Here is a 72,089-nt window from a genome sequence, read left to right as displayed (position 1 = left end):
ACACTTAATAAGTACTTTTATTAATTCGGTGAAATACTTTTCAATACACTATTATAACCCCAAACAGACCCTTAGCTTTTTAGTAGAAGGGTGAATAATGACAAATTAAAAGTGACAAAAAAAAAGGTTAACACTATACCCCTTTGGCTCCCTTTATATCTACTTGTATTCTGGCCAATGCTATGTATGTGTTTATCTATTGAAGGAAATAATAAAATATTTATATAAAACCTAAAAGGGTGTTATCATAAAAGTTCAAAAAAGTGTCACTTTTCTATCAATTTATATGTAAGGGTGTTATCCTAAACAAAAGCAAAGGAAAAAATTATTAGAATTTATTATTTAACAACAGGCTGCGATTTTTTTCAATCAAAAAGAAAAAATCATAGCTACATGTTAAAAATATAAACAAAAAAAAGAAAATTTTCCATTTAAAGGCTAAATATATGAATTTCGTAGAAAATTGAATCAGAAGCACTATTTGATGTATGACATATAAAGTAATCCAAAAAAGGTGGAAAACAAAATGCAATAACAAAAAATTTTCTCCTCTACCGTGTAGAAACCCAAAATAGTGTTATGGTATTGGATTATGTATTCAAATTTCTCTACCATACTCCTTAACTTTGCTTATAGTATCTTTTTCCAACAGGACAAATACATAATTAGAAATGATTTACATAAAAAGTTACATTAAAATATAGAGAAAATAGAAGGAAACAAAAAGGAAACAAAACTAAACCTAAATAATCAAATAACCTTTCAGCTTATTTTCTAAAGTCAAAAGCATGCTAAAATATCTCCCTACTATCAGGTTTGGGGTTTAAATTTTAAACAATTGGAAGATAGGAATGGTGCAAGGAGGAGTAGGCGGTAAAAAATTAAAATTAAAAATAAGCCAAGCTAAACTAATTGTTTGAGGAATTTGCGGAAACTTATTTCCTAAAAATTTTATATAAAAATGTCCAGATAAATTATACATTAGAAGTAGATACAACAAAATTCAACTGTAGTATCTGAGAATGGAATACTTCATCTAAAAAAGTCATTTTCCTCGAAAATTAATTGTGATGTTTATTATCCATCATTGGTGTTATATCAGCACTAAAAATTTAATTTGCTTAGACGTCATAAATTAGGAATTTGTACTCTGAAATCCACTTTCTTTTCCATGTGCAAAAATAGTACCTAAAATTTGATACCCTATATAAACTTAGAATCGTATAAATAAAAGATAATAATAAAAAAAACAAATTGACTTTGTGAGTAGGGTTTAGGAGCAAACTAAAAAGAAAAAGAAAAGTAAAGAACCTTAATATAGATTCGAATATTCATCTTCATAAGGTTGCTAATTTTTCTTGTGAGTCCCACTCCCATGATTATCTTCATGAATTTATATCTTCACTTTTTCTTATAAAAATAAATAAACTAAAAAGAAAAAGAAAATTAAAGAACCTTAATATTATATAATTGAATATTCATCTGCATAAGATTGCTAATTTTCCTTGCAAGTCCCACCTCCTTGATTAATTCATGATTTCCATTTTCACTTTTTCTTCAAAAAAAAAAAAAATCCATCGGATCAAATAATTTGTAACTTTCAAGAGGTACTAATGCATAAATGGAAATAAGTTCTTGCCTTACAAAGGAGGGAGAAAAAAACTTGCATAACTAAAAGAGGAGAAAACATTGTGACAATAATATATGATTTGATCGACAATTTTGTTAATGTCGATACATAAAAAATAACCATGAGATTTTTAATTTTTACTTCTATGGAATTGGATAAAGGTAAGATGATTCCAATTAGTTATTATTGTTAGTAGTTTCATTCTGGCTACTCACATTCATTTTATACTAATAACTTGAATTTTGAGTTGAATTTTAAAACCTGATGCCAACGTATCCAATTTAAAGTAGATTCAAGACAATTAAAAACCTTTTTCCCAATTCCTAATAAAATTCATCTCGTGCAGTCGTGTATCCATTAAATTGAATTAAAAAAAATAAAGAGAAAATGCAGTTTTAGTCCCCCAAATTTTAGCACGTATATAATTTAGTCCCTAAAGTTTTGCCATAAACAAATATGGTCCCTTATGTTTAGTACCTATACAGTTTTAGTCCTTAAAGTTTCGACAAGAACAAATTTGGTCCCAATCATATCCAACTTAAAGCAGATTTAGGACAATTAAAAAACTTTTCTCAATTACTAATAAAATTTAGTCACCTACAGTTATGTATCCATTAAATTGAATTTAAAAATATAAAGAAGCAAAATAGCACTGACTTTAGACAATGAAATAAAAGACTAATAACCCACTTGATAGCACATGAGTAGCTAATTAATCAACAAAACAAATTGTTAAACTACAAAATTAAAACTAGTCAAAACACCAAACTCAACAATCTAGAATTCATGTTCTCTCTCTATCCCCACCTTTCCCAAGAAAAAATCCTTAACAGTTGGCTATTCGTATAAATCAACAACTTTTTTTCTTGGTTTACTTAGCTAATTAGTTACATATGTGCTATCATGCCAATTGTTCTTATTGTTTAAAATTAGTCATTGTTTTGTTTCTTCTTCTTTTATAAAATTATTTCAAAGAACAAGTGAGTGAATGTGACTAGATCACATCAATAATTGAGAAAATCCATAAATTTCCCTAAATTTGGTTCAAATTGAAAATATTGGGAACTAGATTTAGTTTTACCGAAACTTTAGGAATTAAAATGGCACAATTACTAAATATTAGGGATCATACTTGTTTTTCCTAAAATTTTAGGGATGAAAATCGCTCAGTTGTTGAATAATGAGGACCAAAACTTTGTTGCTGTCTAAATATTATTTGTTAATGAATCAAGTAAGAGGCCTCCCTTGCAGATTAAATTAAGGTCAAATTGAACATGTCTATAACACAGAATTATCACTTGCAACAATTTCTTAGCCTGGTTTAACACACTATCATGATTCAAAGTAAAAAAGAGTTGGAAAGTATAATGCGGGGATTAGGGACTATTGTTTCTGCAACAATACTTTTGTCCTCTAAACTGCCTCCATTGTCTCTTGAATCTATTGAAAATTTAAAACACAATGGATCCATCTTCTCTTATCTCTTAAAAAGAAAAATAAGAGCAACCGCCCCCCCTCTCTCTATTAAGAGAACCAAAAAAAAGTATATATATTTTTTCGTAATTCACCACTTCTCTTAATATACCATTTGAAGTCGATTCCATTTTTTCACATAATTAAGAAAAAATTAATAAAAATGTCAAAAAAGTAGAAGTGTCTCAAAAAAAAGTATATATATTTTTACTAATTCACCACTTCTCTTAATATACCATTGGAAGTCGATTCCATTTTTTTAACTTAATTAAGAAAAAATTAATAAAAGTGTCAAAAAAGTAGAAGTGTCAACAACAATTCCCTTCTTTCAAATATATGGAAATGAACACAATACTATGGTTAAGACCATTACCATGTCCTTAAAATCTGTACAATTAATAAATCATTACGAGCAATAAGAAACTAAGACTTTTCGATTGATCTGGCTTATGCATGAGAAAAAGTTCCAACCCTCAATAAGCATGCAACCATGCTTAGATACAATGCAAATTTCTTGAATTGAAAGTACTGATAATAAAAGCAAGAATGTGATGGAAAATTAATGCTGAATTACTGTTGCTATTAACAATGGTTGCCTTCAATTTCTTTTTCTCTTTTTCATGAATCTTTACTGTTCTCCACTCTTTTGATAACCCAAGAAACTCGGTCCATCTTCTACATTGTATTTGTTGCGCTGACTCTCTCTTCTTTGCTTCTTTCTTCTTCAGTCCAATAGCCTAAATGTAAATTATAGGTCAAACATGTGATTGTACTTTGACAAAAAATAACCACAAAATTAGTGGACCAACACTGATGAAAGTGTTTTTTTTTCAAACTTCGAATGGCAACATATTAAAGGTAAAACTTGGTCATACAAGATTTCACATAGTAGCCCTCATATATGCCTCATTCAGCCAGGAGGGAAGTTACTATTTAGACTTCCAATTACTTTTCCTGCCTTAATTTAGGATGGATGATGTTATTTACACTTCTATTATGTTATTTACATGGTGAATATCTCATTTTTATTTTGATAAGACCATATTATCCTGCCTTAATTTCTTTTCCTATCCTAATTGGATGACAAAATCTAATAAAGTTAGATTATAGGCAAGGAGAAGAAATTATGATAAAGATAATATGGCTTTTAGTATGGCTTTTGTGTTTTACCAAAAAAAATTAAATTTAATCATTTTATCCTATATTATGAGCTAAATAAAGAGATAAATACATTTTAAAAAATTAAAAATTACACATTATTTAATACAATAAATACTTATTGAACTCTGTATCAAAACAATATACTTAAAAGTACTTGAACACTTAATAAGTACTTTTATTAAAAACTTAATTAGGTGAAATACTTTTCAATACACTATTATAACCCCAAACAGACCCTTAGCTTTTTAGTTGAAGGGTGAATAATGACAAATTAAAAGTGACAAAAAAAGGTTAACACTATACCCCTTTGGCCCCCTTTATATCTACTTGTATTCTGGCCAATGCTATGCATGTGTTTATATATTGAAGGAAATAATAAAATATTTATATAAAATCTAAAAGGGTGTTATCATAAAAGTTCAAAAAGTGTCACTTTTCTATCAATTTATATGTAAGGGTGTTATCCTAAACAAAAGCAGAGGAAAAAATTATTAGAATTTATTATTTAACAATAGGCTGCGATTTTTTTCAATCAAAAACAAAAAATCATAGCTACATGTTAAAAATATAAACAAAAAAAAGAAAAATTTCCATTTAAAGGCTAAATATATGAATTTCGTAGAAAATTGAATCAGAAGCACTATTTGATGTATGACATATAAAGTAATCCAAAAAAGGTGGAAAACAAAATTCAAGAACAAAAAATTTTCTCCTCTACCGTGTAGAAATCCAAAATAGTGTTATGGTATTGGATTTTGTATTCAAAATTCTCTACCATACTCCTTAACTTTGCTTATATTATCTTTTTCCAACAGGACAAATACATAATTAGAAATGATTTACATAAACAGTTACATTAAAATATAGAGAAAATAGAAGGATAAAAGAAAGGAAACAAAACTAAACCTAAATAATCAAATAACCTTTCATCTTACTTTCTAAAGTCAAAAGCAAGCTAAAGTATCTCCCTACTGTTAGGTTTGAGGTTTAAATTTTAAACAATTGGAAGATAGGAATGGTGCAAGGAGGAGTAGGCGGTAAAAAATTAAAATTTAAAAAAAGCCAAGCTAAACTAATTGTTTGAGGTGCCCTAAAAATTTTATATAAAAATGTCCAGATAAATTATACATTAGAAGTAGATACAGCAAAATTCAACTGTAGTATCTGAGAATGGCATACTTCATCTAAAAAAGCCATTTTCCTCGAAAATTAATTGTGATGTTTATTATCCATCATTGGTGTTATATTAACACTAAAAATTTAATTTGCTTACACGTCATAAATTTAGGAATTTGTACTTTGAAATCCACTTTCTTTTCCATGTGCAAAAACAGTACCTAAAATTTGATACCCTATATAAACTTAGAATCGTATAAATAAAAGATAATAATAAAAAAAAATTGATTTTGTGGGTAGGGTTTAGGAGCAAACTAAAAAGAAAAAGAAAAGTAAAGAACCTTAATATAGATTCGAATATTCATCTTCATAAGGTTGCTAATTTTTCTTGTGAGTCCCACTCCCATGATTATCTTCATGAATTTATATCTTCACTTTTTCTTATAAAAATAAATAAACTAAAAAGAAAAAGAAAATTAAAGAACCTTAATATTATATAATTGAATATTCATCTGCATAAGATTGCTAATTTTCCTTGCAAGTCCCACCTCCTTGATTAATTCATGATTTCCATTTTCACTTTTTCTTCAAAAAAAAAAAATCCATCGGATCAAATAATTTGTAACTTTCAAGAGGTACTAATGCATAAATGGAAATAAGTTCTTGCCTTACAAAGGAGGGAGAAAAAAACTTGCATAACTAAAAGAGGAGAAAACATTGTGACTATAATATATGATTTGATTGACAATTTTGTTAATGTCGATACATAAAAAATAACCATGAGATTTTTAATTTTTACTTCTATGGAATTGGATAAAGGTAAGATGATTCCAATTAGTTATTATTGTTAGTAGTTTCATTCTGGCTACTCACATTCATTTTATACTAATAACTTGAATTTTGAGTTGAATTTTAAAACCTAATGCCAACATATCCAATTTAAAGTAGATTCAAGACTGTACCCTCTCCCGAAGCCAATGAAGCAGCAAATTTCTAAAACTTTTTTTTTTTTGCTTTTTTTCTCGCCCCCTCTCTTGCCCGCCACCCCTCCTCTCCCTCTCCCTCTCCCCCTCTCCTCCCCTTTCCCCTTCCCCTTCCTTCCCCCGCCACCCCACTTCTCCCTCTCCCCTTCCCCCTCCCCCTTCCCTTGCCGCTACTTCAAAACCTGCCGACACCTAATTACTGCAGCTACAGAAACTTTTTTTTTTTTTTCAATTTTCCCTTTCCCTCTCTTCCTCTCTCCTCTCCTTCTCTTGCCGGTAAATGCAGCAGCAACTGTCAAATTTTTTTTTTTTTTTTGCAATTTTCCTTCTCCCCCTCTCCTCCCCTTCCCCCGCCACCCTCACCCTCTTTTGATACGATCTGGTCTCGCGACCAGATCGGCCAAAGGGGAAGGGTGGTGGGGGAGGAGTGGGGGAGATGGAAAGGGATAAAGAAAAGGGATGATCAAAATCAGGCAAAGGGGGAGGATGGCAGGGAAGGAAGAGGGGGAGAGGGAGAAAGGAAAAGAAAAAAGAAGGCCAGCACCGGAAGAGGTGATCGGCGCCGGAACCGGCGGCGGAGTGGTGGCCGGCGATGGAGGTGGTGGTGGGTTGGGGTGGGGGAGGAAGAAGAAGAAAAGGAGAAGGGAGTTTTTTTTTTTGGTATTTTGAACTGTGTAGATAAAAAACTTTGATAAGTTTTTTTAAGGTTACTGTAGCAAAAGTTAGTAAAAAACTAGTATAATACAAACTTAAATAAAAACTCAACTTCCAAACAGACCCAAGGTTTGCTCAGGATGTAGAAGGTCAGAAATTTCCACGACAAACAAGAAAAGATAGAGGAAACATGTTCTATCATGAACTATTAATTTCAATGACCTTGTAGGATTAGTATGATTTAATAGCACGCACAATAATTTGACCATTGACTTTTTGCTTATCAGTTCTCAATTTGACGAGTGTTAAAAAACATATGTTAAGGCATCCAGAGTCTATGAATGTGCCGACTGCTGATGAAGACATTGAAAAATTATTTAGCCAATCATAGGTAAGGGGAAAAAAATCATATGAATGTTACCGTTTGGAAAAAAAAAAAAAAATATTCATAGGTAAGGGGAACTTCCAAAACGTATTCTTTCATTATTTTTTTCCCCCCAATAAATTGGTATTCATGTCTAAGGGGCAGCACGCCCCCAACAATTCCCCCCCCCCCCCCCCACGCCCACCAAAAAAACAAAAACCTAAAAAAATAAAAAGCAGAGAGAGAGAGAGAGAGAACTTTAAGGGGCCAAGCGGGAGGGATTCAACTGACATACTGTTACAGTTTTATGGGCTAATTCAAATACGACTTTTTGGAGGTTGGGTTGACAAATGACAAACTTGTATATCTTGAAGAGCTTTCTTGGATCTGACGTTAAAAAATTGTGCTCAATTCTCTAAAAATAGTCCTTTTACCCAAGTCTTGGATAATAATCTGATGAGACATACTAGGTTTAGCAAATGGTAACTTGAGACGGAAACCATGAAACTCAAACGATTGGATGAGAATGAGATGGTTTAAAATTCTCAATCGTTGAATTAACATTTCATATTATCTGCTTAAAGGCTTGAGAATTTTCGCACTCATATGATACAAGTCTTGGATAGTTCAATATCTGGGCGGACATAGGTTTTGATTGCCCAAATTGATGGCCTGGTATCGAATCTCTTGCCAAGAGGATTAGCAATTTTTTTGGAGGCCCACGAGCTAAACAAGTAGCAATTTTTTTGCGCCATCTAATTTTCATGTCACTTTAGTTCCTTCAATTACATAAAAATAGGGGTGGTTTAAAAAACATGAAATAAATCTCACTTTTTTTTAAGACTCTGACATCGTCTTTTATTCAACGTTCAAAACATAAAATGTAAGTATTGAGAATTGGGAGTCCTAGCAACTTCCAATTCCAAATATATTAATTCACTGTTTGGATACCAAAATTATTCCAAATAATATTTCGCTTGTATCACAAACACATTTCCCAACCTACCTTTTTATATTCCCAATCACCTTTTTATCTCACATACATCATATCACAAAAAGTGCTACAGTAATTATTCCAAATAATATTTCAAATAATACACTATCCAAATTAGCAAAATGATATAGTGTTTTTAAGTTTTAACCGTTAATAATTTCACAATTCGACGCATTTTTTAATTAGCATTTTTTTTCTGGAACCCTCTATCCTCTTGTACTGACTGACCCTCCCAGCCCCCCCCCCCCAACAACACACACACACCCCCTCCCACTTTCCAAGTTCAAAAAAAAAGGAGAGTGAGGAGGGAGAAGTTCTAGACAAATGCTTTGCTAATTAATTAAGTTGATTATTTTACCATCTTTTTTGAGTATCATAAATTGTAACTTATTTAATTATTTAAAACATAAAGCATTATTAACATTGACAGATACAGGTAGAGGGATTGATATCCTAAAGGCACAGTAGAAATTTCTCTAAATCGTTAGATAAAATTGGAATGATATGAATCTTGTTTTTGGCAAAGGACCAAAGGCAATATTGTCAGCATTAAATTAGTTAAGCCTGGTTTCATTTTATGCTTTTAGTGTGTTGCAGCATTAAATTAGTTAAGCCTAGTTTCAATAAATTTATCACAACCATATGAAAGTTAATTTAAAAAAATTAAAGCTAGTTTCATATTTTGCTTTCAGTGGGGGGATTTATATGATTTTGACGACAAAAAGATGTAGATGCAGAGGTATCAAGTTCGGCCCGCTATTACCCCAAGATGCCCAGATGGATGATGCCCACTATGCATCCTCTACAGGGTGGACCGCCAATTGGACAAGTCCTAGCCCGGATAACATATCTCTGCACGGTCTATCGTGCATGGAAAATAACTGAATCAAGTTTTATTTCAGGCCCTTCCTTTTCTCGGCTTAGCAAGTGCCACCGGTGTATCACTGTAGCTTCCACAAATGTTTCAATAACCCCAACAATGACGATAAGGGGCCCTGCCGCAGAAGTCAATCAACAAAATTAAAAGTTTTCTTGACTAAACCAACAAAACAAATGTTGTTACTACTTGGAAATATCTTTCCATCTTTGGTATAAAGATACTCCCTCCCTCCGTCCCATTCGCATTGAATTATGACGGTATTTTTCACTTTAGAATGTCCAAAATATTTGTCATATTACCAGACTAAAATTTACTTTTGATCTATTTTTAAATATTGTCCCTATCTTTACCTTTGTTTCATATTAAATTCCAAATAGAATTTTGAATTTTAGAGGGAAAATTGAAATTAAAATTACTAACATCTTAATTACTATTTTTAAAAAGTTGGAATCTAAAATACAATAAAAAAAAATTTGGAACGAAGGGAGTGCTCTTCATGTGGTGACGGACATTTTGAAGATCCAATATCACACACGGTATTTAGAGGTATCAATCATAAACCAATTATATTGATCCGTCCAAACCCACTCATTAATATTGAATAGGTCTAAATGAACATCCAATTAAACCTATTTAGTTGGTGTGTAGTGGGTTGACTTCGCTCACCCATTTATATCCATTTAAAAATAATTAGAAATTTAAATTAAACTTTTGTAATTAAATTTATGATTGTTTTCTCCTTGATTTTAACCAAATATTGTATAAATTGATGGATTCTACTTATATTTGGTAACTGGTGTTGGTGGTAGGGATTCGAAGGAAAAAGAAATTATAAACGTGATTTTTAACTGGATTTTTGTGCAATTTTCAGTGTAGGCGCGTCAAAATCTAAACTCTACACATCCGAGAATCTAAAAATTTGGCACATGATCTCCAGTCATGAATTGAAGTTGCAAGAATCGGATGCTTCACTAGATGGATAGTCTTTTATTCCTACTAGGATACTAGTTTATCTATCTACTAAGACTTTTCTTTGTTGGATAAGAATGTTGACTTGTTGGGATTTTGATTTGGTTTAGGAAGTGTAGTTTAGTAGGAGTAGGAAACGAAGAAAAAATGTTGTGGTCTGTAGCTCTTCTTTCTCGTGGGAATAGGAACATTACATACTAGTTTTGTTGTAAAATTAATAAAATAAACCACTATAATATCAAGTGAAATATTGGAGATATTAGAGAAAAAAGTAGAGAAATAGAGAGTGATTATCTTATTATTTCAACTAATACAAAAGTCCTCTCAAAGGGTATCAATGTACCTCTATATATAGGTACTACAAGATTAAAGGTACATTAATCCTATTAAACACCCACTACTACAAGAATATGAAGAAACCTATGAAACAATTTCTCCACTACATGAATAGATTTATGAATTGTAACTTCTATACATAATGTAATCATAAATCAAAAATTAATCCTTTTGGGAATACAAATGGATATCCATACTTTTAATTGTTTCATAACACTCCCCCTTGGATGTCCATTATACAAAAAATATGCCTCGTTAAAACCTTACCAGGGAAAAACCCATCGGGACAAAAACCCTAGTGAAGGAAAAAGAGTACACTATTCTTGTGTATTAATTTCTCCCCCTGATGCAAACATTATTTGAGATATTTTAATTGTCACATTCCATTATTCTTCGCCAATTGCACTGAGATATGGTACTTCATAACCAAGTATCTCTTTATCTTGCTCTTGCGATCTAAAAGGATCCTTATTAGGATCTAATGATCTGACGACCATTGGAGTACTTAATGTATGTGCCTTATCCATATCAAACCGCTTTAATATCTTCCGGGTATAAGCAGTTTGGTGGACAAACATTTCACTTTTCAAATACTCAACATTATTTTAAATCTCTTCAGGAGTTCCAATCAAATTTAGATCATCAACATATACAACAATTATCATAAAATTTGATCCATTTTTCTTGATAAAAACACATAGACATATTGGATCATCGGTGTAACCTTCTTTAGTTAGACATTCATTGAGGCGGTTATACCACATACGTGCAAATTGTTTGAGGCCATACAAAGACCTTTGTAATTTAATAGAATAAATATCTTTAGGATTTGATTTGCATGCTTCAGGCATGTTGAATCCTTCGGGGATTCTCATATAAATATCATTTCAAGATTTCCATACAAATATGCAATAACGACTTCCATTAGACGTATATCTAATTTTTCACGTACTGCAAAACTCACAAGATATCTAAATGTAATAGCATCCACTACAGGTGAATACGTTTCATCATAATCAAATTCAGACCTTTGTGAAAATCCTTAAACTACTAGTTTTACACCTTTAGGTGCTTGGACTACAAGTCCAAAAACTTTTCTTTTAATCAATAAATCCAATTTAGATTGGATCGCATCTTTCCACTTTGCCCAATCATTTCTATACTGACATTTATCAACTGATTTTAGATTTATGATTCTCATCAACTTTTATAATATCAAGTGCTACATTTCATCAGGCTCCAATTAATTTTCTATGATTTCATTCTCTTCAGGAGTTGGCTCTTCGGGAGCGACCTCTTCAAAAGGTTGAATTTTGTCATGACATTTATTTAATCTCCGGAGTTATTCGAAATCAATTTATACCTTATTTAGGTAGGCCGGCCTTAAATTTATTTGTAGCACTTGTGCATGTCCTTCAGGGACATCAATTTTAACCAGAGTATTTCCTGCAAGAATAGTTGATTTAATGACTTTTCTGGAGTCAATAAATATAACATTCTACAAGAAGAATTTCTTGAACTTCTAGTTCACATTATTCTTATGAGGATTGAGGAAATTCAATTTTTCAGGTGATTTCCTTTCGGTTGATTTTTTCTTCCCCCTAATGTCGGGAATCGTAGCCCATCAGAATAAATAAATCATTCAATAGATCACCTATCAATATTTCATAATATTTAATCGTAAAAGGTAATTCATACTGAACATAAATTTTAAATTTCTTTTAGAACCATATATAATATAAAGGGGATATGTATAAATATTTGTCAGCTCTCAAACATTTTCACTTTTGCCAAATCATATATCTATTGGGATTAGTAAACTTCTGGTTTACTGCAGGTGATGATTATAAATCAAATGAGAATGAAGACAACTATATCGATAACCATTTCTCTCTCGAATGATTATTATGATATAATTAACTTTTATCTCATTTGATTTCTAAACATGATCTCTGTTATTGTCTCATTTAGTGTCTCAATTTGATATCCATTTCAACGGATATTCAAATTCAATAAATTTTTCGAGACATCGTAAAAAGTAGTGCTTTATTTATGATAAAATTTTCTCCTACAGGGAAAAATATAGTAGTAGCTCTTCTGGAGCTTTCAATCGCTTAAACACTACAACTGATTGTGTTTGTCTTTTTCATTGAAATATAGTGTATATACTAGCACTTATTAATGAGACACATATCATTGTCACCATAATTATGGGACAAATATCATCACCATAATCCTTTGATTCCAAATATTTAACATCCATTTCTTTTTCAGGAAGAAAGTTAATTAAATCAATTATCATACACCTTCAGGGTGTTTAAAGAAATTGGCCATGTGAAGATGATATTATAATTTTGATTCGTCAAATATACTTCGGGACATTTATCTTTAGGATTCTTACTTTCTTTTCCTTATCATTATTATCTCACTTTAAGTGGTAACTTTTTCTCTTGTCATGGTAAAATATATATTTACCAAAATCATAGTCATGGCAACAATCATAACTAATAAATTGAAATTTAGTCACATTCACTTCTGGAAATGGACTAGAACTAGCATACAATAAGTACAAAACACTTCTTAAATTTTCTCTCAATATTGCTACTACAGGAGCATATTCGAGAAATCAATTGTAGAGAATATGATTTTCAATATATCCTATGAGTAAAATTTTTCGACACAATTTCAACTGAAAAGTAATTCTGAAAATTGCATATTATGTTCTTGTAGCTACAGGTAAATTTATCATACCAACATGCACCTTGATTGTGTCATTTATCACAGCAACATGCTCCAGCATTAACAAGCATAGAAATAAACAAAAAGCCGACTAACTACAATGTTTTCTCTTTTTTTTCATTTTTTCCATTTTTTTTTCATTTTCTTCATTTTTTTTTTTGAGTAACAAAACAAAAAGAAATAATGGAAGCCACTCCCCCACACCTAAAACCTACATTGTCCTCAATGTAGAAAAGACAAAATAAAGTAATAGGAGGAAAGAAGAGAAACTTCCCTGGCTACTGAGAGGGTGCAGTGAGACACTAAGGCGGAGGAGGGTGAGACGGCTGCGTGCACAAGGTGGTGTGGTGGCAGCGGACGCAAGGTGGAGTGGCGGCGATGGACGCAACACCAACAGGAAGGAGAAGACTGAAGTTTCTTTTTCGGAAGGGTTGGAAGGCGTGGGCACGCCTTGGAAGCTATAGTCTTCTGACCATCAATTTCAAAGCTTCATTCCTTAGGCATGATCAACTAGAGTAGGCATGTCCAACTGCCAGCTTCCTGCCACAAAACAACAATCCACTAAATGACACTAACACTTAATAAAAATTCCAAAAATATAAGAAAACTAAAACAAAATAATCCTTGGGTTGCCTCCCAAGCAGCGCCTTTCTTTAATGTCTTTGGCTAGACATCGTCATGTTTATTCACGGAGGATAAAATCGTGTAGCTCGTTTCAGTGCTTCATCTTCTATGTAATCCTGATAGCCCTCGTAAATAGAGTAATTCTTGAGTCCACGAGCTACGGTCTTCCATGGATTAGTAGATGGCGGCAAACAAACAAGTGATGACACTAAATCTTCAGTCACTCCTCCATCACGAGCACTTATTGGTTCGAGATATTTTGCCATCGCAACCCTTAACTTATTCCTGTCATGAAATTTAAAATCTTCTGGTATAATAAAATCAATTTCACCAACAGGAATTGAAGAATAAGAGTTAGAAAAATATTGATTAAGGCATGGAGGAGATGTCACCGCATTTGGAGATTGTTCACTAGATTCATTCATTTGAACAATTTGATATTGGGGTCTCATGTCTTGCACTTCAACTTTCTTTTCAACTGCATCTTTAGATCCTTCTTCATGAGACTCTTGCAGTTTCATGTCATTTGTCAGGATAATTATACCCTCATCTTCTTCATGGTCGATAATAGTCACTGAGGGCAATTCTTCACAAAATGGAGAAATCAATTTGCTCATTGTAGATGCCAATTCACGTCTTCCATCTTCCATCTCTTTAATCAACCTTTGTGTCTCCTGTTGAAATTGACGTGTCTCCTGTTGAATTTGATATGTGTTAGTAGCTATTAATTCAACTATTTCTTCAAGAGACATACCTGACATGGATGACGGTTCTTGAGATTCTAGCTGTTGAAAATCTATTGGCCTTTGTTCATAATTAAAAGTGGAATCATCCCACCATCCTTGCTCATACCCGTTTGAATAAGGGTCATGCCACATTTGATATTAAGGTGAAAAATCCCCAAAAGTATCGATTGGAGTACTTCGACCATCTTGAAATGCAGGGCATATGTCGGGTGAAAAATTCGAAGCAAAATAAGCTCCACAATTTGCAACAGCCCATTGATCATCAGAAAAAGCATGAGTCTCATAACCCCTTGTAAAATTAAAATCCAATCTATCACCATAATACGGACTGTTAGCAGCGATAAAATATATACAAAAAAAAATAAGAGAAAAAAAAAAATGAACTCAGAAAGAAACAAATTAATCAGGCACCAGTCCCCGGCAACGGCGCCAAAAATTGACAGGTGCCGAACCTGTGCAATAATAATTACCTACTCGAGAAAAATACAGATTTTGTATATAGCGGTGAGTAGGGTCGAATCCACAGGGACTGGGGATAACTTATTTCTTTTAGAGTCCGAAGTATGGGGGGTTTCTGGAGAATATGAAATAACTAATTAACTAACTAATAAAACAACTAATAGAAATAAATAGAAAGTAATCAATAACCAATACGACTCTAACCAAAGGTACAACTTTTCAGATACGGTCCATTTAACTGATCATCGATGCAAAGATATTTCATCCATTTGTCACTAGGTTGGTTATAATTATCAACAAACTCTGATAACCAATTCTTCCTTACCTTTTCGACAGTCAAGGTACGACCATTAACTGCTCCCCTAACCAGATAACAACCCTAGGTACGATCGTAGGAATTTAATTATCCAATTGCATTAGAGCTAGAAGAACCCAACCCTAACCAATAAACACGCTAAGAGGGTTTATTTAAGCTAGATCTTGCGTTTCCCCATCATAAAGCCAATTATGGTGGTTGCCACGATGTGTTAACTAAATGAACAATTACGGATTCTATTTAATTAACGTGGCAGTAGGCTATTAAATTAAATCAAATACCCGGCCGTTGATATTCAATTAATAAAATACCCATGAACAATTAATTCAGGAAACGCACGAATAGCAATTAATTGGAGGAAATAATGAAGATTCGGTTAGATCTCACAGATATTATGGACCGCGCCTTCGCGTCAACCTTTGGGTAGAGGAGAAAATTAGCCGCTCCTCATCGTGTCAATCCCGCATGATTTAATTGAATTCATTCAATTAATTTCCCAAAGAATTGGGGTTGCAATCACAAAGCAGAAATTCAACGCGAATTGTCCCAAGCAAGAGTAACAACGCAGGAGTCAAGCCGTACAAGACGAAAGCTAAAAGAAAGAAGAAATACGTCTGACTGAAAGAGAAGAAAAAGAAAACTCAAAACTAATCTAATTGCGGCCGACGGAGAGCAAAAGAATAAAATAAAAAGCGTCTGACTTCTCAAGCTCAAGCTAGGGTCTCCTCCCTTTTTGAATCTTGCCTTTTCTTCTTTATAGCCGCCGCCCAAGAAAGTCAAGCAGAAGCCCACAGACGTCTGGCCCTTTCTTTGCTTTTTAATTGAAGCCTTTGGAGTTTTAATCCTGTGCTCCTCGCGGTTCACGTGGACCAGGGTCCGCCTTTCGGTTTCGTCCACCTTCTAAGGCGTGGCCACGCCCTGAAATGAGAAGTCTTCTGGAAATTCATTTCAAGATATCATTTTTAATGCTAACCACCTACACTTCACACAAATATCAAATATGAGTGAAATTCCCTTTTTTAGCACCATGAATAGCCAAAATTAGAACAAGATGACAATGCAAAATGTGCCAAATAACTGCTCTATCAAATCCCCCCACACCTAGACAATGCTTGCCCTCAAGCATTTCCGAGCTCAAAAGTGCAACCGAAAGAGCAAAGGTCATGCAATAAGCTATACTAACACAAGCACCTTTGATCCCTGACAGTGTCACCAAAATGAGAACACACCGGACAGGTTGTAATTTAAAGAAAATATATGAATACTAGGAACGCTCAAATCAACATCACAGAATGGCATTACCATAGGCTTGCACATTTATCACATCTCCACCACTCAAAAGTGAACTAAATACACAAATCAAAGGGACTTTCATAAGGTTGTAATGGGGTTTAGGTAAAAGGCGGGATAAGAAGGTAAAAATAGAGTGTAGTGTGTCAAGAGAATGTCCGATATCCACCACATAACCACAACGCTTCATCAGAGAAATTTCACGGGCAAGGCATTTTCATTTGCCATTTCCACTGTGCAAGTGTCGAAACTTTTCTTGCAAGGCATGGGCACGCCTTGTAGGCCGGAGTCTTCTGCTCACGAGTTTTTTTTTTTTTCTTCTTCTTTTTTTTTAAATGGAGCAGATGTCTTGTAAGGCGTGGGCACGCCTTGCAGGCTGGAGTCTTCTGCCCACCAGCTCATTGCCGACTTCTTCCCTTTTTTTTTTTTTTTTATATCTCAGATGCACAGAGCACCATACAACTTCTATTCCGACAACACTTGCCACCTTAGATTCATTTGCCTTGCACAAACAACGAAATTCAGACATCTCTTAACGACACAAGGTTAAACAAGGAAGTCTAAAAAGGTCATGGGTTATCAAACACGCTAATCAAACAATAGCGAATGATAAAAGCTCAAATAGATTCACTACGGGGAGACAAGATGAAGGCATGGTTTGCAGAAAGTTAAAGAAGGTTAAATCCTAAATGCCCTTATCATTTCAAATGCATCCAGTTCAACAAAATGTGGTCTCGACATGTATAAAATAGCAAGTTCTAGAATGCCAATACCATGTGTGATACCCACTCAATCAAACAAAATAGAGCAAACAAGAATAATGTGCTCATAAAAGGCTCAAAAGCTCCCAAAAGTTTCAAAAATGGGTCAAGTCCAGTGTATTCAACACTCAACAACACTGCCAAGGAAAAACGAAATGCATAGCTAGTATATTTACCCACAACCTATGCACCTTGATTGTGTCATTTATCACAGCAACATGCTCCAGCATTAACAAGCATAGAAATAAACAAAAAGCCGACTAACTACAATGTTTTCTCTTTTTTTTCATTTTTTCCATTTTTTTTTCATTTTCTTCATTTTTTTTTTTGAGTAACAAAACAAAAAGAAATAATGGAAGCCACTCCCCCACACCTAAAACCTACATTGTCCTCAATGTAGAAAAGACAAAATAAAGTAATAGGAGGAAAGAAGAGAAACTTCCCTGGCTACTGAGAGGGTGCAGTGAGACACTAAGGCGGAGGAGGGTGAGACGGCTGCGTGCACAAGGTGGTGTGGTGGCAGCGGACGCAAGGTGGAGTGGCGGCGATGGACGCAACACCAACAGGAAGGAGAAGACTGAAGTTTCTTTTTCGGAAGGGTTGGAAGGCGTGGGCACGCCTTGGAAGCTATAGTCTTCTGACCATCAATTTCAAAGCTTCATTCCTTAGGCATGATCAACTAGAGTAGGCATGTCCAACTGCCAGCTTCCTGCCACAAAACAACAATCCACTAAATGACACTAACACTTAATAAAAATTCCAAAAATATAAGAAAACTAAAACAAAATAATCCTTGGGTTGCCTCCCAAGCAGCGCCTTTCTTTAATGTCTTTGGCTAGACATAGTCATGTTTATTCACGGAGGATAAAATCGTGTAGCTCGTTTCAGTGCTTCATCTTCTATGTAATCCTGATAGACCTCGTAAATAGAGTAATTCTTGAGTCCACGAGCTACGGTCTTCCATGGATTAGTAGATGGCGGCAAACAAACAAGTGATGACACTAAATCTTCAGTCACTCCTCCATCACGAGCACTTATTGGTTCGAGATATTTTGCCATCGCAACCCTTAACTTATTCCTGTCATGAAATTTAAAATCTTCTGGTATAATAAAATCAATTTCACCAACAGGAATTGAAGAATAAGAGTTAGAAAAATATTGATTAAGGCATGGAGGAGATGTCACCGCATTTGGAGATTGTTCACTAGATTCATTCATTTGAACAATTTGATATTGGGGTCTCATGTCTTGCACTTCAACTTTCTTTTCAACTGCATCTTTAGATCCTTTTTCATGAGACTCTTGCAGTTTCATGTCATTTGTCAGGATAATTATACCCTCATCTTCTTCATGGTCGATAATAGTCACTGAGGGCAATTCTTCACAAAATGGAGAAATCAATTTGCTCATTGTAGATGCCAATTCACGTCTTCCATCTTCCATCTCTTTAATCAACCTTTGTGTCTCCTGTTGAAATTGACGTGTCTCCTGTTGAATTTGATATGTGTTAGTAGCTATTAATTCAACTATTTCTTCAAGAGACATACCTGACATGGATGACGGTTCTTGAGATTCTAGCTGTTGAAAATCTATTGGCCTTTGTTCATAATTAAAAGTGGAATCATCCCACCATCCTTGCTCATACCCGTTTGAATAAGGGTCATGCCACATTTGATATTAAGGTGAAAAATCCCCAAAAGTATCGATTGGAGTACTTCGACCATCTTGAAATGCAGGGCATATGTCGGGTGAAAAATTCGAAGCAAAATAAGCTCCACAATTTGCAACAGCCCATTGATCATCAGAAAAAGCATGAGTCTCATAACCCCTTGTAAAATTAAAATCCAATCTATCACCATAATACGGACTGTTAGCAGCGATAAAATATATACAAAAAAAAATAAGAGAAAAAAAAAAATGAACTCAGAAAGAAACAAATTAATCAGGCACCAGTCCCCGGCAACGGCGCCAAAAATTGACAGGTGCCGAACCTGTGCAATAATAATTACCTACTCGAGAAAAATACAGATTTTGTATATAGCGGTGAGTAGGGTCGAATCCACAGGGACTGGGGATAACTTATTTCTTTTAGAGTCCGAAGTATGGGGGGTTTCTGGAGAATATGAAATAACTAATTAACTAACTAATAAAACAACTAATAGAAATAAATAGAAAGTAATCAATAACCAATACGACTCTAACCAAAGGTACAACTTTTCAGATACGGTCCATTTAACTGATCATCGATGCAAAGATATTTCATCCATTTGTCACTAGGTTGGTTATAATTATCAACAAACTCTGATAACCAATTCTTCCTTACCTTTTCGACAGTCAAGGTACGACCATTAACTGCTCCCCTAACCAGATAACAACCCTAGGTACGATCGTAGGAATTTAATTATCCAATTGCATTAGAGCTAGAAGAACCCAACCCTAACCAATAAACACGCTAAGAGGGTTTATTTAAGCTAGATCTTGCGTTTCCCCATCATAAAGCCAATTATGGTGGTTGCCACGATGTGTTAACTAAATGAACAATTACAGATTCTATTTAATTAACGTAGCAGTAGGCTATTAAATTAAATCAAATACCCGGCCGTTGATATTCAATTAATAAAATACCCATGAACAATTAATTCAGGAAACGCACGAATAGCAATTAATTGGAGGAAATAATGAAGATTCGGTTAGATCTCACAGATATTATGGACCGCGCCTTCGCGTCAACCTTTGGGTAGAGGAGAAAATTAGCCGCTCCTCATCGTGTCAATCCCGCATGATTTAATTGAATTCATTCAATTAATTTCCCAAAGAATTGGGGTTGCAATCACAAAGCAGAAATTCAACGCGAATTGTCCCAAGCAAGAGTAACAACGCAGGAGTCAAGCCGTACAAGACGAAAGCTAAAAGAAAGAAGAAATACGTCTGACTGAAAGAGAAGAAAAAGAAAACTCAAAACTAATCTAATTGCGGCCGACGGAGAGCAAAAGAATAAAATAAAAAGCGTCTGACTTCTCAAGCTCAAGCTAGGGTCTCCTCCCTTTTTGAATCTTGCCTTTTCTTCTTTATAGCCGCCGCCCAAGAAAGTCAAGCAGAAGCCCACAGACGTCTGGCCCTTTCTTTGCTTTTTAATTGAAGCCTTTGGAGTTTTAATCCTGTGCTCCTCGCGGTTCACATGGACCAGGGTCCGGCTTTCGGTTTCGTCCACCTTCTAAGGCGTGGCCACGCCCTGAAATGAGAAGTCTTCTGGAAATTCATTTCAAGATATCATTTTTAATGCTAACCACCTACACTTCACACAAATATCAAATATGAGTGAAATTCCCTTTCTTAGCACCATGAATAGCCAAAATTAGAACAAGATGACAATGCAAAATGTGCCAAATAACTGCTCTATCATTAATAGTCGTACCTTAATCACCAATACAATAAAAAGAAATTGATTGTCATTGCTTGTTTAGCAGTTATAGCTTGTTTATCAGTTAATAAACAAAATTATTATTACATCAATGATCAATTGAGTGAATCATTTTTGAAATTATTTCTTGGCTAGATTTTATCTATTATTACTTCAATTTTAATAAATTGTCATTTAGTTTTTATTTATTTATTTTATCTAAGTTATTTAATTATTCTCAATTTTATAAAAATCCCCCGTACTTTGAGTTCTAGAAGAAACGAATTTTTTCCAGTGTCTGTGAATTCGACCCTACTTACTGCTATATACAAAAATTTGTGTTTTATTTGAGTAGCTATTTATTATTGAACAGGCTCGGCACCTATCACTAAGTAAATAAATTTGAATTTCTTATCAATCTAATAACAATAAAATACCGTTATTTCTTATCAAATAACATACAAATAAACAAAAAAAAGTAAAATTTTAAATAACTCATAAATGAGTATCCATTTATACCCATTTATTTAAATAGATATAAATGACTTGGCCTAATTATACTCATTACCCAATTATAACATATCCAAACCCGTCAAAATCACCTATTTTGACACCGGTGTCCAATTAGTTAACCAATCATGTATTGCTAGTTAGTTGTACATGAAATAAAAGTTGATGTAAATACTATCACCCTCAAGTTGAAAACACACACACAGACATACAATCGAAGACACGTCACACAAACATTGGTCCTCATGGTACAGTAGTCTGCAACAAAGAGCAAAATTTCTTCCAGTTCAGCTTGTAGCCCATAAAAATTTTGTGTTGGAAATGCAAAATTAATCATGTGGCCAGATGTTGAAGTCTTGTAGAGCTAGAGGACTTTTTCTGCAAAGTTCCAGGGAGACACCCCTCTGTTTTATTAATTTTATTTTAGGGCAAATTATACTTTGCCCTCCTTTGGTTTAGATGGTATCAAAAGTTATATATAACCCCTACATGATTTGGATTAAAGTGTCAAAGTAACGGAATTTGCAATCCATAACAGAGTAAACTAAAATATCAAAAATATCGTTGTGTAAAGTTAAAAATTATTTATTAACTATAGGGGGTTATATATATATATTAAAAATTATAAGAGAGTTATATGGTAAACCACTAAACCATAAGGGGGTTATAAGATAAAATATAAAATCATACAGAGTTAGAATGTCATGCATATTATGTTTATATATTTTGGTTATTTAAGTCATTTTAGTTTTTAAATCAGAGTAATTTCGATATTTTCATAGATTCTGTTACGAATGATCATTTTTGTTATTTTGATACTTTAATTCAAATTATGAGAGTGTTGTTTATAATTTTTAAAACTAGAGGGGGTTATGTAAAAATTAGCTTTATCACAAGGGGTAAAGTATAATTCGTCTTTTATTTTAATGATAAATTCAGACACTAAATTCTAAAATGTCATAATCCAATAACCAAAGTACGCAAATGAACAAAAAAGTTTGTAATCTAGATAAAAAAAAAGTAAATGAAAATAAAGCAAGGATCAATCAAGCTTGGTTGGTGGAATCGGCTTTAAACTTTTTAAGACCTTTTGAACTGTATGTTTGGTTGGTGGCGCTCCCAAATGTGTAATGCTGTCAGGCTTCTAGATTCATTTTTGTTCTTCATTTGTTAATTAGTGCAGAAATTGGGGAAGAATGCGAAATCTAGAGACGAGGGAAAGCAGAAAAGAGCAGAGAGAACTGGGAGAGAAGGAGAGTAGAGAGAGAAAGTAGCAAAGAAGGAAGAAATTCTGTTATGCTTTTTCGATGCCTTCCCACCGATCAGAGCTGTACAAAATAGGATGGAGTAACCGACTCATTAATTTGGCAACTAATTCTGTTATGCACCTCACACGATGTTGTCCTACTTATTCATGCTTACTACGACGTCGTCCTACTTATTACTAACTCTACTGAACCTTAAGTGAAACGACAACATTCCATAATTGGGGAAAATCAATTGGAACAATTCTGTAATCAATTTCTGCATCCTGACATTGCTACCCCCTTTTAATAGTTTTGTCCTCAAGACTTGAACTGAGGAAACTGAGCTTGTATGAAGTCTTTGTCTTCCCACGAAGCTTTCTCCTCACTAAGCTGACACCACTTGATTCTCAGCACTAGTTCAGGTTGTAAGGGGCACTGATAATCCATGTTAGGTTCAGGTAGTGTAGTTGCCACTGATTGCAGGGATCCTATCTTCTTTTTGAGCAGTGAGACATGGAAGACTAGATGAATGCATGTTCCAGCAGGTAACTTGAGTCGATAAGAAACTGGTCCAATCTTTGCTTCTATCTGAAAAGGACCATCGAATCTGGCAGACAGCTTGAGGCATTTCCTGATGGCAACTGATTGTTGTCTATAAGGCTGCAGTTTTAAGAAAGCCCAATCACCAACTTCAAAGGTCCTTTTTGTACGCTTCTGATCAGCAAAGTGTTTCATCCTTTGCTGTGCTTTTGTGAGATGGTCTTTGATGCTAATGGAAATCCTTATCCTCTCCTGGAGTAGCTGAGATGCTGCTGGAATAATGGTATCAAGATGAGGACCAAGAGGTAAAGGAGGAGGCTTGTAGCCATATAATGCTTCAAAAAAAGTCAGTTGCAAGCTGGAATGGTAGGAGGAGTTGTACCACCATTCTGCCAAGGGTAGCCACCTGCTCCAGTTGTGAGGGAACTCCCTAGTCATGCATCTGAGGTAAGTTTCCACACACTGGTTAAGCCTCTCGCTCTGCCCATCTAATTGAGGGTGATAAGCAGAGCTATACCTCAATTCTGTCCTTACCAACCTGAAGAGCTCTTGCCAGAATACACTAGTGAAGATGCTATCCCTGTCATTCACAATGGACTCTAGAAGTCCATGTAATTTGAAGATGTTATCTAGGAAGAGCTGAGCCACTTGCTTGGCTGTGAAAGGGTGAGCTAATACAAGGAAATGTCCTACTTTGGTCAGCCTATCAATAATGACCATCACTGTATCATATCCCTGAGATTCTGGTAGGCTTTCTATGAAGTCCATAGTAAGGTGAGTCCAAGCTAAGCGAGGCACAAGTAGGGGTTGTAGTAGACCAGGATAAGGGATATGTTCAGATTTAAATATCTGGCATGTATCACAAGCTTGAACGTACTTGATGACATCCTGCTTCATGTTAGGCTAGTAGAATAAAGCCTTCAACCTTTGCCAGCAGCCTCTTTGTCCAGAATGCCCTCCAATGGCAGAAGCATGGAGAGCCTGGATCAGTTTATCCCTTAATCCACTGTTAGATCCCACATAAAGCTTGCCACTGTATTTTAATAATCCATGATCCCACTTATACTGTGACTAAGCAGTAGGGTCTAGTAATAATTGGGAGATAATACTTTGACACTGAGGATCAGCCTCATAGCTCTTTTGAAGTTCTTGTATCCACAAGGGTGTAACAGAAGAAATGGTCAAGCAGGATCCTTGCCGAGTTATCTCATTTGCATTCCTGTCATACAGTCTAGACAGTGCATCAGCCACCTTATTTTGTTGTTCCCTTCTTGTACTGAATCTCATAATCTAATCCAAGTAATTTAGCCAGCCATTTGTGCTACAGTGCGGTAGTAAGTTTCTGATCTAACAGGTACTTTAGGGACTGATGATCTGTTTTGATAACAAAATGATATCTTATCAGGAAGTGTCTCCACTTAGTCATTGCCATCACCAATACCAACAACTCCTTTTCATAAGCTGATAACCCAAGTTCCTAGGTGATAAAGCCTTGCTTAGGAATGCTATAGGGTGGCCTTCCTGCATTAACACTGCTCCAATCCCTCACCACTAGCATCAGTTTCAATAGTGAAGGTCTTTTGAAAATCTGGTAGCCTAAGTACACGAGCCTTACACATAATATGCTTCAGTGAATCAAATGCCTGCTGTGCCCCATCATTCCAAACAAATTTGTCCTTTCTGAGTAGCTCTGTCAGTGGTCTGCAGATGATCCCATAGTGCTTGATGAACCTTCTATAATATCTAGTTTGCCCCAAAAAACCCCTCAACTCCTTTATAGTTTTAGGAGTACGCCAGTTCATAATGCTTTCTATTTTTGACTGGTTCATGGATACCTCATCTTTAGTTATGGTATGTCCAAGATAATCCACCTTCTGCTGTGCAAAGGTGCATTTGGATCTTTTTGCAAATAGCCTGTGTTTTCTCAAGACAGATAATACTATTTTCAGATGTTCTACATGCAATTCAAATGTAGAGCTGTAAATCAAGATGTCATCAAAAAATACCAAAACAAACTTCCTTAAGTATGGCTGAAATATTTGATTCATAAGAGACTGGAATGTTGCTGGTGCATTGGTTAGTTCAAATGGCATGACCAGAAACTCATAGTGACCACAATGAGTCTGAAAAGCAGTCTTATGAGTATCCTTGGGCTTGACTCTGATCTGGTGGTAACCAGAGGTGAGATCCAGCTTGGTTTTATACCTTGATCCTGCGAACTCATTAATCAGTTCATCTATATTTGGAATAGGATATTTGTCCTTAATAGTCATCTCATTCAAACATCTGTAATCTACACAAAAGCGCCATGTTCCTTCCTTTTTCTTAACCAGTAACACTGGTGAAGCAAATGGACTGTTACTGTAATTGATTATCCCATGCTGCAGCATCTCCCTTACCTGCTTTTCAATTTCACCTTTCTGAGAATGAGGATATCTATATGGTTTCATTTTGAAAGTCTGGGATCCATGTTTTAAGGGAATCTCATGGCCTATCTCCCTAGTGGCAGGTAGCTCAATGGGGGTCTGAGACACATCATTAAAGTCTCCAATGACCTGCTAAACCTCAGTAGGCACCTCAGACTCCTCTGACAACTTATCCTGTCCCATCCTTAGAGCTAAGCACATTTGCTTCTTATATTCAATGAAGTTTCTCAGGTTGCTTCCCCTAATAAGGTCCAAATCACAGTTTTCTGCTTGTCCCCTCAGTTGCACTACTTCACCTTGATTATGCAGGGATATTGTCAACTGATGGAAGTCAAATGTAATGGTGCTTAAATGAGTCATCTAGTCTACTCCTAATATCATATCCCAGCCACTTAAGTCCATCACCTTGAGATCAAAGCAGAACTTGTGCTGGTTAATTCCCCATGTCACTTTGGGGCAGATGGCTTTGCTAGTCACACAGGCTCCATTTCCTACAATCACAGAGAATGGTTCCACTAGTTGATAGGGGATGTCAAATGCAATCACCTTCTCACTGCTGATATAACTATCTGAGCTACCTATGTCAACCAATATGAGCATTTCCTCCCCATCCCACTTCCCTATCAGTGTTATTGTCTTTCTTTTCATGGCCTCTAATAATGCATGTAGGGACATTTCCATGACTTGTCCTGGATTCCCTGTGGACTCATCCTGCTCCCCTATAGCATCTTCAAACTCAATTCTTCTTCTTCATCAGTAACCAGAAGGTTCAAGTGGCCAGATTTGCACTGATGACCCTGTCCAAACTTCTCTCCACACTTGAAACAAAGTCCATTATTCCTTCTGTACTGAAACTCTTTTGTTGAAAGTCTTCAAGGTTCAGACCCTGAGGTAGCCATTGTTTTGCCTTTGAAGGAAGTATTCCTAAAGGTGCTGGTGGCTATAATAAGAATTGTGGATCTAGTGTTGGGATGAGTTCCTAGAGATTCCAAATCTATCCTCAGGTGCAGCTTTCCCTCTCTTCTTGAAGGTCCTTCTCTGAAGTCTCAATGCCTTTTCTTGTAGTGCAGCTAAATCAAATGCTTCTGACAGAGTTGTAGGTTTTAACATTTTTATCATAATTTTGACTTCATCCTTAAGCCCACTGATGAAGCATACAAAATACTCCTCATCCAGATGCGGATTCTTAACGATCATCAGAGTTTTAAACTCTTCAAACTTTTCTTGGTACTCTTCCACCTTGCCAGACTTTCTCAATTTGTTGAATTTCTCCACTACATCCCTTCCATTTCTATTATCAAATCTTTTATACAGCAATTCTGCAAATATTTTCCAAGTCATTCTTGGTTTTTCCAATTTAATCCCCTGTAACCAGTTATCCGCCTTTCTTTCTAGATACATTTCTATAACTTCTACTTTTTGATCTTCAGGAATCTGGTAATTTAGGCAGTACTTATTGTATTTTCGGATCCACTCCATCAAATTCTCACCAGCAAACATAGGTAAATCAATTTTAGGAGGATTTGGTATCAGAATCTTACTTGTTTCTTTCCTTGTTGTTCTGCTATTTTTTGATCCAATCTGTAGTCTCTGATTCAATGGAGGAGTTGGTAAGAGTGGTGCTTGTTCCACTCTCTGCCTGTCACCATCTGGAACAGCTCTTTTCTTGCTTATCACTGTTCTCATGAAGGCGCTGAGCTCTTGCTTTATTTCAGCTACTAAGTTCTCCACTCTATTGCTGTTCTCTTCTAATTTTGTGCGGAATTCCATCTGCATTTGCTGTTGTTGTAGTTGCGAAGTCTGCAAACCTTCCATTACTTCTTGGAGTCTGCTCTCTTGCTTCTTGATTTGCTCCCCAAAGTCTTGAATCTAGTACTTTTTGCCATGGATTTTGGTATTGTTCCAAGAATTCAGCCTGCTCTGATACCACTTGTCTAGCTTCTAGATCCATTTATGTTCTTGATTCATGAATTAGTGTTGAAATTGGGGAAGAATGGGAAATCTGGGGACAAGGAAAAGCAGAAAAGAGCAGAGAGAACTGGGAGAGAATGAGAGTAGAGAGAGAAAGTAGCAAAGAAGGAAGAAATTCTGTTATGCTTTTTCGATGTCTTTCCCACCAATCAGAGCTGTATAAATAGGATGGAGTAACCGACTCATTAATTTGGCAACTAATTCTGTAATACATTTCATATGATGCCCCCACCTCTATCTAGGGCGAACCTAGGGTATCAGCGAGACGCTTGTCCAACTCTCGTCAGGACTCACGCACTCATTCAAGCTTAATCGAGATCCACAAGTCAATCATAGGCTTAGGATTAAAGGATATTTCAAATATACAAGCCACAACTTCTAGGGTAGCAATTATAATTACAATCTGCCAACTAAAATAACAAAATTTACAATTTAAGAGTCGCTGAATTCATACAAAAATTGTGAGGACTCGAATTTTTCTTATTTTATTTTACTTTACTGGTTTAATTAATTATTTACTCACCCGTTTTCTCTGAATATTTTATTCCAATCTCTTTATACTCAATTACATGGGACTATGACCTACAAGTATTTTAAAAGTGCCTTGATTCGAAAATTTATTTTTGAAAACTCGTTTAGAGTGAATAGTGGATGCGCGTTTGGAGACAATAATCGATTCGAGAATACAATAAACTTGGAAAATTGGAGGCTTGAATATTAGTCTTGAAATAGGTATTTTTATGTTTAAGTGTTCAATTATTAGTTAGTGATACTATCGTTATAAGAATTTCTTGAAAATTCCACTTTATCGCGCACAAATCGGGAGTACGCGTTTTTGCGCTTGCGATTAATTGAGGGACTTTAGACCTTTATTTTTAGACTATTAAGAGTGAATAATAATAGTATGAATGGAAGTGCATTAGAGGTTTAGTGCACTAGTGAAACGAACCCGAGAGGAATCAGGCACGAAATGCCCGACGAAACGCGCGCGAACGTGCACTATTGAAGGGTTGACTTTTGGAGCACCTTTTGGCCACACACTTAAGCTTCCTCAAGAAGTTTTCTCATCAGCAAACACTCTCTCTTTCTTTCCTCAAGACAGCCGACCAACAAGGGTAGGAAGAAGGACCAAAGCTCTTCCATTTCTTGCACCATTTCTCACCCAAATCACTCCAAAATTTACACACACCTTGCAAACCACTTGGAGATCAACTTAAACTAGGAAAGGGGCTTCATTTGCACGGTTTTCTTGGGCTTTAGGTGACCGACATTTTCTGTTTTAGTCATCTAAGAAGGTATACAATGATCAATCTCTTAATTCTTGATTTATGGAAGTTATATTGCACTTATGAACTCATAGATTCACATGGGTAGCTTTATATTGTTGAAAATCTTGTGAGTGAACTCTATGAAATCCCACATTGGTTTGATGAATTGATTTGATGTTATTTATGTTAGATTAGTGCTTAATCTAGTGAAAATAAGTTGTTTTGTGGAAGATAGCTCAAAGGAAGTGAAAAGGAAATTTTACCGTTTCTGCCCCTGCCATTGCCGTGCACTTTGGTGCACTTTTTGTGGTCCAATTGACTTTTTTTTTATGTAAATGTGTAATATAGGTTATGTATAAAGTTTCCTAAAAAATTTACGTAATTTGGATGAGTGAATGTTGAGATTTAAAAAAATGTAGCAAAACTGGAATTGTGTCCCGTATTGCTCCGGCAGCGATTTTCAAATAGCTATAACTCTTTGCTCTGACGTCGAAATAGAGTGCCGTTTATGGTACTAGAAATTAGACATTTCCATTTTTCCAACGATATAAGATGCATGCCTTGATTCTACCTGAGTGAGCCGTACCAACCTTGTAAAGTTATCTATTCTGTTTCTCGTCTGTACTGGAAGCCCTGTTTTGAGCTACGACTTGATGCTCAATTATGAGCTAGTTGTGGACAGAATTTTAAAACAATTTCTTCTGAAAAATTGTAGCCTTATGAATCTAGTTTTCAAATACACTAACCACGCTCAATTCCAAGTTGAATTGAGTGAGTTGTGGCTGAATTTCGAAACTGACTTAGTGATGAAAAACCCTCTTTTCGGCTAGTTGAATGACTCTTTTTGAATTGGGACTTGTGATCTTGAAATTCTTGGTGTTAATCACCTATCAAATGTATCTTGAATATTTCTTAGATATTTGTCTTCATAAATGGACCATGTTTGAAAAGATTCACTGGCCAAATGTTTTAAAAAAAGGGAAATGGAAGTACAAAGCAGCTTTGCTATGGAAAATTGGAAATTTAGTGACTTTGTTGACCCACTTCCCAAACGAATTTTTCTATGAAAATTGATAGAGGAATAGCTCTTGTATGGTAGTGTAATACTGCTAATTTTAGTGCCATTCCAAGTTCATTTAGATACTCAACTAAAGTACCAAAGCTCAAGCTTTAAACCTGAAAAATCTTTATTCAGTGAGGAAATTCAGCCACTTTGAACCGTTATATCTTGATGCTCGAAACTCCAATTCTTGTTCTAATGGTTGTGTTGAAAACTTTGATTGTAACTTTAATTGGGTTCCAAATTTTAGAGGCTAGTTCGCATTGTGTGAATTTTGCCGAATTTCCAAACTTTGCCGAAAATCAATCCAAATCTGTCTTGGCATTCCAAAACAGCCATTTTGAGCCAAATTTTGAATATCTTCCATTTGGAATTATGGAAAGGTGTCTTCTAGGATTGGAAGTAGTTTCCAACGGTATCAAATTTTCTAATTTTGGACTTTCAGAGAATGAGTTATGATTTTTTTCAAGAATGCCCATAAATTCGATAATTCCTAGCCTTTTGAAAAATTTTCGCGCGGGAACCATTTTCAAAGAATCCGGCCAGTTCTTGGCCAGATAGTTGGCCGGATTGATAGTGAGATTTGAAAAAAAATTGGGTTTCTTCACTGCCTTGAATCCGGCCAATTCTTGGCCGGATTATGACGTGGCATCTTCACGTCCGACTTCGATCGTTCGTCTGGAAATTTATTTATATGGTTTCAAACCTACTTGTTTCCATCTAATGATTTTAAAGATAAAAATCTGATTTTTATCTGATTTTTAAACCCCCACATTTGAATCTCGATTTACGAGTAATTAAGGCTCATTTTTGTGATATTTTCTTAGATTGTACAAGGGTGCAATCTTTCTCGATAAATAGGGATTTTAAGCGATAGTGTATAATAGTTGATTGTTATTTGCTCAGGCGCTTAAGGGGACCTTCAAGAGGAACTCGAAGTGAACGCCTAAACACTTGTTTGAGCACTTACTTGTTTCGAATTGGTGAGTGTTCCATATAGGAGTACGTTACTTGAATAGTTTTACGACATGTTTACTCCATGGTCATTATGTGTTTAACTGTTAAGTGTTATCGATAATTGCTCCTATGAACTTTTTCACTGTTTTAAGGCGAGTGTGTACTTTATCTCACTCGACCTACTCAAATGATAAATCTTACTGTTAATTGAGATTATTTACCGTCTACCGTTTACCGTTCACTGTTTACCAATTTACTTGATTACCTGCTTACTTGATTATTTGACTACTGGATTATGTGATTATCATAAATTACGTGTTTACATGAACTTTTTCATAGTTTTACGGCGAGTGTGTACTTTATCGCACTCGACATATAAAATTGATAAATTTTTACCGTTTATCGATTTACTTGATTACTTGTGTATGTTGTAAGCTCTAAACTGAATTGGGTCCTGCCCTTGGTTACTGACCTATTCGAGCCAAGACTGGACTAGGTCGAGTAGGTTGGAACCCTAGGACACCGCTTCGATATACTCGAGTACTACCATTGGAGGGATAAGGTGATGGCCGGACAAACCGAGGGGATTCTGAAGTTATAAGGTGCAGTTGATCGAAATAGTTTCACTGGAACACCGTATCCTTCAATATGTGTTTATTTTACATAATGATAACTATTTCATGCTAATGTGCCAACGTGCGACCCTGAGCCATACCTGTGATATGCTCAAATTACTTGTACAATGATAACTATCTCATGTTAATGTGCCAATGTGCAACCTTAAATCATACATTGGGTATGCAAATTACTTGATTTATTAGAACTGCTAGAGTGTTTTGGAACCTTACTGGGATGTGTAGCTCATTCCATGTTTTTGTTTTTCTTAACAGGGTTCGAGACCAAAAGTGCTCGTGAATAGTGCTAGATTATTTTTTTTTGGGGAAAATTTTAAGTTGTATTACAGCAGATGGCTGTAGTAAATATTCTTTTGGGTTGTATTAAGGTTGAGAGCTGACTAATTGTAAGTATGAAGTGTTTTTGAGTACTTTAAATATATATTGAAATTATTTGAAGTATTCCTAGTTTCGAATTATGGATTGTACCGAGTCCTGACGAGAGTTGAGCAGGCGTCCCGCCGATACCCTTGGGTTTGCCCTTGGAAGAAGTGGGGGCGTCACAAAAATATACTAGCTTCCACCAAAAGTCGCTAGTTTAGAATCTCCAATTTTCACCTCCAAAGCCTGTTAAGGAAAACAAACTTAAGGGATGAGCTAACGCTCAGTGAGGCCAAGAAAAACTAAGCAAGCAAACAAGTAGCACCAATCAATCAGATAACATGCTTGAAAGCAACTTTAAACATGAAAATTCGTTTAAGCGCACAATTAGGAAATAAATACACATGGAAGGATACAAGAGCTCTCAGGAGCTATTTCCACGTTTCGATCGATTCAAGCCATCTGGGGTTGACTCTCCATCAACTCAAGTAACAACAAGACCATAGTGCTCCACTTACTTCTTCCGTCCAATATAACACCCACTCAGATCCTTAACCAAACATTCATGTAATGGCGATACTATTCGAGTATGTTAAGCGAGATCTCAAAAGATCAAATTATAAAATTTTTCAAGATTCACCAAGGTTCTCGACCAAACCCTTGTCGGCTCGAATTACAAGGTTTACCAATGGGTTGGTGTGTCCCCATAGGTATAAGTGGTCGATAAGACAACACTCCGATCGACTTAAAATTGTTTATGACTCTGAGTTGGTATGAGAGGCACCTCCCACCCGAATAAGGTATGGTACATGCTGCCGCTTAGAGAATCGATCATACCACTTAGTAAGTATGAGAGGCATTTCTCACCCGAATAGGGTGTGGTACATGTTGCCGCTTAGTACTCACGAGTTAAAACATGGTTGTTTATAGCATTGAATCGGTATGAGAGGCACCTCCCACCAGAATAGGGTGTGGTACATGCTGCAACTCAACACTTATGAGTTAAAACATGTTCGAGTACAAGTGCAAGTCATATACATTCATTTAACAAGTATCATTCAATCAAGAGAGAGAAAGAAAGAGGACGAGGGCGGTAAATTACACCATCGCCTCAGAAGTTATTAACATGAAACATGCACTTGACACTTATCAAGAGCCAAGAGCAAAACAAGAGTCAAGCGAGAAGTCAGACGAGCTCTTTGGCGTCCTCGTGACCACCTAAGACATGCACAATCATGATTACCTAGGTATTCGACCAAGGTTAATAGAAAAATATTATTTTGCTACCCACTCTCAAGGTTACAAGTTCGAGTCAAGTTAAAGGAGTTTTTCTCGCTAAATCATTGAAATAATGTTCAAAGAGAATTCAAAGGTTGTTTTTGATTCAAGTCGTGGCAAGTAATCTCAATTTTCAAAAGAAAGTACCATATTTACTTTCGAGATGAAAATTGAGAAAAGGGTAGATAGTTTCCATTTCTCAAAACTTCTAACCTTATACCCAAGTTTTAGAATATAAAGGAGCGTTCACATTTTCCAAACTAATGGAGTCAAAACTCCACTCATTTCTATAGTAAATGTTAAAGCTAAAGGTTCCAAATTTTGAGTATAAAACTAGTGAAATTCTCTAAGAATTACCCAAGCTAAAGCTCCATTTTTAGAGTTCAATGTGACAGTCCCACCTCTCCCTAGGGCGAATCCTAGAGTATCAGCGGACTGCCTGCCCAACTCTCGCCGGGGCTCAGTCGATCAAAGTACTAATAACTCAAATGAAGTGAATGAAATATAATTTAAAACATAATCACTTCACCAACACTCCAAAAACGTAGTATACATAAAACCAAATGTCAACTTACCACACCACACATAAACTTACATAACAAGAGTCGAACTTATAGGTTTAAACTTACAGGAGTCAAAAGTAAGGTCTACTTAAACAAAAGTGATAATCTCAAATACAAGTCCAAAACAATGTAAAGTTAAGAAAACTTTTGATCAAATCCAACCCCGATCTGCTAAGGAAAACAAAAGGAGTGGGGTGAGCTAACGCCCAGTGAGATTCCAAATAAAACGAGTAAACACATAGCCAAATAAGGTGCCAAAATAATCAAATAAACTCCGTACAGTAAGACAGTAATTTAATCACAGTTCAATTTAAGGATACAGGTGGCTTTCAAAAGCCAATAACCACTGGAGCTTGATCATAACTGGATCTGTTGACTCTCTGTCAACATTTGTATTCATAGAATGTAAGTCCGTAGAACACCGCTTTCACCAATCTCTGTTCACCAATCAATCCCCTATCGGGCCCGCACGTAACAAACAGTAGTTTGGTAATACTCGAGTATACCAGGAATCCAAAATTCCAAAGAAACAGGATCAGGTCGAGGATTTTACTACTGGTGGTGCTGGGTAACATAACAAGCAAGCTCAACGGCTATACTTCACCAGGGACCTCCAAACATCAGTCCCCAAGGTTTATCGGCCTTCTCGACCAAACCCTTGCTGGCTCGATACAACTAACTCACCTAAGAGGTTGGGTACCCAAACAGTAGCAGTAGTTGATGGGATATCACCCAAACAGCTCAAACACAGTCATGTATATAGCGACATCTCATCTCATAATAACAGTAAACAGAGCCTCATTGGAAAACAAGAGAGGTCCAGTGCGATAAAGTATACACTCGCCTTCATTTTATCAAAACGGTATTTGGCTCCAACAGTCATAAATCAAGTATTTCAAATATTCAGATATTTCACATAACGGGTAGCAGGTAGTGGAACACTCACCTATCAAGTAATGCAGTAGTAAAACGTCAAGTATCTTAGTTACGACCACCTTCGTTTCCCAATCCTAGGGTAACGAGTGAAATCGTTAACATATTAGGTTCGTCTCCCACGCAATTGTAGGCCCATTAAGTGACCAAGTGAGTGGTTAAAGTACTTAATTCATCATGTAAATTAGACCCAAAATGCAGTAAAAGTTCATGAGAAAACAAGTTTGACAAGTACAAGAAAGTTGGGCAAAATAAAAGTCTCATTCAAGCTCAAAATGTTCTTCGCGGGTAAAACAGTCGTGCCCGCGCAGTTTTGGGAAAACGGTCATATCTCACTGTAGGAAGGTCGTAATTAGGTGCCATCAGCGGTGTTGGAAACTAGACTCGAAGGGCTTTTCAACGGCACCAATTACACACTCTAGTTCATCTCCTAGCAATACCAGTAGCTCAGACAAGTTGGTTGTTTTTCTAACCCTGGATCAGCCATAACCTCAAGCAAAACTACATTAGTTCTTGGTGTTATCTTCATTTGTCTTGGTTTAAATTCACCCAAATCAGTCCTCAAATGTTCATATACAGGGCGTCACATCACCTAGGACCATTGGAGTTCAAAATATAATACATCAACATGAATAAGGATGACCATAACAGCCTAGCCAACAAGAAAACCAAACCAATCCATCATATACACCAAACCACTACTTTACTTGCTCAAATTTCATTCCAATTCACACATGAGCTTAACCAATGTCTAGCCATGTTTATTAGGCTTGATTAGGGTACAATAAAATCACAAAAATTAAGGAGAAACTCTTCTTTCAAGAACCGGTCAGCCATGGCAAAGAAATCAGTCCACACTTTCTCATATTCACTCAACCTTCACCCTCTCATGATTTCCCTTAAAACAACATATCATGTGGTAGATCTAACTCAAAAGAGATTTAAAACATGTTAATTCCTCATAAACAAACATGAACAAATGTTAGGCATTTCATCAAACACATGGTAGGCATACTAACAAGCTTAACTACTACTTGTTTAATTCAAGAGATTAACCCCAAATCTCAACCAAAACAACTTGTATTTCACCATGAAAACTTAAAGTAGATGATATAACATCATAACCCTCAAATTAAAAGGTCATTTACCTCTCTTACAAGTTGTTTAAGTCACCAAACAATCCACCAAGATGGAAGCTTCAAGCTTGGAACAACCACTAGGAATGAAGGGAAATTTCTCAACTCACTCAAAATCTTTCTCTTTTGATTTTTCTGCTCTTGATTTACTAGGGTTAGAAAGCAAGGAAAATGGAGTTTCTCTCTTCCTCTCTAAGCTTCAAGAAATTCGGCCAACCTAAGGAAAAGAAAGCTCCAAGATGGTTTAAATTATCTTCTAACCTTTGGTCAAACGAGATCCATGGCTAGGGTTTTGCCACTTGTCCCCATTCTTGTCCAATCCTTCCTTAATCTTTGACTAATGATATTTTAACCTTTCCAAATGTACCAATACATATTTAACACATCTAATCCTTCATGTAAAGTCCCTACCACTAATAAAAGAACACTTGGTAAAATACAAGTGGTGAATTATTTAAAACCAACTCAAGAAGTTGTTTTAATTCAAATAAAAGGAAATGAAATGTAATGCATGGGAAATGTTATAACACATAGGGAATATGATGCAAGGGCATCTTATAAGTGGTCTAAGTCTTAGAATAAGGCATGTAGATAAGAAAAATTGTGTTTTAAAATGAGAGTCAATACAAAGGAATTGTTGTAACACATGTAAAGTACAATAGTAGGGCATACAATAAGTGGTTTAAATCTTAGGACAAAGCATGTAGTTTAGGAAAATTATATTTTAAAGTGAGGGTTCTCACATTCAATCTCATGGAAATCAAGGGTATAAGACTGGGGTTTGAAATCCATTTCTCAAGTATGAAATGAGGTGTAATAAACCAAGAAAGTTAGACAATCAAGAAAACGCATCAAGAGAGGTTTAATCCTTTGGAAACCAAGATTCAAAATGAAGGTCTAAAGTTCAAAGAGACCTTATATCCAACCATAAAATCAAACTTAAAATGGCCTAACAATCTCAAAGGAAGATTGAAAGTTTTTAAAAGAGTATTTTGTTTGAAACCAGAAAATTCCAGCTTAGTGCGATGCCATTTGGAAAAATCATAACTCGAGTTCTGCAAGTCAAAAAATTGGAAACTTTATACCGTTGGAAACTAGATTCAATGTACTAAAACTCATTTTTCCCAGACTCCAATCCGAAATCATTCAAATTTTAGCTCAAAATCACTGTTCCAGACAGGGCAGAGCAAAACAGCTTGCAAATTCAGTAAATTTTGGAAATTCGAAAAAAATTATAAAAATAGAATCAGCCCTTGAAATTTATACCACTAATAGAACTCCAAATCTAGTTTCAAATACAACAAAAAGAATTCAATTTGGACCTTTATACACCAAGATACAACAGTTTTAAGAAAGCTGATTTTTGGAACCTGTTTCACGAAATTTCCAGTTTTGGAGCACTTAACATAGTTTCAAAATCTGGTCATATCTAAAGCTACACAACTTAAAATTTAGTGTGGTTTATGGCATTGAAAACTAGATTCAAATTGATAAAATTCACTAGAAGGAACTGTCTTAAAATTCACTTTGCAAGATAGGAGAAAATGAGCTACAAACTGCAGCTACACTTGTTTCTCGGATGAGAATAGTGGGAAAAATCAGTCATTTTTGCTGGTTCACTATGGCTCATAGAAAATGAATTAGAAGGTGTATTTTATACCGTATAAAAGTTTTCGGAGTCTAGTTTCAGATGCCATAAACGGCACTTGATTTCAACTCCCAGGCAAAAAGTTATGGGCCAAAACGTGCACACTGGTCTGGTCTCCTGATCAGATAATTTTACAGATTTGCATCCTCACTTTCCCCTACTTTAACTCAACCAATTGAAATGCTTTTTGGGAGATATTTAACAGACATAAACACCAACATATAACCAGCATTATAGCACCAAAATAACAACAAAATTTGAAATTAACATGAGGGAATCAACTAGCAAAATTTTGGCCAGCAAGCCTCTTCCTTTCCTCAAGTTTTCTTTTCAACTTCCCAACCAAAACTAAGCCATAACTCATCAAAACAAGCACCAAACAAACAAGTAAACACACAATAATCCTCAAGGCTTCTACCTATGAAGCCTCCTCAATTCCTCTACCTAGTGTCAAGGTTCTTTTGAATCCATCAACAACCTAATGATTAACTAGATAGAACTAACTAACTACGATAAGTTGAGAGGAAAAGATGAGAGCTTTGGTGGATTACCTTGCTTCCAAGAGATGAAGACCAACCACTAGTGTATAAGCTCTAAACCACCAAAGTTCCTTCCTCCTTCAAGTCACCCTTCAAGCTTGTTTGATGAACCAAGAAAAGGAGCAAGTTTGGAGTGTGTTCTTAGAGCAAAAGTAGAAGAAATCTAGCTGCAATTTTGGTTGAGAAAGGGAGGAGGAAGAGCCGGCCAAGAAAAGAAAAGAAAGAGAGGTTTTGTGTGGTAGTTGGTGAAGTGATGGAGTGAAAGGAAGAAATGACATAAAGGTGTTTTGGTACCCAAAAGTCAACAAATGAATAGGAGGCCATTAGTGCTCCTAATTGAGTTTAATTTAACTCACTCACCTCTAATCCCTCAATTAACTTTTTTTAGTCTACTATTGATCATCCTTAATTCTCCAAGATCATTGTACTCTCGGACCGAATTTTGCCTCGCAAAACATGTATTCGTTATTTCTTACTAAGCGAGCCGTAGAAAAATTGAATTTACCAGCGTAACGTTTTTAAAATATAAAATAAGACATTGTTCCATGCAAATGAAATAGATTAATCGGAGTAAACGAATAAATAAATGATTAAATAAGCTAGTAAAATAAAATAAAAACTAAGTAAAATAAAAATTCGGATCCTCACACTTCACACGACGTCGTCCTACTTATTCATGCTTACTGCGACATCATCCTACTTGTTATTGACTCTAGTGAACCTTAAGTGAAACGACAACGTTCTATAATTGGGGAAAATCAATTGGAACAATTATGTAATCAATTTCTGCGTCCTGACAAATGCATCTTGCACAAGTCCAACCCAAAATGTTGTTCTCTAATACCCCCTCTCTTTTTTCCTTTATCCTCTTTTGGATCACGTACATCATAATTGATGTATGTAAATTAAAATAAGGGATAATTGCAGAGGTTATGATGTACGTAAATTGAAATAAGGGATAATTGCAGAAACCTCCCCTGAGGTTTCTGACATTTTCATTGACCTCCCCTGTGGTTTGAAAAATTACATTAACCTCCCCTGAGGTTACTAATCTTTTGCAAATTCAGTCCAAACTATTAAAATATTGTTTTAGGGAGTAAAATTAGAAGTTTTTACCAAATTTGTCCTTTGTACTACATGTCCAATGAATGACAAATTACTACAAATCAATTAACAATTAATAAATTCTAAGGAGTATAGTTTATAGGCAAATACGCATTACCTATTTAAAGTACCGGCTCTTTACGGGTATTTTACTTTCAAACATTTCATTTATGATAAATATATCAATATTTGTAAATAAAATTCAAAAAGTGTTACAATAATATTCTTGCAAAAAGGAAATCGGTAGGTTATTTATTTAATATAAATTAAATATTTTTTTTAAAAAGAAATGGCCCATAAAGTATAATTTTTTATGGTTTTCATCCATTACATAAGTAAAGTATTCGCTTTTTATGTGTATTTTATTATGAATTATTTAATTTATGTTAAATACATAAATATTTTAACATAAATATTTGTAACTAAAATTGAAAAAGTGTTATATTAATATTTTTACAAAAGAAAGATTGGTAGGTTTTGTATTTAACAAAAATTAAATATTTGAAAGTAAATACAAATCTGTATTTGAGCGTAAATATTTGTATTAAATTAAATGTTTGAAAGTAAAATACCCGTAAAGAACCGGTACTTTAAATAGTTACCGATTCTTTATGGGCAAACACGCATTATTCATTTAAATTACCAGCTTTTTACGGGTATTTTACTTTCAAACATTTAATTTATGATAAATATATCAATGTTTGTAAGTAAAATTCAAAAAGTGTTGTGTTACAGTAATATTCTTGCAAAAAGGAAATCGGTAGGTTATTTATTTAATATAAATTAAATATTTTTTTAAAAAAAGACCCATAAAGTATTAATTTTTTATGGCTATCATCCATTACATGAGTAAAGCATTGACTCTTTATGGGCATTTTATTCTGAATAATTTAATTTATATTAAATACATAAATGTTTGTAACTAAAATTGAAAAAGTGTTATATTAATATTTTTATAGAACAGAGATTGGTAGTTTTTGTATTTAACAAAAATTAAGTATTTGAAAATAAATACAAATCTGTATTTGTATTAAATTAAATGTTTGAAAGTAAAATACCCATAAAGAGCCGGTACTTTAAATAGGTAATGCGTATTTGTCTATAAACTATACTCCTTAAAGTTTTTTAATTGTTAGTTGATTTGTAATACTTTGTCATTCATTGGACATATAATACAAAAGACAATTTTGGTAAAAACTTCTAATTTCACTCCCTAAAACAATATTTTAATCGTTTGGACTGGATTTGCAAAGTATTGGTAACCTCAGGGGAGGTCAGTGTAATTTTCCAAACCACAGGGGATGTTAGTGCAAATGTCAGAAACTTCAGGAGAGGTTTCTGCAATTATCCCTTAAAATAAAGCAAGGATCAATCATGCTTGCTTGGTGGAATCGGCTTTAAACTTTTTAAGACATTTTTAACTATATATTTGGTTGGTGGCGCACCCAAATGTGTAATGCATGTGCACAAGTGCAACTCAAAATATTGGTCTCTAATATCCCGTCTGTTTTTTCCTTTATCCTCTTTTGGATCATGTACATCATAATTGATAGCAACAGAACATCTATCTTCATATTTTCTTGGCGGTTGTTCGACTAGCTAATAATTGGCTTATTTGGGATCTTCTTTCCCCTTGCCAGAAAAAAGACCCTCTTCAAAAGCGTAATTAGTTACAATAAACATCACCATTAGGGAACCGGTATTCCATCCGAGGGACTTTTCAGCGTTCACACCAGTGCATAAAACTAGTTTCAAATTAGTATAGAAGAAAGGAGGAAGAGTATGAAAAAACAAACAAGCAAAGATCAAAGTATTTGGTGATCCGATGCACTGTCAAGAAAATAGTGCTTTAGTCAGAAAATTAATGTTGGTCTCAGTCGGGATAATTTCAGAAACCTCCCTTGACGTTTTTAATAATTTCATTAAGCTCTCTCAAAGTTTTAAAAATTACACATACCTCCCTTATCATTTGAAACGACAATACTGGCTTAAATGTTTTAATGAAATTTCCTTGTTTTGTATGCTTATACTTAGAATGAATTTTAAAATTATTTTTTCATTCTTTTTCCTCCTTATTCCTTTTTTTTTGTCAATAAAACTATAGAACTACCATTATTACCTCTATTTTCTATTGTAACGAAATGTCGAACTATTAATTTTTTTATGAGTTAATTTTATATGCAATCTAATGTTTTTACTGATCTTTGTTTTCTATTTTTTGATATTAAAATTAACAATAAATCAAAAATAAATAGGTCAAAATCACTACTAAATTCTAACAATCCCACTACTCAAAAAATTTATAAATTCAAAATGAATTATTTCAACATTTTCTTTTATGTCTTATAAATCTAAATCAATAATAAAATACCATCAAAAGTATCCTATCATAGTGATAAAATTATTATTATAGTTGTTTATCAAATAGTAGGTATGGACATGAAAAGTAAGCACTTTTTCCTCATAATTATTCTAGATAATCTTATAACTGTATAGGGAAGTAAATTAAAACTCATTACACAAGGGCATTTTTGGGTATTCATTTATAAATTTGACCAAGTCAATATTATTTTAAGGTTTTGTTATTAAAACTATCAAATAGGTAGGTGTAATTTTTCAAATCTTAGGGAAATTCAGTGAAATTGTTAGAAACCTCAGGGGAGGTTTCTGAAATTATCCCGTCTCAATCAGACGATTTTTTTTAATCAATTGATGATGTTGTTTTTTTGCATCTTGTAGAATCACAAGCCACATGCATGGTTCTTTTAACCGATTGATAATGTTATTCTATAGTACCTACAAGCATAATTTTCCGCATAATTATTAGTCAATATAAACATTCCCTAAAATCATTATTAGGAGTTGGTGCTACGTTGCCCAATCAACCATAGCCTGCCTCCTAATCACTTTTTTATTTAGCAGCCTCCAGATTTCTGCTTTCAAACCTACACATTCTGACTTTTTGATCATCTTCCCAGCAAAATCATGTCTATTTCTAGGCCTGCGTCATAGGCCAAGCATAGCCTTTGTTGACGACAATTAATCTTGATTCCAGAGGTCCCGGACCCGGAAAGAGAATCGAAGGATTTGTACCATTAATTAGCCCAATATTTGACAGCATAATCGTCCAAGATTATGGTTTACAAAAATTTTGACAGCCTAACTGATGATTTTCATTTATTCAAGCTTCAATTTCGGCGATCATGTTATGTCAAAAATCTAAGATGGGTGTTTTCACAGTCACTGCTACAATTTGTTATCTAAGCAAAGTTAAAGTTGAATCAATACTGGCAAGTTGTAATGCACCAGGATTCAAAGTTTGCACCATGGTACTCTTTAACTCTTTTGACAGTTTTACCTAATGAAGCTAGACACTATTGATCAACCATCCAAATCTGTACGGCTGTAAGCTGTTGTTTCTATTTGCCTCTTTCCTTCAACCTTTCAGTATTTGTCAACGATCCACGAGAATGTGAGTTCTAATAATCTACAGGTACAACGACTGTCTGACACAGCAAATTTTGCCACTTAAATAATGCAAAGCTTCCGAATGTGGGTTGTACAAGTACTATACGATCCCAACTATCTTAATTATCTATAGCATGGTTAGCCATCTAAGCCAATCATAATCGGAATGGAGGGGATCAGGACGACACTGATCCTCTAATCGTAGATAATTCCATATTCACGGTGACTCATTCTGACTCAGCCGATATTGGCCGATTTGAATCCGCGAAACATGGAATCGGTCAAAATATCTGAGTCAACTCGGAATCGATTCGGATATATTTTGATTGTTCTTTTTATGATTTTTTTTTATTTTTAGTAATATTTTCAGATTTTTAAAATTTTTTTATATATTATAACGTGCATATCACCTAATATCCAACCGCTACGATAGATGTGGAACAACTGTAACCACAACGCGACCACGACCCGTCACTACAACAAGGATCTATAGTAACGGGGATCATTTTCTTTAGGCATGATATGGGACCAAATATTTGAAATCAATAGCAGCCTCAAACCAGAACTTTTGCCTACTTAATAGTCATTTTAGTCATCAAAGCTGAAACCAATCAGAAAGTCAGAGAAAAGTGGGAGAATTCAATCATGGAGGTCAAATTCCAAGCATGGGATACCGCAGGGAAGCCCATAAGATGCAAAGGTATCTTATTAATTCCTTGAATAGATGATTTATCTCATATTAGCAGCATAATCTTTAACTTGGGTGCTAAGCTTTTGCAGATATATTTTCCTAATTTGGCATGTTGTTCTGGTGCTATGTTGATCTCCTACAGCTGCAATGGCAAGAAAAGCTGGTGAGCCCCTTGTGATGGAAGAAGTTGAAGTAGCTCCTCCTAAGGCTTGGGAGGTTCGAATCAAGATTCTTTGCACATCCCTTTGCCACAGTGATGTAACCTTTTGGAAAACTCCTGCCGTGAGTCCCACCTAATTTGCACCTCAGATTCAACTCCTTTCTTTACAAAAAAATCCATTTTTAAAGGTTTTAGATATGCCATTTCCAGGGTCCTGCTTCATTTTTTCCAAGAATTTTCGGTCATGAAGCAGCAGGGTAAGATATCAACTTCCATCACATTTCATAATTTTTTTTCCAGTTTCTGAATGTGCAACTGTTTAATTTTGCTTGGCATTTTAGTGTTGTGGAGAGTGTAGGGGAGAATGTGGAGGAAGTAAAAGGAGGTGACTTGGTTCTACCAATATTTCAGAGGAACTGTGGTGAATGCAGAGATTGCAAGTCTGAAAAGGGCAATGCTTGTTCAAAATTTCCAGTGCAATTCTACGAAGGGATGCCAAGGGATGGAACCAGTAGGTTTACTGATATGAATGGAGAAATTGTTCATCATTTTTTTGGAGTTTCCAGCTTTGCTGAGTATACAGTGGTAGACATCAGCCAAGTTGTGAAAATGAGCCTGGAGATTCCCATAGATAAGGCCTGCCTACTTAGCTGTGGGGTTACAACCGGTGAGTCGTGGATCCTCTGTTTTCAATATATTATGTACTGAAAAACTTTTAGGCTGTGTGGATTAAGGGATTTAATGAAGTATTTAAAATTTCCCTAGCTGTTTAGATTACTTATGAGACATTTAATTCCATCAATCATCAAATTATTCTAGTGTTTAAAGAGCGTTTAGCTAATTAGTAAATTACAAATCCAAATATCTCTTAAGCAATCCAAAACACTAAATTGATCTGGTGAGACTTCAAATTCCTCGTCAAATTTCTCAATTCAAAGCCTACAACGAATGTCTTCTTGCCTTTCTTCTTTTTTTTTTTAATCTTTCCTGGCTGCCTAGTTGCTAATTTTTCAGACAAAATGTTTAAAAAGTCTTCATTATAGACATATATTACATATTTAGTGTCGGGCCAAAACTTGGATAGTTGTGATCTTCATAAATCCAATGCTCCAAATTGTGCTACGCCATCTCACTAAGTGGTGTGACACAATTTGGACTATTAGGTCTTTGAACACCGGATCTACCCAAGTGTGAAACTTAGTGTCAATGTCAAGGTCTATTTGTCTAGTACTCAATTTGTCATATTTTAACAATTGTCATTTTCTGATACAAGATGATTGTGTATAATCAGAATAAAATATAGATTCTAGAAGAATTTGACTACAGAGCAAAATTTCAATTATTGAAGCAATTTATTTGGACAAAACATTGTATCCGTACAGTTAAATTTACTCGTACAAACAGTTAAGGCACAGTTCTTAGTGCACTAATGACAAAACAGAGGAAGTAAGATGTGCTTGAAAGAATCTTGATTTGTCAAGAACAGCTCCGATTAATTGATGGCTTAAAAAAAATAAAAAACTTTAGACATGTGCCACAATATACTTTTTAGGATGTTGAAGATGTAAAATTATGAATTAATTAGAAGAATCCAATGAGGTTAACTTTTATTGATTTACACACTTGCACATGAAGTTTAACCCATATAAGCTGATTTAATTTTCTTTTAACCTGACATTTCTTCCTCTTTATTTTCTTTTTAACCCACATAAGGTGATTTAATTTTCTTTTAACTTGACATTTCTTCTCCTTTATATTCTTACTTTGGAGTTTAACTGCAGTTATTAGTGAATAAGGATGATAATTTTGGTTTTGGAACAGGAGTGGGCGCGGCATGTAAATTTGCACAAGTGGAAGAGGGTTCTGTAGTGGCAATTTTTGGACTTGGAGCTGTAGGACTTGCGGTAGCATGATTCCCCTGACCAAAATGACCTAAATTATGCAAGATCTCACGCCCTTTTGTAATAGTCAGTTGTCTACATCTATATGACAGGTTGCAGAAGGAGCAAGACTATGCAAAGCTTCTAGAATAATAGGAGTCGACTTGAACCCAGAAAAATTCGAAATTGGTATGTTTCTATCGTGCCTTTGAAATTTCATGGGGAAGTTCAATTGTCTGCAAACTGTGACCCAAGGATAGCATGAGATATAAAAAGCAACTAATCCAGATTCTGTAAACATGTTCATTGATGCAGGGAAAAAATTTGGAATCACTGATTTTGTTAATCCGACCTCTTGTGGAGAAAAATCAGTTAGCCAGGTGGATGTTCAATATTCTACTAAACGTGTTTCTCTACTTCTTGTGATACGATACAATTTGAAGTAGTCTCCGTGGAGATCCAATCTCTGAAAGTTTCCATAGGTAACTTAAAATAAGACATCCTTTCTCGTGTTACATGGATAGGTAATTCAGGAGATGACGGATGGAGGAGCAGATTACTGTTTCGAGTGCATTGGATTAGCATCCATAATGGCTGATGCTTTCAATAGTTCCCGGCAGGTATCGCTCTCTGTCCATAATGATGCCCCACATTGTAAACAGATTACTTGTCGAGCTGAACTTGACCTCATACTATTTGTAATTCTTGCTTCATAGTTTAAAGATCTAAGATAAAAACCTCACTCCTTTCCCTCCACAGACAGCATATATAATAGTCTTTATTCTGTGGTTTTTACGAACTCAAGAAAGTCATTAGAGTCGGGTAAAGAAGATATTAACTCAGGAATGGAGGAGTTGAAGGGTATTCGCTAATGTGATAGAGCAAATTAACAATAATGTGTCCTCGTGTACTAATGTGACAATTAGGCACTTTACTGTGAGATAGCAAAAGATGAGGCCATAGATTTGTTATTTCATTAAAATTTTTCTATTTGCAACGTCCCATTATAACATTCCTGGTTGACATATATTCGGACTGCAATGGAAGGGTGGTGGGAAGACGGTGGTACTCGGGGTGGAGATGCATGGCTCGCCACTAAGCATCAATGCTTATGAGATCCTCAGAGGAAGAACTGTCATGGGATGCCTTTTTGGAGGGCTGAAACCAAAATCAGACATTTCAAGCTTTGCCAAGATGTATCTAGACCATGTAAGAATTGCTCCGCCCCGGTAATATCTGTTTGGCTTGATTTAACAAATCAATACTTTATCTTCGAATCTGAAACAGAGGGGAAAAATGAATGTGTTGGTAGTAATTGTACTAATCTTTTTGCAGGAACTTAATTTGGATGGCTTTATAACACATGAAGTCAGCTTCAAAGACATCAACCAGGCATTTGATCTACTCCTCCAGGGTAAAAGCCTCCGTTGCATCATCTGGATGGACAACATAAGTAATGGAAAATGAACATTTCAATAGAAGCAAGATTTCCAATAATCTAACCACGATGATCATGAACGGGGATCCCCCTGTTCTAGAAGTCATTTTCAGTATATCTTCATGTTAAGTGAGCATTCTTTTGCTGTTAAATAAAAAAAGTACTTATCCTGATTCAATCGGATGATCCTAAGCAAGAAAAAAAAATTACAATTTACGGGATCAGAAAGATAATAGAGGGTGAAATGACTTTTTACGTTGAGAACCATATGATTAACATGAAAATAAACTGGACAACAATAAGGTAACCATCTCCATTACAGGTCCTCTATTTGGGCGTACCTATATGTGAATAGCATTAGCTAACCAGAGAGAGGCTTAATCACTCCCTACTTGGAACAGAATCTGCAAAAAGTAACACCTGTTCCATCGTGTAGGAATCACCGGAAATCTCCACAAAAGTTGCCGCATTAATTTGCTGGTAAAGAAGGAGGTCACAAGTCACAATGAGTCCCAAGTTTCAGCCATGCCAATGTTAATTAGCACCTCGTCTTCCTTTAATCAGCTCATCCGTGCCATATCCAAGTCTTTAAGAGCTAAAATCGACCTGCAGGGACACAGTTTTTCATTCTATGTCCAATTGAGATGACAACTATGCCAGAAACCTGGATGATATTCAATCCCAAAAGACTAGTGGCTTATTTTACCATGATTCTTCCGTCCCCCAACAAAGCGATGGTACAGGCCCAGCACTATAATTGTGATAATTTACGGTTATATTTTGATTACCACTTACAGCTGTGTAATTTTCTCTTGCTATATAATTTTGGGTAGTCGGTCGATGTCTACGAAACAAGAACTTGACTTTTTTTGTTGATGACAAGAAGAAGTTGGTGGGAATCAAAACTGTGTTCTTCCATAATGATTGCTTTTTACTAACCTCGCAAAGTTGCTTCAGGTCAAACTTAGTTTGTTAAGACTGCATTTAAAAATTGCAATCCTTAAACCGCTATTAAAAAAAATTAATTTATACAAGATTTCTTTCTTTCTTTGTAACTTTTGGGGGGGTTTATCTGTCAGATAAATTTAGATGTAACTTACATGAATTGGTGCAGCATGTAAGCTCGCACAAATTGAAGAGGGTTCTACCATTGTAATTTTTGGACTAGGAACTGTGGGACTTGCAGGAATTCAATTTTGTAATCCAAAATCCCTTGATTAAGAAACTTCAATCTTTCCTCAGTCGTAATTTTAGTGCATCTATCCATATAACAGGTTGCAGAAGGAGCAAGACTATACAGAGCTTCAAGAATAATTGGTGTTGACTTGAACCCAGACAAATTTGAAACTGTTGGTTATCATACATTTCATATCTTAAATTAAAATATTATATTTTTTTATCATACATATATGTTAAGATCTAAATCCATTAAATTTACATATTGAATTGAGTTATTAAACAAGGCTGACAGGTAACTGAGATTCATAGTAAATAACTTTTGCAGTTAAGGACTTGCAGTTATTAACATTTGCAGTCCCGCAGAAAGTGTCTTTAATGATTAATCTATAACTAGAAGGGGCCCTTGAAATGAGAAAATCATCATTTTCATGCCTAAAATCGGATTATGACCAATGACAAATCTAGTCAATAATAAATTATCTACTCGAGCAAATAAAAATTTGCATATAAAAATGAGCAGAATCGCCTTCACAGGGATTGGGGAAAATTTGTTTCTTTTAAAGGAAGATTTAATTTGGGGGGGGGGGGGTTTAAAAAATTAAAATAAATAGTTAATTCATACTAAAAATAATTAAATGGTATTAAACTAAAATATCAATAAATAGCAAAGCTCTAGCCAAAAAGACTAACTTTTAGAGATGGTTCATACAATTGATCCTTGATGCAATAATATATTCAATCATTCATTAATAAACTAGTTATAGCTATCAACAAACTTTGATAGTCAATTTTTCCTTTCTTTGTCAGTAGTTAAGGTACAACCGTTAACTACCTCTCTAATTAAGAGATAACTCTGGGTACGACCATAGGATTTAATCTTTCAATTATAGTAAAAACTAGAAAAGTCTAGTTTTAACTAACAAATACGCTATGAGAGTTTATTTAGATTAGATCCTATATTTTCTTCATACAAACCCAATTATACCAGTTTTCATAAGGATTAAAATAGCCAAACAATTATGGATTCAACTATTTTAATTGATAGTGGATTATCTAGTTCAATCAAATATCGGGCCCTTGATATTTAACTAAACATAACAATCATAAGAAATTAATCCAGTAAACATACAAATACCAATAAATATAAGAAATAATAAAATTAATTCGATCTCATAGTTGATTGTAGAACCAAATCTTTATGTTATCCCTTGACTAGAAAAAGAGTTTACTTGCTCCTCATGGAGAGAATCCAAGCAAAAATATGAATAATTACAGGTACCAACGGAGAGCAAAAGTCGTTGTCTTGCTAGGGAAAAAGAAAAATAAAACAGCCGAACCCTTCTTATGATTGTTTCCTTCTTTTGATAGTTGTCTAAAACTTTCCCAATTCTTCTTGGAAAAAGAAAATAAAAGATAGAAACAAAAGAAAACTAATAGTTTCCTAACCAAAGTTGGATGTCTTCATGTTTGCAAAAGGAATCTCAAGTCAGGTAGGAATTGAAATTTAAATTGGAAATGTCAACGTGTCCAAATACCAGACTTTCCGAACTTCTTTCGGACACGCCCACACCTAACTGAATACAAGTCTTCTGGAAAACACCATTTTGGCTCCTTTTTACTCCCAATTTCTACAATTGTCACCAAATGCATAATTTGAGCAGAATCTAGCAATTTACACAATATTTAGCCAAATTAATGAAAGCATGTTCACAAATTTAAACAACATTATACACCCTATCGATCTCCCCCACACCTGACCTATGCTTGTCCTCAGGCATATCATAACTCAGAAGCAGAATCAAGAACACAGACACTTTGCAACCCAACATACCAGCACAAGCATCTTACTTTTCCATCAATTTCATCAAAATCTATATGCACCTAACTCAACTATCCTTATACGAATTTAGACAAATGCACTCATTACTCTCAAAAGTGTATAGGGTATAATCCAAATTTCAAATCAACACTCTGAAATAACATTACCATAAGTTTGCTCAAATATCACATCTGTCAATTGAATATAAGAATCTCGAATATCACATCTATGAATTCAATATAAGAATCTAAGCGATTTGAACAAGATTGTAATGGGGATTTGGAGTGAGGGGTAGGATAAAGAGACATATTGAGATGTAAACATCTCAAAGAGGATGTCAAAAAGTCACCACATGGATCCAATGGCCAAATGCACAAAAATTCACACTTTCAAGGCATATCAATAATTTCCACCAACTTAATAAGTGCAGGCATATTCTTGCACTTTCGTCAATGATCACAACATGTCAATTATGCCTAAAAATTCTGCACAACATACACTTTTCTCATTTTTTTCTTCTTCTTCATTTTTTCCTTGCATGTTGCTCTTTTTTTTAGAGAACAACCGTAAACACCCTTAAAGCAAATTTCATTTGTCAACACTTGCTATGTCCAATTCATTGCCTTGTATCAACACATCAAATCCCTATATAGTGAACTCTGACACAAGGTTCAATAAGAGGTTTCAAATAACAATTATGGCTATTAAACAAAGAAAAGGTTAATGGTTCAAATATGGCTCACAAATGGTCAATAAACTAAAGGCAAGTCTTTTAAAAAAGTCAAAAAGGGTTAACCCTAGTTGCCCTTGTCATTTTCCTGCATCAAAGTTTTAGTTGCCCTTGTCATTTTCCTACATCAAATTCAAAAAAAATCTGGTCTTTACATACATAATAGAGCAAATTTTAGAATGAGAAAACAATCTGCACTAACCACTCAACAATAGAAAACAGAACAAATACGAATAAAAAGCTTATTAACAGGCACAAAATCTCTCAAAATGGTTAAAAAAATATGTCAAATCCAGCACACTTATCATTCAAATTCATTGTAAAAAAAATGAGATACCTAACTAGCATAATTACAGTACTTATGCTTGCATCTTGATTGCATTCATCAAAGCCATCAAGAGAAAACTAGCAATAAAGAAAGAAAAATATAAGTGAAGTAAAACCAATATAACATAATCCTTCTCCTGCACCTAAACTGTACATTGTCTCTAATATACAAAATAAAGAATAAAAGACGAAGAAAAAGCACAATGATGCTTTCCTGAACAAGGAGGAAGATATCACACTACTAAGAATCGAGAGCAAAAGGTGAGGTGAATCCTATGGAATAGAAGTAAGTAGCCAAATTCTGAGTCATCTTAGAAATATGGAGCTCGACACTAGCATGATGACTGTCTATCTGCTAAATTTGTGCATGCAAGCCTTGAAACTGCGTATCCCAAGAAAATGGTATGGGTGGTGCAGATATTGATGGACTAGGATCACCACCAACAACACCAAGAGTGGAAGAATAACCAGTGTGAGTGGAATCACGTCTTGGAGGAACTTGTGAGTCCCAAAGGAGTAAACTGCCACGCATAATTAACCAACTCCACAACTCCCATTTTTTTTAAACAAACCAAATTTAAAGTTTCCATGTTATAAGCCAAATGCAAATCATGATTAGTAAGATTAAAAACCCTTATTATTAAGCATGCACTAAATAAAGAAAAATTAGACTTGGACAATCGAGCGATCTTTAAGTTAGAAAACGATAAATGAAACACAAAATCGGGTCTTTTAGGAAAGAACCCTTAGATTGGGTGGAATCATAATGTTTGTGATCTACAGACATATCCCGCCATATGCCAATATGGGTAGAGTAAAATGGCTACTCCCTAGAATTAGAATCACAAACACTCTATACATACTCCCTAGAATTAGAATATGCCCTATCAATGAAACCAAATGCCAGATTAAACTCATTAATTGCCGACTTAAACCCCATATCTAGCAATCGATATCTAATCACATTGGGAGTTGCCATAGCAAACTTGTTAGACAACTCAAATTTAAAAGTGGCATAAAAGTCTCTAGTGAACTCAACACAAGCTAGATAGTTAATAGCAATATAAGGATACCACCCAATGGAAGTAATCATCTCTCAATTTCATTAGAAATTCTCAAAGAATCAAGTGTTGGAGGATGAATATACCTACAAGGGATAATTCTCCTTTCACTACAAATGTTGTACCTTTATTAATCCATGGCTTTTGAAAAGTTCAAATTCCCACCAAAAGTAAGCTGGTGAGGAGATATGAATGCCTTTGTTCTTATCAAGGCGAGATCTCTTCCCCCAAGAAGTAGGGGTATTAGATGGTCTAGCCATGCGAATGGTTGGTTTTGAGGGTTGCCTACCTAGCTTGGATTGAGCTCGGATCTATTTCTTTGCCATACCTTTCTCAACCAATCATCGGTGGAGAAAATTTTTGGAAACACTCTAGGGCCCTGTCCTCTCCTATCTCAGGATCCCTAAGTTCAATAACAAGTGTTTGACCCTATTGTTCCACTAGACGTGTCAAAATATCAGTCATTCGTTGTATGGCCGTCGCTACCTAATCCCTTGCTTCGGCCCTTGGTTCACGTTGTTGCTTTGCTGCCACTTCTCGTTCTTCTCTTGGTTCTTGAGTTTGCCTAGCCCTACGACAACGACTACCCCCACATCCATGACTTCGTCTTCCCTCCATTTTCTCTTCTTTTTTTTTTTTTGTCAAAACAAGCTATGTAGTATATAAACAAAATGAATCGGCTATAGTAGAAAAAGAAAGACATTTTTAAATCACACAACCGAAGATAAGGAAGTGCACTCAGTATATTTATAGCTCTTCAAGTTCGTTCATCAAGTCACAAAGATACTTTACATATCAATCTGATCAAAATCAAGTGCATAAGACAAAGCAAATACTATACACATTAGTATTGATACGTTACTAGCAAAATGCATACAATGGTAAAACAAGAAATGGCTTGTCATCCCAACTACCTACACCCTCGTCCTACATCCTTGAATTTCTAACCTAGGTCATTATTGAACCAACTGATTCTATTTCTTCCTCGGGTGCAAGTTGCCCTTTCTCAGGCTCAAGATTAGATTCTTTAGGTCTTGTATTCCCTTGACTTCCCTTTGCTACATTCACTTGTACTATCTCCTCTACAAGCATCCCATATTCGGTTAAAATGTTCTCAATTCGGTCTCTTGAATTAGTCAAGGTACATAACCCATCATTGAATTCTCGTATCTCGCATATTAGATTCTATCATCACTTAGCAACTAACAACGTTACCCTATTGGACATTAAACCCCAAGAATTACTCATACACTGCACTTAATCAAAACTCAAAGAAGTACAACCAGGTGTGTACACGGAATAATAAGAGTTCTAAATCTCACTGATGTCTTCAATATATCCCAAATCTAGACTATTCGCATTCCCCGTACCTTGACTTTCGTCATCCAAAAGTATCTCAATATTACTCGTGATATCGACTTATTATAAAGATATCAACTCTTTGGTACCGGGTACGAGAATCCAAAAAATAGGATAATTCACCACTCGAGCTGACCAGTGTCAAGAGGAAATCAACCATATTTGAGATTCCTACCCAACATACATGTCTAATTTTCCTCAATAACAGAGATTTATTCCACACTTACACGTCAATTCCTACAGTCCGAGAACCCTCTCCTTGCATGAGCCCAATAAAAGCTCTGATACCATCTGTGACAACCCCACCTCCCCCTAGGGTGTATCCAAGGGTTTGGCAGACCGTCTGCCCAACTCTCAGCAGGACACACTCACTAACGTTCTTGAAACAACCTTTCAAGTCTCGAAATTTACATAAAAGTTTCCAATTCAAACTTAATTTACAACCCAAAAGTGAAACATAGGATTACAATACCAAATCTCCAAAATACATTTCTTGTGACCCCCTCACTTCTCCCTAAGGCGAACCAAAGGGTATCTGCAGAACGCCTGTCCAACTCTCGCCAAGACTCACTACAATCCACAATTCAAAAACTCGAAATATTTAAAATAACTTCAATATATAATTAAAGTACTCCAAAATATTGCATGCTTACAATTGGTTAACCTTCAAGCTTAATACAATCCAAGAGAATATGTACTACAACCATCCGCTATAATACGACTTAAGGTCTTCAAAAGAAAACAATCTAGTACCATTCACGGGTACTCTTGGTCTCGAACCCTGTTAAGGAAAACAAAAACGTGGAATGAGCTACACAACCCAGTGAGGTTCCAAGACACTCTAGCAGTTCTAATAAATCAAGTAATTTGAGCATACCACATGTATAGTTCAAGATTGCATATTTGGCACCTTAACATGAGATAGTTATCATTGTACGAGTAATTTGAGCATAACATAAGTATGGTTCAAGGTTTCACATTGGCACATTTACAATAAGACAGTTTTCATGATACAGAAATAAACACATACTGAAGGATACGGTGTTCCAGTAGAACCGTTTCAGTCAACTTCACCTCATAACTCCTTGTCCCCTCGGTTTATCTGGCCATCACCTTATCCCTCCAGTGGTAGTACTCGAGTATACCGAAACGGTGTCTCAGGGTTCCAACCTACCCGAACGAGTCCAATCCTGGCTCGAGTAGGTTAATAACCAAGGGCAGGGCCCAGTTCAATTTAGAGCTTACAACATGCACAAGTAATCAAGTAAATTGGTGTATGGTAAAGATTTATCATTTTAGTAAGTTGAGTAAGATAAAGTACACACTCGCCTAAGACAGTTTTCATGATACAGAAATAAACACATACTGAAGGATACGGTGTTCCAGTAGAACCGTTTCAGTCAACTTCACCTCATAACTCCTTGTCCCCTTGGTTTATCTGGCCATCACTTTATCCCTCCAGTGGTAGTACTCGAGTATACTGAAACGGTGTCCCAGGGTTCCAACCTACCCGACCGAGTCCAATCCTGGCTCGAGTAGGTTAATAACCAAGGGCAGGGCCCAATTCAGTTTAGAGCTTACAACATGCACAAGTAATCAAGTAAATTGGTGTATGGTAAAGATTTATCATTTTAGTAAGTTGAGTAAGATAAAGTACACACTCGCCTTAAAACGGTGGCAATTTCATATGAGCAATTATCAGTAATACTTAACACTTAAACACGTAAGCAATATGCGGTAATTTCATATGAACATGTAATTTATGATAATCAAGTAATCAAGTAGTCAAGTAATCATATAACCAGGTAATCAAGTAAATCGGTAAACGGTAAGTAATCACAGTTAACGGTAAACGGTGAACAGTAAATGGTAATAGTTCATGGTTAATTTGAAGACATTTATCATTTTAGTAAGTTGAGTGCGATAAAGTACACACTCACCTTAAAATGGTGGAAAAGTTCATAGAAGCAATTATCGGTAGCACTTAACAGTTAAACACATAATGACCATGGAGTAAACATGTCATAAAACTATTCAAATCACGTACTCCTATATGGAACACTCACCTATTCAAAACAAGTGAGTAAGTGCTCAAACAAGTGATTAGGCGTCCGCTTCGAGTTCCTCTTGAAGGTCCCCTTGAGCGTCTGAGCAAATAATAACGAACTATTACACATTATCGCTTAAAACCCCTAATTACCAAGGAAGATTGCACTCATGTATAATCTAAGAAGATATCCTAGAATGAGCCTTAATTTCTCGAAAATAGAGGCTCGAAGTGGGGTTTTAATAATACAAGGAAAATCTGATTTTCATCTTGAAATCAAGTGTAAAATGGTCAAGAAATCTTGAAGGAAAAAGGTGAGTTGTAAAAACTCAATTTCCTTTAAGTTCGGAAATTTCAGTTTTGACAAGCAATCTTTGAAAAATCGTATCTCATTCTCTGTAAATCCAAAATTAGAAAACTTGGTACCGTTGGAAATTATGTCCAAAGTACTAAAAGTTCCTAGAAGGCACTTTTCCATAATTTCAAATGGAAGACATTCAAATTTTGGGTCCAAGAGGCTGTTTTGGAATACCAAGACAGTTTTGGGTTGATTTTTGGCAAAGTTTGGAAATTCGCAAAATTCACACAATGCGAACTATCCTCTGAAATTTGGAACTCAATTAGAGTTATAATCAAAGTTTAAAACACAATAAGAGGAACAAGAATCAGAGTTTTGAGCACCAACATATAGCGGTTCAAAGTTACTAAAATTTTCTCACCAACCAAGAGTTTTCCAGATTTAAAATGAGAACTTTAAGACTTTGGTTGAACATCAAAATGGACTTGGAATGGCACCAAATTTGGTAGTATTATCCTACCATATGAGAGCTATTCCTCTACCAAATCTCATACAAAAATTCGCACGGGGAGTCAGTTAACAAAATCATTACACTTCCAGGAATTTTCAAGGCAAAACTGCCTTGTGCATTCATCTCCCTTTTCTCAAACATTTGGCCAATGAAATCTTTTCAAACATGGTCCAATTATGAAGACAATGTCTAAGAAACATTCAAAATATTTTTGATAGGTGATTCACACCAAGAGTTTCGAAATAACAACTCCCAAATCAAGATTAGCTATAAATCAGTCCCGAATTAGGGTTTTCTTTCACAAAGATAGCTCTGAAATCCAGGCACAACATACTCAATTCAACTCAGAATTGAGCGTGGTTAGTGGCGTTGAAAGCTACATTCATAACGCTACAATTTCTTAGAAGGAATCATTTTAAAATTCTATCCACAACTAGCTCATATTTGAGCATCAAGTCGCAGCTCAAAACAGAGCTTCCAGTACAGACGAGAAACAGAACAGGCAATTTTATAGGATTTGTACAGCTCACTCAGGTAGAATCAGGGCATACATTTTATACCATTGGAAAACTGGAAGTGTCTAGTTTCTAATGCAGCAAACGGCACTCGATTTTGACGTTGGAGCAAAGAGTTATGGCCAAAACAAAATCACTGCCAGAGAGGCTCTGGTTACGTTTCCAGTTTTGCTACATTTTCGAAATCTCAACTTTTGGCAAACCAAATTGGATGATTTTTGGTGGAAACTTTCCACACAACCCACACAACATATTTATATCAAAAATCAAGTCAATTGAACCACAAAAAAATGCACTAATGGTCATGGTAAAACAGGGGCAGAATCGTCACTTTTGCTCATCTCACTTCCTTTGAGTTTTCTTTCACAACACAACTTATTTTCACTATATTAAGCACTAATCCAATATAAATAACATCAAATCTCATCAAATCAGTTCATCAAGCCATTGTGGGATTTCATAGAGCCCACTCACAAGATTTCCAACAATATAAAGCTACCCATATAAATCTATGACCTCACAAGTGCAATACAACTTATATAAATCAAGATTCAAGAGGTTGATTATCATTTACCTCCTTAGATGGCTAGAGTAGAAATTTTCGATCACCTTAAGCCCAAGAAAACCGTGAAAAACAAGCTCCTTTCCTAGCTTAAGTTGATCTCCAAGTGGTTTGCAAGTTGTGTGTAAATTTTGGAGTGATTTGATGAAGAAATGAAGTAAGAAAGTGAAGAGCTTTGGTTCCTTCTTCCTCCTCTTGGATGGCCGGCTGCTATAAGTGAAGAGAGAGAGTGTGTTTGCTGAAAATGAAGCTTCCTTGAGAAGCTTAAATGTGTGGTTCAAAAGTGTTCAAAAGTCAACTCTCCCTCCGCGCGCGCACGCGCGCGTTTCGTGCTCGATTCCTCCCGAGTTTGTTTCACTAATGCACTAAACCTCTAATGCACTTCCATTCATACTATTGTTATTCATTTTTAATAACCCCAAAATAAAGGTCTTAAATCTCTCAATTAATCGCGCAAGCGAAAACGCTTACTTCGGATTTGTGCGCGATAAAGTGCAATTTCTAAAAAATTCTTGTAACGATAGTATAACTAACCAATAATAAGGTAATAAATCATGAAAATAACTATTTTAGAAATAAAAACATAAGCCCTCACATGAGTCTAGTATTAATTTCTCAAATCTCTAATTAATTTGTACTAGCGCGTCTTTCGAAAAACTTTTGACGCGCGCACGGTATACGCTTAATTTTAACTCACTCACATCTAATTTCTCAATTAACTTTTCTTAGTCTACTACTGATAATTCTTAATTCTCCAAGACTAATGTACTCTCGGATCGAACATAGTCTCGAAAAACGTGTACTCCTTATTTCTAGCTAAACGAGCTCTAGAAAAATTAATTTTACTAATGAGACGTGCTAAAAATATAATTGAGACATTATTCGATGTAAATAAGTTTAAAATGATTGAAATAAATTATTCAGAGAAAATGGATGAGTAAATAATTAAATAAACCAGAAAATAAAATAAAATAAAAATAAGAAAATTCGGGTCCTCACATTTCTTCTATAAAAGTACAATTACAGTAGAACTATACATACTAGTTCACACTTACTTGCTCCGGCCTCCACCCCTGTAAGGAGAACAAAACTAATAGAATGAGTTAAAAATTCAATGAGATTCCCAAACAAGCAGTTATGTAGATAAAATGTGGATATATTACATCCACACTTTGCACGTAAGAATCAATCAATCAAAAACAATCATTCAATCATTAAAAGAATACGTGCTCACTTAGAGCCATTCATTCAGTCATTCAAACATTCATTCGCCATCCATTTCTCTTATGCCTCCGACATTTAAAAATATTTAAAAGTGAAAATCTCTTCAGTGTTCATTTCATTCAGTCATTCATGGCATTTCATTCACTGGCTAGTACTCTACCAGATTTCGTGGTCATACTCGAGTATACCCAAAACAGTGGCCCAGGGTCACCAACCTACCCGACCGAGTCCGCTTCTGGCTCGAATAGGCTAGCAATGAAGGGCAAGCGCCCAGTTCAGCCAAAGGTTTACATTCATGCACAAGTAACATTCAATCATTTAATCATTGAGAATTCACATTCACTCAGGTCGAGAGTGATAAAAGACACACTCGCCCATTGAAAATCCATTTTACAATCATTGAAAAGCATTTAACATTCAAGCAAATGTTCACAACAATTCACATAGTCATTGGAAGCACAACATGCAAGAAACACTCACCTATAGTCAAATCAGCAAGACAAGAGAAATCTTTCACAAGTTCTCCTCGGGGTTTCCCTTGAATTCCTCTTAAATACCTGAGACATGCACAATCAATGCTTACCTATAATCGTTCAACCAAGGCCAAACAATTTCCCCTTAACACTTTGCTTAAGCATGCTCAATTTCTTGTCAAATTAAGAGAGAAACTCTCTTCACTTAACCACTAAGATAATACTCAAGGAAAGATTCAAAAGTGCTTCATTTGTAAGTCAAAACATGTAAGGCCTGGTGCAACCCAATGAGTACAAACAATTTCACAATGATGCACAAAGATATATCAAATTTAAGCACAATAAAGAAAACTTAATTAAAGAGAAAAGATAAGAAATGCAAACCAAATATCAATCCAATAGCCTCTTCAATAGATGGCGATGCTAACCAAGATGTACAAGTGAAGGCTCACTCCTTCCTCACCCCAAACACACTTTGGTTGAGCCAAGGAGTTTTACAACTATTCTAGTTAACCCTCAACAACCTACACTTGAAAGATCACTCACCCAATTAAGAACTATTTTAAACAAATGAGACAACCTTCACCAAGGTTTTACCACTTCAAGTGATAGGTTCACTTTCACCAAGGTTTTACTCCTCCTAGAGAATAACCTTCACTTGAGCAACCTCACAACCCAACTTCCCCAACCCCTTATACAACCAACAAAGAATCTTTCTACTCAAAAATCTCACTTGTAAGCTTGTATTTTGTGTTGGCAAAAGTCTTGTGTCTTCTTGTGCTTTGGGGTGTTTATAGAAGGTGAGAAATGGCTCCAAAAGGCTCTCCAACGGTCAAATATTAAATGCTGTCAAAACTAGCCGTTGGCCTGTCGGACGTCCGAACCACCTGTCGAACGTCCGAACCCTGCGTCCAAACCACCTGTCGGACGTCCGAACCATGCGTCCGAACGTCGTCAGAGAGTCATCAAATCTTTGCGAAATTTCTCGGACGTCCGATGCGATCGATGTGCGTCCGATGCGTGCGTCCGATCCTTCCGGACGTCCGATGCTTCCTCACGAGCGTCCGACAGAGTTTCCTTCTTGATGTTCTTCATCCTTTCGGACGTCCGATAGCTTCCTTTCGGACGTCCCACATGAGTGCCCTGTTTTTGCTTCTTCTTTTGTGCCACAAGAATCTGTTCTAACAAATTGCTCACATAAAAACATTAGCCCAAATCTACATTTTAGTTTGTTAATCATCAAAACCAAGGATTGATCGACCAAGGTCAACAATCTCCCCCTTTTTGATGATGACAAACAAAATGAAGATTTCTTTGATCAAATAAGTTCAAATAAAACTCCCCCTTAGAAAATGCCAACATACAAAGAAATTTCAATAAATCCTACTCCCCCTTTTGACATCAATCAAAAAGCAAACTCCCCCTTTATTTTCCAAATCAAGACCATATAGAATAACAAAACTTTCATGATACCAATTGTAATTTTTTATAGGGTTCTTGGGAGTTAGAACAACATGATCTAGCAATCCACATGGATTTCATACCTTTTCTCATATTTTTCTTTACATAGCAATCATTTTGCATATGTCCAAATTGGCAACAAAAGTGACACATGATAGAAGTATTTTGCACATAGGTGGATTTAATGCAACTAATTTTCTTACTTCTTATCATAGCAAACTTATTTGTACCTTGAAAAGATTTGCTTTCTTTTGTTTGAGAAAACGTTTGTTTTTCATTTTGGAGAAACTCGTTCAAGTCATTAATTCTTTTCTTTAACACATTTTGTTCCTCCAACATTTTTTCATAAAACTTTGTTTTCTCTTCCAACTTCCTTTTCAAATTATTTTTGCAATCAAAAACACTTTTTTGATTTTTTAAATCATCATTTTCCATTCTCAAACATTTGTTTTCTTGAAAAAGTTTGGAGTTTTCTTCCAACAAATCATTTATTTTTGTTTTCAAATCTTTATTTTTAGCATAAGATTTTCTCAAACTTTTATGCATTTTAATCATAAGAATTTTCACATCATCATCTTCATTATCTTCATCACAAGAAGAGTGATAAGAACTTACCTCATCTTCTCCAACGGCCATTAGTGCCATTTGGGCCAACTCTTCTTTTTCTCTTTTTGAATTGCATTCATCCCATGTAATTTTGCAATCTCCTCTTGAACTTCTCTTGTTGAAGATCTTCTTGAAACTTTTGATGTGAGGAGTTATATCATTGTCCACTTCCATGTTTTCATTACCCATGAAGGATGGGTTATCCCCCACTTGAGATGCTTTAAAAGCTATGCCTCTCTTATACATTCTTGCATTTTCTTCCTCTTGCACTTTGAATTTCAGCTTTAATTCATAAGAGATTAGGGTATCCACAAGAGATTCAATGGACATAGAATTTAAATCCTTTGCCTCTTCTATAGCATTTATTTTATTTTCCCATTCTTTTGGCAAGGCATTCAAAATCTTTCTATTTTTCTCACCCAAAGAATATTCTTTTCCAAGCAATTTAAGATCTTCAATAATGTCACAAAATCTACTACACATCTCATCAACATTTTCAAGAGGATGCATTTTGAAAAATTCATATTGAGAAACAAGCAAAGATTTCTTTTGTTCTTTAATATCTTGGTTACCTTCATGAAATACACACAATTTATCCCAAATATCTTTAGCTGATTTACAACCTTTAATCCTACTAGATTCATTTACATCTAATGCATTGTACAATATACACATGGCCTTGGCATTCAAAGAAAGGTATCTCTTGTCTTTTTCATTCAATTCTTGTCTAGTCTTTAATCTACTCAAATTAGTGGTAGAGTCAATTATTCTGGCTTCATAAGGACCATCTTCTACCACATACCATAATTCAATATAAACGGATTGTAAGAAAATCATCATTCTTTGTTTCCACATGCTAAAATGAGAACCATTAAACATAGGTGGTCTATCAATAGATTGCCCTTCTAAAAAAGAAACTTTTATGGTTGCCATGATCTTTACTCTAAGCGGTTAAGTTTGATCAAAAGAGACCAAGCTCTGATACCAATTGTAAGGCCTGGTGCAACCCAATGAGTACAAATAATTTCACAATGATGCACAAAGATATATCAAATTTAAGCACAATAAAGAAAACTTAATTAAAGAGAAAAGATAAGAAATGCAAACCAAATATCAATCCAATAGCCTCTTCAATAGATGGCGATGCTAACCAAGATGTACAAGTGAAGGCTCACTCCTTCCTCACCCCAAACACACTTTGGTTGAGCCAAGGAGTTTTACAACTATTCTAGTTAACCCTCAACAACCTACACTTGAAAGATCACTCACCCAATTAAGAACTATTTTATACAAATGAGGCAACCTTCACCAAGGTTTTACCACTTCAAGTGATAGGTTCACCTTCACCAAGGTTTTACTCCTCCTAGAGAATAACCTTCACTTGAGCAACCTCACAACCCAACTTCCCCAACCCCTTATACAACCAACAAAGAATCTTTCTACTCAAAAATCTCACTTGTAAGCTTGTATTTTGTGTTGGCAAAAGTCTTGTCTTCTTGTGCTTTGGGGTGTTTATAGAAGGTGAGAAATGGCTCCAAAAGGCTCTCCAACGGTCAAATATTAAATGCTGTCAAAACTAGCCGTTGGCCTGTCGGACGTCCGAACCACCTGTCGAACGTCCGAACCCTGCGTCCAAACCACCTGTCGGACGTCCGAACCATGCGTCCGAACGTCGTCAGAGAGTCATCAAATCTTTGCGAAATTTCTCGGACGTCCGATGCGTGCGTCCGATCCTTCCGGACGTCCGATGCTTCCTCACGAGCGTCCGACAGAGTTTCCTTCTTGATGTTTTTCATCCTTTCGGACGTCCGATAGCTTCCTTTCGGACGTCCCACATGAGTGCCCTGTTTTTGCTTCTTCTTTTTTGCCACAAGAATCTGTTCTAACAAATTGCTCACATAAAAACATTAGCCCAAATCTACATTTTAGTTTGTTAATCATCAAAACCAAGGATTGATCGACCAAGGTCAACAAAACATGATAAGAGTTTTCGATTCAAAAGTTAGCCAAACTGCTTAAGAGTTTAACAAAACACACGTGGGAGGGAAAAACACTTTCACTTCCTTAACTCCTAATCTTTTGCCCAAGTTTTGATATATATAAATGAGCATTCAAGTTTACTAAAACTTATGAAGTCAAAACTTCACCAAAACCACCATTCATTTCTTAGCAAAGACACCAACAAATCCTCCAAGTTTTGAACATCAAGCAAGTGAAATTTCCCAAAAAACTCTTGGCATGACGCTCCACTTTTCACCCTTTTTAATTCAAACTTGTTGCTCCTTTTAAAGGGACATTCAAGGGCAATTGATTACCAAGCTATGTTGAGCAAAATTTCACTTTAAAACTAGAGGAAACAAGACAAATTCCAATCCAAGACTCGGCCAAAACCTTCCAAAATTTCCAGCAAACAAGGTTCAAGAAAAATCCTCATTTCACTTTTAAAATGCAAAGTTATCACTTCCAAATCTTGAGATCAAATTTGGTGCTTAAGTGAACCATGAGAGTTCACCACTAAAAACACATTTAAAAGGGCTAATAACTTTCAAGATTTAAACCTCTAGTTCTTGATCCAAAATGTTAAGTTTTCTTGTTCAAGTCAAGAGAAAACTCATATACATAATAAATCCATGATCCAAGTATGAAATGGAGTGCAAGTAATCGAGAAAGTTAGGTTTAAAAACCAGGAAATGTTTCCAAGACCCTTCCAAGTTGTTTGTCATTTCATAAGAAAAATTCTAGTTTTTGTAATGCTCTTTGAAAAGTCATAACTTCAGTTTCATAAGTCCAAAAATCATAAATCTTGTACCATTAGAAAATAGACTCAAAATTCTACAACTATCTAGAATACACCTTCATAAAATTCAGCCCATAAATTAGTCAAATCCCAGTCTCAATTCACTGCTCAACTAAGTGCAAAAATAGGACAGCCTTAGATTTTCAATCCACTTTGAAATTTTGCTGGTATTTATAGAAAGTAAACCAAACCATGAATTTTATACGGTTAAAAGATTATGAGTCTAGTTTCAAATGCAACAAACATGACTCAATTCGGACTTTTCTATACCAAGATATAACAGATTTTCCAAGACTACTTAGAGTCTCCTACGGGAAAAATTTTCAGCAACACTTGACTTAGCCTTCCCACTTAAGCTCATGATTTTTGGTTCAAATCCAACCCACAATCAAAGTTTTATGTCTAACAAAGTTTGTGGAGCAAGATTGCCCCCAAAAGTTTTGAAAAATAAGGGCTAACAGCACTCAAAAGTTTTGGCCAGCAAGAAGCTTTCAAAGCAGAAATTTTCCTCAAGTCATCTGCCTAAATCAACCATCAACAACCCATTAAAGATCCAATCTTTTGAGCTACAAATCTACTAGAAACTTGAAAAAAAGAGAGGGTTTCAAGCCAATGCCTCTCCTAGCAATTTCAACCAAGCAATAAGTCCAAGTTTCCTCCATGAATTACCTCCAAGCAAGACTTCTTTCCAAGCTCAAGCAAGGTTCCAAGAATCAACCAAAGTTTGGGGAATATTTGAAGCAAGAAAGGGAGAAAGAAAGTTGAGCTTTTTTCTTCTTGTTTTTGGGAGTGAGAAGCTCGGCCAAATGGAAGAGAAGATGAAGTGAGTTTTGTCCAAAATTTTCAAGATAAAGACCAAGAAAGTCTTGGTCAAAGGAGGAATAGATGGCCGACAAGTGTGGGCTTAGGGTTTAAGCCTATCTTCTTGTCATTCCTTTGTCTCCAATGGCTAGCCTATATTGTTTTCCTCTAATCCACTCTTAACACTTCTAATCACAAAACCCCTCTAGTAAAATACCTATTTTTGTACACTAAATTTATTATGCAACTCACTAGTGGATCCCACTTTTATAATGCACTACGAACTTAGCATATACTAACTTATAAAAGGAAAATGATTAAAAATCTAAAGTCACTTTTAAAGAAGTATCAAGAAAATTAAGGTAATAAAGTAAAGAAAAAAATATATTCAATGAAATAAAATAAAATAAAAATAATTTTCGGCTCCTCACATACTTAATGGCTTTCAAACGACTTTCTTTTTAAAGGAAGGAAAGCAAAAGCTATGGAATGAGATGGATTAAGCAAGTTCCATTCTATGAAGATGATTCAAAAAAGGCAGTTCCAGGAGTTAATTTTCCCAATTGAAATCGAGGGAGAAGGTAAGGGCAGTGAGATTGGGCATGAACAAAGTTTAGGACTTCTCTCTAAATGGATGAGATACCATTGTTTGAAGACACAAAGAGATTAACAAGAGTTTCAATCATTAGCCAAAAAAGGCGCTATTTGGTGTCATAAAGGTATGCAATAATGGGTGTTCGGGTCTTCTTTACTCTATTACAAATTTTAAAACCTTATTACCCTATTTTTACAAGTGCACAATTCATGTATTGAATAAAGGGATAATAAGTGTCAATCCCACACGGACTTAGGATGTAGCAATCACTTGACTTTAATCACTTGCTCTATTATTTACACAATAAAGATTTGAGAATGTCAAGACAAAGAAAGTTAGATAGATAGTAAAATCATTCACAAAAGTTAAAAGTTAGTTAGGTGGTAAAACCAGCCATTTGGCATAAGCAATAAATATAAAACTGGCCATTAAGTGATAGAACCAACCATATAGGCAGTAGGTTCCAAAAACATAAAAGCAAAAAAAAAGTTAGATTAGATTGCTTTAAGATTAAATGAAAGGGTCCTAGGGATTAGAATCACTTGATGTATCAAGATTAGAAGTTAGTTAAGATAATTATGCATATGCTTCCATAATTTGTCAAGAAATAACTTCCAAATGTATGTCATTGCTTTCGCAAATGAACATTTTTAAAAGAAACAACCTTGTCTAGTTCCTCTAGAAATCATGTTCCCCAATTTCTTTAACTCCTGAAATCATTTTTCACCTATTTTCATAGATAAAGGGTAAGAAATAATTTAAATAAATTCAATAAAATTATTGCATAAATCCAACGAACCCATTATTCACTACTTTCGTAAGAAAAAGGCTAATGTTTAAGAACTTAGATCTATTTGAAGACAACTTTCATAGGTCAACAATTATCAAATCATTCATAACTGATGGTCTAAAAACTATATAAGCACAAATTATCAAACTATCAAATCATGAAAAAACATGATTATTTCCTAACTGCTTCATATCAAAACTACAACAAATTCATCTTCACCTTAGGAGATGAAAAAGTTTAGTTAGACATCATATTGATAGCATCTAAGTATGAAACAAACTTGTAACAAACCATGACAAATAAAAAACAAGAGATAAAGTTTAGGAAGAAAAATTCTTATAAGGTTGCATTCTTGAATTGGTTCACAAGTTCAACTCTCAAATATGCTTATTACAAGAGTGCTCTCACCTTCCTCTCAAAACTCTTAAACTAACAAAGAAACACTCAACATGAAACTAGAGTTAAAACGTATTTTCTACCTCTATCTCTATGCCATCTCATCTACTTCATCATGCTACAATCTCCTCAAATCAATGAGAAATAGGGATGTATTTATAGGTATTTTTGGAAGAGAAATGTGCACATGATATTGTCATAAAGTTGTTTTTTACTTCTCCAAATCTATTTTTATAGTCTACAGTCGAAATTGGCACTGGAAATGGCTGGAAATGAGTTGAAAATGAGATGCAAGTTGCAAACAATCAAAATCTATCATTTTCAAGGAAACTCAAGGTAGAAAATGTGGTATAGGTTCAAGTTTCTGGTCCTCATTTCTTCTTTGTGCAAGTTTGGCACATTTTGACGGCTTCTGGAATTTCATCTATTTTGGCATCAATTTTAACCACACATTTCTCTATCATGAAGGCTGAGTTTGCTCTTGCTCAAACGTAAAATTGTAACCCTTTGAATTAGCTTTCGAACGCATCAAGAATCAGCTCATTTGAATGTCTATAGGCAGAGAAATGACCAAAAAACCCATTACTGGTAAATCCCTTGTTTCAACTTTTGATAACAAATTTGCCCAACTATATTTCAACTTTTTGACCAAAAGAACTTATGAATTGGATTATAATGTCTTCACAGGAGCTGTTGATCTATATCTTAACTTCAAAATGATTTAAAAATCACCTCAATCCAAAATGTATCAAATCTGTCAATTTTATTTTCTTAAATCTTGATCACATTTGAATGATTCTATTCTCTTTTGCTTATAAACTCCTCCAAATCATCTTTTAGATGTGTAGAATGATCTTTCATTGATTTGGATCAATCCATCGAATACCAAAACCTACAAAAATAATACAAATTTGCAAATTAACTGACATTTTTACATGTTTTGGTTAAGAAACATAACTTGTATGAAAAGTAGCTATAAAGGAGTTCAATTTTTCAATTTTAACTTAAAAACACAGTCTAAAATCTAACTAAAAATAGGTAAGACAAATGCTAATCAAAGTCCCCCATACTAAAACTATTGCTTGTCCTTAAGCATTTAAGAATTACATACAATCACAATAGTTCAAATATATCCCTTTGTGATTGTGTGTCTTTCAAGTTCATTTTCTCAATAACAAGGTAAACCACAATTATATAACCATTTGTTTCACCACAAATATTTATCATGCCAAGTAAAGGAGAGAGAATTATATCAAGAATTAAGATTCGTTCAACTTATTTCCTCTCTTCAACTCAATTTCACACTTAAGCAACTCATATGGACAAGTCAAGGCATACAATTTCCATGATCATTTTTATTTACTTAAAAGAGGAATTATTCAATGCACAACAAAAAACTTCCTCAAGAAATGAAGATGTCTTTTGATGTGAAGATTGACATTGGTCGATGGAAACCTTCGGTTACTCTATTTCATCACTAATTAGAGTTGCTTTCCATACTCATAATTCAAGAGCCATTTACATGAAACTCAACATTTGTAGATGAAAACTCCCGATTACTTAGTTTCAGGAATCATTGAAATAGAATTTTTATTAATTTTTTCTCTCTTTTTTTCTTTTTTTCCTCTTTCTCTTTTTTTTTTTCTTTTTCTAGGAACTTCCCTCATATAAAATGATCATAGAAAAAGTAAGGCAAATATTGACCATATTTATCATTCAAATTGTGAAATTCAATAAACATAGGAAACTTATCAAGGATGCAAAATTCAAGACATAATTACTTCCATTTTATAAGATATACTTTCTTCATAGCAAAAATTCAAGTCATATAAGAGTTATTTTTAAATCAAATGAGGAATGAGATTCCTAAGACACATCAATTTTACTCCAAAGGGAGAATTTTACTACTAATGGTCGTGAAATTTCTTTGAAAATTGACAAAATTGTGAAAATTTTGAATCATTTTTTCTCAAATCACCACAATTAAAAAGGTAATAAACCTTCCCCCCACACTTAAAGTGCACATTGTCCTCAGTGCATGAAAAGAGAAAGCAAGAGTAAAAGAAACACTACCTCTCTAGTGAATTGGCGTTTTGCTTAGAACATGCAATGACCTTATCTTGCTTAAATTACTATGATTACCTACATAAATGGAAGTCAAAGATTATCAAAGTTCCATATAATAACCATTAGTTTGCAAAAAGTTGAAAATAAAAGTAACAAACTTTACTAGTAAAGTCCAAGAACAAGTACAATTGATACTTATATAATCAAATAATGAACAATATTGACCTTGATGATTTATCATGCAATTAATATGCAAATGTATGTTTTGAACCTCAAAAACAAGTCATATAAAGTCATATAGTATGTTTATACATCGTAAAGCTCCTTCATATGTTCATCATATCATGCAAGTTTATGCATGAATGAGAACGGAGCCGAAAAGGTGAAAAAAATTAAACACAACAATGATGTGTTTAATGATGCAATTGAATGTTAAAAACTAGTCCAAATAATGTTAATGGTGAAAACAAGTGTTGGTTGATCTAGAAATTTGAAAAAATAAGTGAAGTGCATGTGTTTTGGCCATAAAAAGAAGAACACAAAAAGAAGAGTTTAGCAAAGTTCCCCTATTTTTCTTCTTGGAGGCATGAATTTGTAAAGAAATGTGGGTTTGAAGAAGCAAAAGAAGAATAAGAGTTTCTAACCGTGTTTTGTCTTTTAAAATAGGGGAAATTAAATATGCAAACTGAAAATGCGAGTTGAGGCCCGCATTTTCAAGCTTGCATTTTCAATTTTCCAAAAAAAAAAAAACAAGCGAAAAACACTAGCCTAAATGCAGGCTTGGCCATGCATTCACCCTACATTTTGCCAAAACTTTTGAATATGCACTAAAACACGGGCTCTAAATGCGGACAAGGTCACATTTTGGGTCCTCAATTTCATTTTTTTGCAATTTTTTGTGCAGAAAATCTGCATTTCTTCAACTTTTGTGCACTAAACCCCCATTTTAAAAAATGCACTTTAAATCACTTTTTCGTTTAATTTTTCACTTCATGCAAGTTTGAAATGACCTAAACATACATTCTACCCTATTAGAACATATTGAAAACAATAATTATACAAAATGAGGGGTTGAGTTCTTTGATTAACTTTCACCTTCTTGACCTCAAAAAACAACTTTTGCTCCACTTCTTGAACCCTACAAACATAGCAGACATACTTTAAAACATAAAACAAACATGAAAACACCCCAAAGTAAGGTAAATTAATACAAAACATTGAGTTGTCTCCCAACAAGCGCTTTTATGAATAGTTGTTGGTTAGAATCAAAAACATTTCTTCTTGAAGTTCACTTCGGAGGGGAAAAGAAACTAGTTCCTTCCAATGGGATTTGCCCTTCCTCTAGGTCATCCTCATCAACAAACAAAGAAGAGTTAGCATGATCACAATATATATAAAGATTTCTTAAGAAATATTTAAGATAATCCCAAAGTCTACTTAATTTCTGTCTTTGTCCACTTGAATTTTAAAATTACGGATCTCTTTTCCTTTATTCTTTATATTAGGCATGTTATAAGCATGAAAATCAAGAATTTCAATATAATAACTTTCTTTACACAAATTTTGTATGGCATTAACCTCTTTAGGTTTAAAACTGTTTCCATGCCATAAATCAAAATCCTTGCTATCATTAAAATTGAATGTTAAGTTTCATCATTCGTTGTAAAGGTCAACTTACTTTTTTGAATATCAATTAAAGCTCCGATGATGACTAAGAAAGGTCTACCTAATTTAATAGATAAATGCTTGTCTTCTTTTGTATCAAACACAATAAAGTTAACCAGTATAAAGAATGATTTCACCTTAACAATGACATTTCAATTATATCAATTGGACGTTTTATGGACCTATCCGTCAATTGAAGAGTAACATTTATATCCTTCATCTCTCTCAAATCAAACTTCCTTGCGATGAAAAGTGGCATCAATGATTCACTTGCACCTAAATCATACAAAGTATTAGTGAAATTCAAATGTCCAGTTGTACAAGGTATAGCAAAACTCCCTGAATCTTTAAAGATTTGTTGGAAGTTTTTTTTAACACACAATGAGCATTCCTCTGTTAATGCTATTGTCTCACGATCTTCAATTTTCTCTTCCTTGACATGGTATCTATGAAAATTTTGGCATAAGAGGGAATTTATAAGATAGTATCAATGAAAGGTATATTAATTCTAATTTACTTAAGCATTTGAGTGATCTTCAATTTTTCTCTTTCTTGACATAATACCTTTCAAAATTTTGGCATAACAGAGAATTTGTAAGATAGTATCAACAACAGAAAATTAATTCTAATCTGCTTAAATACTTGAGTAAATTTCTCAAATTTCTTTTCCTTATTACTTTGCTTAACCTATTGGATAAAGGAATGGAGTTAGTAACATTTTTATGAGAAACATGAGAAGAAGGTATATCAAACTCATTTGAAACATGATCCTTTTTATCTTCTTGTTCATTATTACCCATATTTTCATCATTTTTTTCACTTTTACCAAGGTGATTATCCTCTAATTGTTTAGCACTCCTAAGAGTGATTGCATTCACATGTTCTTTAGAATTCACCTCGATGTTACTTGAAAATTTGTCCGATTGTCTAAAATTAATGGAATTAGCAATATTACCTAATTAGCCTTACATATCCCTAATTGTGGTCACCATATTATTCATGCTTGTTTTAACGTCATCAAATTTTTCTTTTGTTTCGTGAACTTGTTTTTCAAAATTGACCTTCAAAGTTGAAAAACGTGATTCAAGTGGCCTTGTTGAAAAATCAGATGGATTGATAGGTTTTTGTGAATTTGATTGGCCTGTCCATCCTAAATTGGGATGATTCTTTCAACTAGAGTTGTAAGTGTTTGAAAAATGATTATTTTAAGATGGTCGACTATAGTTGATGATATTATGAATTTCCTCCACATGAAAAAAATTAGTACTATTATGATTACCACCACATATTGAACAATAAACAATACTTACATGAGAATTTAAGACACTTTTCCCTTTTTTCTTAGCAATCTTTCAATGTTATCCATACTAGAATTAAACATATTTTCTAATTTAGCACTTAACAAATTGAGAATGTCAATTTCATACATATCGACCACTCTTCTTAAATTAACTCATTCATTTGCTCATTAATAGTTGTTAGAGGCCATTTCCTCTATCAAATCTTGAGTATTCTCGGTTGATTTTCCCATTAAAGCTCCACCGACGGCGACAACTATGTTAATGTTGGTTGAGTAGGTAAGTCCATTATACAAATTTTGAACAACCAACCAATCGAGAAGACCATGATAGGGACATCTTCTTTGAAAATCCTTGAATCTCTCACAAGATTTATATTATGACTCGCCTTCATGTTGAGTAAAACTTGTGATATCCATATGAAATTAAGCCATTTTTTTCAGAGGAAAATATTTATTTTTTTTTTGTCAACTCACTCCAAGAAGGGAAAGTATTAGGTGGATAAGAATTAAACCATACCTTTGCTTTATCACAAAGTCAAAAAGGAAACAACCTTAGTTTAATAGTCTCATCACTTATTCCATTTATTTTAATTGTACCACATAAGGCCATAAAGTTAGCTAGATGTATGTTGGGATCCTCCATTGCATTTCCTCCAAATTGACTTTACTGAACCATTTGGATGAGCGAAAGCTTGATTTCAAAATTGTTTGCATTAATTGTTGGCTTTGGCTTTTTCACCTCTATTTTAACGAAAGTTTCATGTATACTTTTCACCTCAATTTGTTCTTGTTAGGTGTG

General features: G+C 34.8%; 2 protein-coding genes and 1 non-coding gene across 3 annotated transcripts; 2 read left to right on the top strand and 1 right to left on the bottom strand.

Annotated features, from left to right (window-relative positions):
- Positions 1–26,578: 26,578 nt before the first annotated feature.
- Positions 26,579–27,433, bottom strand: LOC113777230. The gene has a single exon (XM_027322264.1). The coding sequence runs from the start codon at positions 27,431–27,433 to the stop codon at positions 26,579–26,581; it is 855 nt and encodes a 284-aa protein (XP_027178065.1).
- A 15,746-nt stretch (positions 27,434–43,179) lies between these two features.
- LOC113778723 (alcohol dehydrogenase-like 2) lies at positions 43,180–46,785 on the top strand. Its single transcript, XM_027324205.1, has 10 exons — positions 43,180–43,238; positions 43,372–43,511; positions 43,600–43,646; positions 43,731–44,056; positions 45,211–45,293; positions 45,383–45,458; positions 45,585–45,649; positions 45,794–45,889; positions 46,317–46,478; positions 46,605–46,785. Exons 1-10 carry the CDS (start codon positions 43,184–43,186, stop codon positions 46,734–46,736), a joined length of 1,182 nt encoding a protein of 393 aa, XP_027180006.1. The 5' UTR covers positions 43,180–43,183; the 3' UTR covers positions 46,737–46,785.
- A 24,824-nt stretch (positions 46,786–71,609) lies between these two features.
- LOC113778880 lies at positions 71,610–71,715 on the top strand. Its single transcript, XR_003469347.1, has one exon. It is a non-coding gene; the product is annotated as a small nucleolar RNA R71 (small nucleolar RNA).
- The last annotated feature ends 374 nt before the right edge of the window (positions 71,716–72,089 follow it).

This window comes from Coffea eugenioides, chromosome 7 (genome assembly GCF_003713205.1).
Source record: "Coffea eugenioides isolate CCC68of chromosome 7, Ceug_1.0, whole genome shotgun sequence".
Classification (NCBI taxonomy): Eukaryota; Viridiplantae; Streptophyta; class Magnoliopsida; order Gentianales; family Rubiaceae; genus Coffea; species Coffea eugenioides.
This window is presented reverse-complemented; position numbering and strand designations above follow the sequence as displayed.

Bases quoted from the DNA above. Each gene is read 5' to 3' on its own strand.
- LOC113778723 (XM_027324205.1), top strand. From the start codon at position 43,184: ATGGAGGTCAAATTCCAAGCATGGGATACCGCAGGGAAGCCCATAAGA. The intron at 43,512-43,599 runs GTGAGTCCCACC...TGCCATTTCCAG, and splicing joins CCTTTTGGAAAACTCCTGCC to GGTCCTGCTTCATTTTTTCC. The intron at 44,057-45,210 runs GTGAGTCGTGGA...GTTTTGGAACAG, and splicing joins TAGCTGTGGGGTTACAACCG to GAGTGGGCGCGGCATGTAAA.
- LOC113777230 (XM_027322264.1), bottom strand. From the start codon at position 27,433: ATGGAAGGTTTGCAGACTTCGCAACTACAACAACAGCAAATGCAGATG.